At 46.2% G+C, this 58,069-nt stretch overlaps 1 protein-coding gene across 2 annotated transcripts; it reads right to left on the reverse strand.

Annotated features, from left to right (window-relative positions):
- Positions 1–15,145: 15,145 nt before the first annotated feature.
- Positions 15,146–43,662, reverse strand: LOC140597580 (uncharacterized). 2 transcript variants are annotated; one of them, XM_072746428.1, is made up of 9 exons: positions 43,534–43,656; positions 40,874–41,002; positions 38,417–38,545; positions 35,760–35,888; positions 33,303–33,431; positions 30,646–30,774; positions 28,189–28,317; positions 25,532–25,660; positions 16,281–19,714 (listed from the first exon to the last, which is right to left on the reverse strand). In XM_072746428.1, exons 1-9 carry the CDS (start codon positions 43,586–43,588, stop codon positions 19,665–19,667), a joined length of 1,008 nt encoding a protein of 335 aa, XP_072602529.1. In that variant the 5' UTR covers positions 43,589–43,656; the 3' UTR covers positions 16,281–19,664. The 2 variants fall into 2 exon arrangements, 1 of the variants encoding a protein (XP_072602529.1); XR_011999422.1 differs by lacking the exons at positions 25,532–25,660; positions 28,189–28,317 and having other exon boundaries at positions 15,146–19,714; positions 43,534–43,662.
- Positions 43,663–58,069: the final 14,407 nt, after the last annotated feature.

Genomic DNA, 58,069 nt, shown 5'->3' on the forward strand with positions numbered 1-58,069 from the left:
CTGGGAGGAAAAAAAAAGAAGAAGAAAGAAAGAAAAAAGAAAAATAGAAAATTTGGATCAGTAAAGATGCTGAATTAGATAAATATGTTAGAAATTCTAGGTCATTAAAATATACTGTGTTACTAGAGCTAGAGGCTTTGATTGGTCTTGTTCTTTGGAAATTCCAGTCACATGGAAGAAAATCTCCACTGAAATGTCCCTAGAACAGATACTGATTAAAACATACACTGTTTCACATTTCTTTCTAAAGAGATTTTCTTTAGTTAATTTTGGCTGCCTTTTGAGTGAAGCCGGAGACTACCATGGGATCATCGCTCTCAGAAAGCCAGGAGTCCCTGAAGTCCCTAGTCCAACTGTGATTGCATTACCTCTGACACAGAAATGCAAAGCAACAATAAACTCAAGGGTGCTGGCCACTGATGTTTTTTAGTTCCTTACCTACTAGTGTCATCTTCAATAAATCAGTATGTAGAGTCCACACTCTATTTCTTTAAAGAAATTCAAAGTAAATATAGATGATTTTCAGGTATTACTGATTTTCCCTAAAACTCAATGATTCATTTGTATTAATACTTATAAAGTAAAAAAAAAAAACTTATAAAGTGCTACGTAATAACTGGTTACTCTAGTTAAAACATTTTGGGAATTTCAACACTTGTTAAGGAACATGTCCACCAGTGACCAGGGTGTAGACTGATGCTATCAACATATATTAAATGAGTAATATTACCTTACTTTAAGAACTCCCCAGAATTATTAACCCCCTCCACACACACACACACACGAGTTTCATTTTTCTTCATTGTGTTCTAGACCCATGTTCTTTTTATGAGAATTCTAGAAGATTGGAAAGAAGAATAAACAAAGAAGCTACAGGTTGAAATATTATATTCTAGGTTCAGGTACAAAGAATCTAATTTCTTTTACTTTTATTGGAGCTCAATTTGCCAACATACGGCATAACACGCAGAGCTCATCTCAGAAGCGGGCCCCGTGCGTGGAAGGGAGCGACTCCCGTGGTGGGGTCGCCAGCGCCTCGCTCTTCCCGCTCCTCGTCCGCACTGGCCCGGTGGGGCGACCTCCTGCCTTGACTCAGCGCTCCTGGGAGGCTGCCTGGGCTGGGCCACCCGCTGCTCCGGGCTCCTCCCGCGGCCCCGCCCCTCCGAGGCCCCGCCCCTCGGCCCCGCAGCCCCGACCCGGCAGCCCCGGCCCCGGCAGCCCCCGCAGCCCCCGCAGTCTCCGACGGGGCAGCCTCCACCCCCTGCCCTGCGCGCCGCCTGCTGGAAGGGGCTTGACCCCTGGACCTGGAGGTCACCCCAGCTGAAGCAGAGGCTTAGCCAGACTGAGTCACCCAGGTACCCCAAGAACTTAAAACTCCTATTAATGACCTAAGAGCCATGAAAAATGTTGTATTAACAGGGATGGTTAATAATTTCTCAGCCTTCTAAGGAATCTGTAAGGATTAGTCATCTGAATGTTAAGTGACAAGTACTTAGGCTATTTAATGAAACCTCCATCCAGGATTTTAAAAATCCCCTTTCTCTCTTAGGTAGACATCTTCTTTTAATTAAGCAAACGTGTCACTTAAACTACAAAACAGTTACGCTTGCCGATGTCTTAGAATACCTAGAGGACGTGATTTTCAGGTGTTAGACTAGGATATTTGGATGTAAATTTTAGGGCATCTAGGGCCAAGTGTATTTTACTTATTTTTAATTAAAATCCAATACACATGTAGCGTATTACTTGCTTGAGAGGCAGAGTTTACGGACTCAGTTGTCTATAACAAGGACTCAGTAGTACATCATGTGCCCTCCTTAGTGCCCACCACCCAGTCACCCCATCCCCCAGCCCACTTCCCCTGCAGCAACCCTCAGTTTACTTCCTAAGTTGAGACTCTCTTCTGGTTTGTCTCCCTCTCTGGTTTTGTCTTGTTTTGTTTTTCCCTCCCTTTAGGGCCAAGAATATTTTAGAGACATTTCTGTAATCATTACTTCTGCCAATTTAAATCACTTTATATCAGATATGATAAAAAGTAATTGCTCTGTAATGGCACCAAATGTTTTTCTTAAGTAAGCTGCTGTTAAAAAGTTGTTGGTTTTACATAATTGATTTTCTGCCTCTTCAGGACACTATCCCTAGAGTATTTGGGTGCACAGCTGAGTGCACTCAAAATAATCCTTTAAAAACTTTACTTTGGAAATGTACATCCTCTCTGGGTTCCTGGGTTTTTGAAGGAATGAGGTTACATACAACAGGACAATTCTAGAAGTCATGATCTGTATTTCCACTTATTTCCCAGGATCACATTTGTGCCAGTACCACACTGTCTGGACGGCCACGGCTTTGTAGTACAACCTGAAATCTGGCATTGTGATGCCCCCAGCTGTGGTCTTGGTTTTGAATAGTCCCCTGGCTATTTGGGGTCTTTTCCGGTTCCACACTAATCTTAAGATGGTTTGTTCCAACTCCCTGAGGGAAGTCCATGGTATCTTGATAGGGATTGCATGAAATGTGTAAATTGCCCTGGGTCGCAGGGACATTTTCACAGTATTCGTTCCTCCAACCCTCATGAGCACGGAGTATTTTTCCATCTCTTTGTGCCTTCCTCCATTTCCTTCAGGAGCGTTCTGTAGTGTTTAGGGTATAGATCCTTCACCTCTTTGGTTAGGTTTCTTCCTTAGGTATCTTACGCTTTTGGGTGCAATTGTAAAAGGGATTGATTGACTCCTTAGTATTCGAGGGTCTTCTAACAGCAACCTGTCAACAGCTCTTTCTATGTCCACTTATTTCCCAGGTTCTACTGTGGAAACGCCGGAATGAGAACCGTGTAGACAACCTGGGGACACCCGCCCTGGAATGTGGGTGAAAATGCTTAATTTAACATCCCCTGTGGCACACACAGAAGTTGGAACGGTCCGTGGCATCATTAGAAGGTGACATGGAAATTCATTCGTTAAATAGCCTCAAGAAATCTTGTCCAGGGGGCACCTGAGTGTTTCTGTCAGCTAAGTCTCTGCCTCCTGGTTTTTAGCTCTGTTCGTGACCTCAGGGTCATCAGATTCACCCATATTCAGCATGGAGCCTGCTTCGTATTCCCTCTTCCTTTGCCTCTGCCCCTCTCCTCCTTACACTTGCTCTTTTGCTCTCTCCACACACACAAAACAGAATCATTATTCAGTTTTGCTTGGGGGCCATTGTTAAGACAAACCTCCTAAGCCGTATTGTTTATGTTTCATGTGTCCACATCTTAATTTAAAAGGTCAGTCATTAGTCTGTGGCCAAAGTAGTAAAATCGCATTGAGAACTCTAAATTGGTCAGATTTAGTGAGAGGGCTTGTGGGGCTAACATTTGGACATACAAGTCCGTGTTAAATATTTGCAAAATGTACTCTTTTTTCTTTTTTTTTTTTTCTTTTTTTTTTTTTATGATAGTCACAGAGAGAGGGAGAGAGAGGCAGAGACACAGGCAGACGAGAAGCAGGCTCCATGCACCGGGAGCCCGATGTGGGACTCAATCCCGGGTCTCCAGGATCGCGCCCTAGGCCAAAGGCAGGTGCCAAACCGCTGCGCCTCCCAGGGATCCCCCAAAATGTACTCTTTTTAAACATTTTTACTGCAGTTCAATTTGCCGGCAAATTGAACGCTATAGCAAAACACCCAGTGCTCATCCCGCCAAGTGCGCCACGCGCCCCCGCACACCACCCCCCCCCCCCCCCGGGCCACATCATTACCCATCACTGGGTCGCCCTAACCTCCAGCCCAACTTCCCCTTCCACTACCTCTTGTTCAGTTACCGGAGTTGGGTATGTCTCCTGTTTTGTCACCCTCACTGATATTTTCCCTCATTGTCTCCATTCCCTTTATTCCCTTTCACTAGTTTTTATATCACCCAAATGAATGAGACCATATCAAGTTTGTCCTTTTCCGATGGACTTACTTCACTCAGCATAATCCCTCCAGGTGCGTCCACGTCAGAGCAAATGGTAGGTGTTTGTGGTTTCTCATGGCTGAGTAATATTCCCTTGTAGCCGTGGACCACATCTTCTTTATCCATTCATCTCTCGATGGACCCCGAGGCTCCTTCCACAGTTTGGCTATTGTGGACATTGCTGCCATAAACATCGGGAGGCAGGTGTCCCCGCATTTCACCGCATCTGCAGCTTTGGGGTATATCCCCAGCAGTGCCATTGCTGGGCCGGAGGAAAGATCTGTTCTTAACTCTTTGAGGAACCTCCACACAGTTTTCCGGAGTGGCTGCACCAGTTCACATTCCCACCTACAGTGCAAGAGGGTTCCCCTTTGTCCGCGTCCTCTCCAACATTTGTTGTTTCCTGTCTTGTGACTTTTCCCCATTCCCACCGGTGTGAGGTGGTATCTCCTGGGGGTTTGGATCTGTAGTTTCCTGATGGCCAGCGATGTGGGGCATGTTCTCATGTGCTTGTTGGCCGTGTCTCTCTCTTCCCCTGTGAGATTTCTGTTCGGGTCTTTTGCCCGTTTCACGATCGGATTGTTTGTTTCTCTGCTCTTGAGTTGAGTATGTTCTTTATAGATCTTGGACACTAGCCCTTTGACTGAGCGGTCGTTTGCAAGTATCTTCTCCCGTTCTGTAGGTTGTCTTTTACTTTTGTGGACTGTTTCTTTTGCTGCGCAGGAGCTTTCGATCTGGCTGAAGTCCCAATAATTCCTTGTTGCTTTTGTTTCTCTTGCCTTGGCGGACGTATCTTGCGAGATGTTGCTGTGGCCAAGTTGAAAAACGGTGTTGCCTCTGTTCGCCTCTCGGATTTGGATGGATTCTTGTCTCACATTTAGATCTTTCATCCTTTTTGAGTTTTTCTTTGTGTGTGGTGTCAGAGAATGGTCTAGCTTCCTTCTTCTGCATGTGGATGTCCAATGTTCCCAGCACCCTTTTTTGAAGAGACTGTCTTTATCCAGGGATAGTCTTTCCTGCTTTCTCGAATATTAGTTGACCATAAAGTTGAGGGTCCACTTCTGGATTCGCTATTCGGTTCCATTGATCTATGGGTCTGTTTTTGTGCCACTACCACACTGTCTTGATGGCCACGGCTTTGTAGTACAACCTGAAATCGGGCCTTGTGATGCCCCCAGCTGTGGCCTTCGTTTTGAATAGTCCCCTGTCTCTTTGGGGTCTTTTCCGGTTCCACACTAGAATCTTAAGATGGTCTGTTCCAACTCTCTGAAGAAAGTCCCCGGTATTTTGATAGGGATTGCGTGAAATGTGTAAATTGCCCTGGGTAGTATGGACATTTTCACAATATTAATTCTTCCTCTCCATGAGCATGGAACCTTTTTCCTTCTCTTGATGCCTTCCTCGATTTCTTTCAGGAACGTTCTGTGGTGTTTGGGGTACAGATCCTTTACCTCTTTGGTTAGGTTTATTCCTGGGTAGCTTATGCTTTTGGGTGCAGTTGTAAATGGGATTGACTCCTTAATTTTCGAGGCTCTTCTAACAACAACCTGTCAGTCAACAGCTCTTTCTATGTCCATTTATTTCCCAGGAGCTGCTGTGAATACAACCCAACCAGAATCTAGCAGACAACCTGGGTACACCTGCCCAGGAGCACGGCCAAAGCTATTTGCCATCTTCCACAACAGAAAAGTTCAGCCAACGGATGAAAGCCCAGAGGGTAACATGAAAATTGATTCATTAAATAATAGCCTCAAGAAATCTTGTCCTAGGGGCACCTGGGTGTTTCTGTCAGCTAAGTCTCTGCCTCCTGGGTTTCAGCTCTGGTCATGACCTCAAGGTTGTCAGATTCACCCATATTCAGCATGGAGGCTGCTTCGTACTCTCTCTTCCTTTGCCTCTGCCCCTCTCCTCCTTACACTTGCTCTTTTGCTCTCTCCACACACACACACACACACACACAAAGGAATCCTTACTCAGTTTTGCTCAGGGTGTCGTAGTAAAGACAGACCTCCTCAGCCGTATTCTTTGTTTCACGTGTCCAAATATTAATTTAAAAGGTCAGTCATTAGTCTTTGGCCAAAATAGTAAAATCGCATTGAGAACTCTAATTTGGTCAGATTTAGTGGGAGGGCTTGTGAGGCTGACAACATTTGGACATACTAGTTTGTGTTAAATATTAGCAAAATGTTTTCTTTCTTTAAACATTTTCACTGCAGTTCAATTTGCCGGCAAATTGAACGCTTATAGCATCACACCCAGTGCTCATCCCACCATGTGACCCCGCCCCCCCGCCCCGCCCCTCCGCTGCATCACTGCCCATCACCTGGTCGCCCCAACTGCCCACACACCTCCCCTTCCACTACCCCTTGTTCAGTTCCCAGAGTTCGGTCTGTCTTCTGTTTTGTCACCCTCACTAATACTTTCACTCATTTTCTCCATTCCCTTTATTCCCTTTCCCTAGGTTTTATACTCCCTAAATGAATGAGACCATATCAAGTGTGACCTCTTCCGATGGACTTACTTCACTCAGCATAAGTCCCTGCAGGTCCGTCCACGTCGGAGCAAACGGGGGGTATTTGTCATCTCTTGTGGCTCGGTAACAATTCCATTGTAGCCGTGGACCACATATTCTTTATCCATTCATCTCTTGATGGACCCCGAGGCTCCTCCCACAGTTTGCCTACTGTGGACATTGCTGCCATAAACAGCGGGGTGTAGGTATCCCCGCATTCCACCACATCTGCACCTTTGGGGTAAATCCCCAGCAGTGCAATTGTTGGGCTGTAGGGAAGATCTATTTTTAACTCTTTGAGGAACCTCCATCCACACAGTTTTCTAGAGTGGCTGTACACATTCCCACCTACAGTGCAAGAGGGTTCCCCTTTGTCCGCATCCTCTCCAAATTTGTGGTTTCCTGTCTTGTGACTTTTCCCCATTCCCACTGGTGTGAGGTGGTATCTCATCATTTGGGTTTGGATCGGTAGTTCCCTGATGGCCAGCGATGCGGGGCATGTTCTCCTGTGCTTGTTGGCCGTGTCCATGTCTTCCTCTGTGAGATTTCTGTTTGTGTCTTTTGCCCGTTTCACGATTGGATTGTTTGTTTCTTTGCTCTTGAGTTGAATGCGTTCCTTATAGATCTTGGACACCAGCCCTTTGTCTGAGAGGTCCTTTGCAAGTATCTTCTCCTGTTCTGTAGGTTGTCTTTTACTTTTGTGGACTGTTTCTTTTCCTGTGCAGGAGCTTTCAATCTGGGTGAAGTCCCAATACTTCATTGTTGCTTTTGTTTCTCTTGCCCACGCGGATGTATCTTGTGAGACGTTGCTCTGGCCAAGTTGAGAATGGGTGTTACTCGTGTTCTCCTTGAGGACTGGGATGGATTCTTGTCTCACATTTAGATCTTTCATCCATTTTGAGTTTATCTTTGTTTGTGGTGTCAGAGAATGGTCCAGTTTCCTTCTTCTGCATGTGGCTGTCCAATTTCCCCAGCACCATTTATTGAAGAGACAGTCTTTTCTCCAGTGCGTAGTCTTTCCTCCTTTGTCGCATATCAGTTGACCGTAAACTTGAGGGTCCACTTCTGGTATCGCTATTCGGTTCCATTGATCTATGGGTCTGTTTTTGTGCCACTACTACACTGTCTGGACGGCCACGGCTTTGCAGTACAACCTGAAATCTGGCATTGTGATGCCCCCAGCTGTGGTCTTCGTTTTGAATAGTCAGTCCCCTGCTATTCGGGGTCTTTTCCGGTTCCACACAAATCTTAAGATGGTTTGTTCCAACTCCCTGAGGAAAGTCCATGGTATCTTGATAGGGATTGCATGACATGTGTAAATTGCCCTGGGTCGCGTGGACATTTTCACAATATTCGTTCTTCCAGCCCTCATGAGCACGGAGTATTTTTACGTCTCTTTGTGCCTTCCTCCATTTCCTTCAGGAGCGTTCTGTAGTGTTTAGGGTATAGATCCTTCACCTCTTTGGTTAGGTTTCTTCCTAGGTATCTTATGCTTTTGGGTGCAATTGTAAATGGGATTGACTCCTTAATTTTCGAGGCTCTTCTAACAGCAACCTGTCAACAGCTCTTTCTATATCCACTTATTTCCCAGGATCTACTGTGGAAACGCCAGAACGAGAACCGTGTAGACAACCTGGGGACACCCGCCCTGGAACGTGGGTGAAAATACTTAATTTAACATCCCCTGTGGCACACACAGAAGTTGGAACCGTCCGTGGCATCATTAGAAGGTGACATGAAAATTCATTCGTTAAATAGCCTCAAGAAATCTTATCCAGGGGGCACCTGAGTGTTTCTGTCAGCTAAGTTTCTGCCTCCTGGTTTTCAGCTCTGTTCGTGACCTCAGGGTCATCAGATTCACCCATATTCAGCATGAAGCCTGCTTCGTATTCTCTCTTCCCTTCCCTCTGCCCCTCTCCTCCTTACACTTGCTCTTTTGCTCTCTCCACACACACACACAAAGGAATCCTTACTCAGTTTTGCTCAGGGTGCCGTAGTAAAGACAGACCTCCTAAGCCGTATTGTTTATGTTTCATGTGTCCACATCTTAATTTAAAAGGTCAGTCATTAGTTTGTGTCCAAAATAGTGAAATCGCATTGAGAACTCTAATTTGGTCAGATTTAATGGGAAGTGTTGTAAGTTAACATTTGGACATATTTGTCCGTGTTTAATATTAGCAAATAAAACTCTTATTGTGTTTTAAGAAATAGAGCATATTCTTGACGTTAAGGTTAGGTTGATATCATAATGCAGCATATACTATAAAAACCCGTCACCCTATCGTTTGGCACAAAACGTCCACAGTTATTCTCACCAACATCAGTGTGGAACATTTATTACAAGAAAACGGCGTAGCGATATTATTATCATTGACGTCGACCACTTCTATTAAGAACTGCGCTGCATTTGGGTGTGTTTTGACATATGCATAATATTTTGTAACCCAGGACCCTGGGATCATGACACGAGCCAAAGAGAGATGCTCAACCGAAGGAACCACCCCGCTGACCACATTATTACGGCTTTTAAATTCGGGTGAAGATGACCCACAAGGTTACATCTGTTTCAGGTGTACCACCTATGATTGGCACTTACGTTCATTGAAACTGCACTCACCCCAAGCATAGATTCTTTGGGTCCCCATAGAGCACTAATACCATTCCATTGATCATATTCCCTATGCTGGACCTTTCACCCTGTGACTGCTTTGATGTACATGTGGAAGCCTGCCCTCTCCGCTCTTTTTCACAACTATGGTTATTTGTAAATGGTACACATTCGGTATTTAAATCTCTCCCATAATGGTTGATTTTGATAACGACAGATTAATGAATAAAAACAACAGAGTAATAGACTAAAAAAGAACAGATGAAGGATTGCCCAACATTGCACAAGCCCACCGTCTTTTGACGGTTGAAATCAAGTGCAAAACCATTCAAGAGACATGACAGCATATGTGGATCTACAGAGGCAGAAATGGTTTTGGAAGAGGTCAAGAAGGTAGGAACATGGGGCTGGGTTTCACAACGAGCTCTATGAGAGAAGGGAACCCATCATTGGAATCGATGTGCCCATCAGTTCTCTTTTACACTGATTATTTCATGATACTTAAAGTTGCCATTGCCTTTTTTAAAGTTTTTATTTGAGAGAGACAGAGAGACAGCAGGAGAGAGCATATGCAAGGGAGAAGGGCAGAGGGAAGGGGAGAAGCACAACCCCGCTGAGCAGGGTGCCCAAAGAGGAGATGGATCCCAGACCCTGGGACCTTGGCCTGAGCTGAAGGTTTTTCCTCATCCACCAATGACGGCCTAGCAGTAGCCTCATTACCATGCAGGCTTCCCCTGTATGGATGTAAACACTGATCTCACTAATCCCTGAGCACCACAACCAATGCACTGATATTCTGTGTCCTCCTAGATCTTGCCAAGGCTGTGGCGTCTGAGTTTGAAGAATCCTTGAAAGACTCTCCACCCACTTCTATGGGAAGCCTGCCCCATTTTACCTGTATTAGAAATGTTGCTCTCTTGGTTTTCCTCTTTTTGAAGGGAATGCACATATGGTAAGGAACAGTGTATTTTTTTGGTGTAAGTACCATCTTGGTGGGGTGTTGGGAGGGGAGGATGTAAACTGTGCAGTAGGGGACATTTGCTCAGAAGCACTTTTCCGCCTTGAATTCTGAATTTGGAATTGCTGCTTCAGTCAACCTGGGAGATCTATCTCCCAGGAAAAGCTCATGCTTTCTCCGTGGGTGCAATCTGTGCTTCCTTTGGGGGCCTTTGACTTTACGACACTTGTTCATTTGGTGTTCAGTACTCACCAGAGAATCAATGACAAAGTATACACATGAACTGACCCCCATCTTCTCCTCTTTTGTGTAACTGCAGGTCGCCTCAGAAAGCAGCGAAACTGGTGTGTATTCTGGAATCATCAGTCTCTTGCTTAGGAAAAACTCTAAATAGTAAGGCAGATGGGGCAACCTTGCTGTCCTCACACCCAGACACCCTTGCTGTCCAGGCACCCAGATTCCATGTTCCTAAGGCTTGGGAGTGTGTGAGATAGGCAGCTTTCCCAGGTGAGAAAAGAGGTCCGTGTTTCTACATTCCTAGGAAGCCAATGTATTCTCTGTGCGTGGAGTGGCTGTGAGTGCAACAGGCTTGGGGGAGGTGACTTGTTGACTCTATGCAGTGTGTGAGAGAGAGACAGACCGATAGTGAGAGAGAGAGGATAGAGACAGTGACACAGAGAAATACAGAGAAAGTGAGGAGGAGAATGAGTGAGGTAGACTCCCCAGCAGATATGTCCCACCGACACCACAAGATGGACTCAGTCGACATTCTTAAAAAATAACAAAAAACAGAACCTCCTCACACAGTACATCTTAGAGTCCTCAGACCGTGGGTGGCCCAACAGTGCAGATCGGCCCATGCTTGCTAACCTAGTGCCTCCATGTTCTCTAGCCCTCCATTCGTAATGAGCAACAGTCCCAAAATTACTCTCTTATTTTCTTCTGTGCTTTTACTTATTTATTTGAGAGAAAGGGAGCAGAAGAGGTGAGAGGGGCAGAGGGAGGGTGAGAGAAACAGACCATTTGCTGAGAAGGGAGCCCCAAACTAGCCTCAATTCCAGGTCCTAGACAGCCTGACCTGAGCTGAAGGCAGACTCCTAAATGACCGAGCAACTCAGGAATCTCTACCTGAGGTATTCTTGAGCAGCATGACGAATGTACTGATGGATTCTCTGTGTCCTTCTAGTTTCATCCTTGGATTCATTCCTCATAACAAAATTCATGGAAAACATCAGTGAGGAAGAACAAATCAGTATCGTCAAGGTGAGCTTCAGTATCATTAACGGAGGAATGAATGTTGCTTTCTTGGTTTCTTTCCACACAAATTGTGATGATGAAAATCAGACAGTGGCTCTCTGAGGTGAAATACATAATCTTCCTCTTGAGAAAAGGGCTGAGTGGTTGCCCCTTGCCAACCGTTACCTTATTTCAGAGGATGTTTACCATTGGCAACACCAAAGCTGGAAATAAACAGCGAGATGGGGTACATTCCCTCAGCAGTGGTTTCTCCTGCTTGGTTGAGTGATCCTGTAGTCAGCATCTGAATGAGCTGGAGAGACACATCCTTCAGGAAAAGCAGCTTCCTCCAGGTGTCCTGTCATTTATTTGGGCACCAGTGTGTCAAACATGATGTCCCTCCCATCTGGCTTCCTTAAGTTTTTGAGAGCAGTAAAATCAGTGCAGAGTAAGAGGGAGCTGAGCCTCATGGTGTTCTCTCTTCTGTACCTGCAGGTGGCCTCAGAACTAGTGACAGCGGTACATACCCTGAAGCAGTCTCTTCCTGTCTTTAGTCAGGAGCGCCAATCTGATTCTGGGTCCTCACTGGAATGAAAATCACAGGTGTAGTGAAATAAACAAAAACCAAAACCAGAAAACGGGTCTTCCAGGTGGAGACCCATGGACATGTTTTCACAAGCAAAGGGGTAGAATTCAGGTAAGGAGTTTGTGTCCATAGAGATAGCGGGAAGTAGAGATACGTGGACGCCAGGGCTCAGTGAGTTCAGCAACTCAAAAACTGGGATCCACTTCTGGGTTGGCAAGGTCCCTGCTCAGCATGTCTGGGGTGTGGGGCCCCACACTAAACCAGTACCTACCTAGGCTCTAGCCTGCATCAGGAAGGAAAAGTGTGAGCTTCTGAAGAGGATGAGGTGTGCCCCCTCTGCCTCATTACCAGCCCATGTGTATGGGGTCCTCTCCTCTGCTTAGAAGCAGCCCCTGCTAGGATTCCTCTAGGACCTGAGTGCAGACCTTCCTGTCTGAGTGATGCCAGGACCTCCTGTAGTGCCTGCCTCATGGATAGGAGCCCAGAGACCAACAGAAATGAAGTCAGGTCAGGCCAGCAAATTCCACTGCAGGAACCCCTAGGCCTAGGGCAGGGAGGTCACAGCTTCCTCATTTTTGGATCCTAGACCTGAGCTATCCAAGGAGGCAGCCGATAGCCAGACATGCCTGCATATGTTGAAATTCCTTACAGTCAATGAAGTTACACATTTCATCCCTCATCATACCAACCACAGTGCCAGAGCCCAGTAGAGCATGTTGAAAACACAGATCATTTCCATCATCATGAATGGCTCTCCTGGGCAGCTGCTCTGAGTCTGGCATAGTGGCTGCACATGGACCCCATCTAACCTAGCAGGTGTCCACCACCCATCACAGGTGGATCCAGGTGGATCCATGTCCACGTGAGAGCTATCATGATCTTGTGGAAATGGGGAAATGCCAGGTGAAGGGGCATCCTCTCTCTCTCTCTCAAGGAAGGTTTGCCAGTGTGGTCAATGTCTTGGTGAAGGGCTCTAACTCCCAAGAGCCCAGGGAAGGTCTGAGGATCCCAAGGAAGAGCAGGTGTCGACAGGTGTTCCAAAGTGGCCTCAGTTGGAGTAGCAGGAACACGGGGCCTCACTGTCTAATCACCTCATCCTCGTGTTTGTATCTCTAAAGATTGGGCGGTGGAAAATATTGAGGATGAAATTCCTGAAGAGGAAGAAACCTCAGGTCCGGAAGCACAATGAGGCGGGAATCAACAGGAGGGAGTCCCTGGTGCAGTTGGAGTATACCTGCTACTTTGTAGACTGAGAGTGGGCGGGATGAAATAAAGAAGATGATGTATAGGAATGCAATTGTTTTGTTTTTCATTTGTTTACTTATTTGAGAGAGGAGAATGGGAAGGGCAGAGGGAGAGGGATATTCAGACCCTGCACCGAACAGGGAGCCTGATACAGGCCTGATCCCAGGGTCCTGGGTAATGATCCAAGCTGCAGTCAGACACTTAACCTACTGAGCCACGAAGGTGCTCTTCTCTGGTCTATTCCATCATAAACAGTAGGGTATTTGGATAAAATAAGAATTCTGCCCTGGGATTGGATTGTGCAGTTGGTCATATTCTTCTTTTTATTTGATGGTCATTCTCTGCAGACCAGCTCTGACTCCCTTTGTCACTGGCAAGCATCAAAGCCCTTGTTGATGTTTGGTTGGCATCTCTTGGGAATAGAGCAGGAGACCTTTTGGTTCGGGTTATTGCCTTTGGTCTTGGATGGAGCCAATCTCTTGATACACAGCTGTGCCACGCCCATCTGAACTTGCACACAGACTGCTTCCGTGGGAGCCAGGTGCTGGTACAGCCGGGGCCCCACTCCCTCTGCACCTACAGGTCACACAGTAGCAATGCTGGGCTACCCCCAGTTCTGCCCAAAGGGTGGAAGTGCACTCTAGGGATGGGCATCCCTGAAATGGTCCCTCTCAGCACCTCCTCCCGGATCCAGCAGAAGTGAGGTGGGAGGGGTGCCGGGAGCACAGTTCCCTCCTCCCCTCCTTGCACAATCCTCAGTCCTGGGACAAGAATAAAATCTGCACTTGCCTCTGTGTGAGAAGGGATCGAGTGCAGCCAGCCAAGGCCATCGAGGCCTTCACTGGGTGCAGGGAATCTAGAGGAATCTGTGAAAGCTGCTGGGCTGGCGGCACACGCTTGCGCTCAAGGTCCTGCAGAACTAGTCTCCTGGTCTGACCAGGCCCAGGACACAGGCCCTAGGCAGGGAGGCCAGGATTTCTGCTCCTGTCTGATCTCACTGCTATAGCCACACAGTGCTGGGCCTGCTCCCCACGTCAAGGGTTGGCCCAGTCTAGGACATTCCCTCATGCCTGCCTGGAGCCCATGGCCCAGTCCTTCCAGGGATCAGGGCAGATGCTGGCTCGAGCTGGTATTGAGGAGGCCTCACCTGCTGTACAAACCCCATCAGCCCACTTTTAAGCTAAGGGAAACTGGGCAACATCGTTTACCTCTAGCATCACATTCATCTCCTCTATGGGCTACGACATGTATGGGCTGTTCCAGAGATTCAGTGTGTCCCAGATTTAGGAGTCTCATGGTTTGTCTCCCTCTCTAATTTTTCCCACTCAATCCCCTCCTTTCCCTCATTATCTTGTTCCTATTTCTTATATTCCAGGAGGAGAGCACTTGATGGCATGAGCACTGGGTGTTAAACTATATGTTGGCAAACTGAATTTACCTAAACATAAATAAAAATTTTTTAAAAAGAATAAAGGTTAAGTTTGTCTCAAGTACCTAAGATCACCCCACGCACAAAGCAGTCACATTATAAGCCCAGTGGGATATCACTCTCAGGGCCACATGCAACCCCAACCCGTAGGCCCCCAGGCCCATTGCACCTACTCCAGCATTGCCTGGATTGGCTCTTTGATCAACTGATTAAGGAGGGGAGCCCCAGGCTCTGAGACTGTGGTCTCCTTGTTGCCCTCAAAAGCCATACAGAATTTGGAAGGACAGAAAAACAGGAGACCTCATTTACCCAGGAAAACACCCCTTTTGAGGTTCTTATGTTCCTGAGGTTCCAAGCATCTCCCTGTGTCATTTCACTCCATTTGGTAGAAGGTTCTTGCTCATCATTTAATGTCCAAGTTACCTACTGAGGGGAACTGGGTGGCTCATTCAGGGAAGCATCTGACTCTTGATTTCAGCTCAGCACATTCTCTCAGGAGCCTGAGATCCGGCCCCTCTTGGGATTCCTCACTGGTCATGAAACCTTCCTAGGATTCTCTGCCTCCCTCTCCCCCAGCCCATTCATATCCAAATTGGCCTTCCCTCAATCAAAAACTATATTAAAAATAATAAACATGAACTGCAATAAAATTTTTTTAATGAAAATAAATAAATATTGGCTCAATGACTGATTCTTCCAGTTGTTTACCACCTGCTTGTCTGCCGACTTTGTCTTGTTTTCACTTTCATTCACCTTTTGCCTTCATTCTTTAAAGCTATCTTTCCTGAACATAACGTCCTAGGCTCAGAGGTGTTTTCCTTCTATACTTGTGTCACCATTGCAGTGTCTTCTGACCTGTTTTCTGAGAAGTCACGGGCCTTGGAATTTGTATTCTGTTAGGTTGAATGTGTCCTTTTCCTCTGCTTTCAAGGTTTTTCTTCCTCTTTGCCAGCAGATTGGTTACAATGTGTCCGGAGGAGGGTTTTCAGAGCTTTGTAGATCTGAGTCACAGATTTGTGAAATTTTTAGCCATTTTGTCCCCATACCTTCTACACCAGCTGCTTTCCTACAGAAACTCCATGCTGTGGAACTTAGCACTTTTGATGTATCCTAGGCATGCATGTTTAAGTTCCTATCAATTTTTGTTCAGTCTTTTCGCACTCCTCTCATGATAGTACGATTTCTCTTGTTCTGTTTTTTTTTTTTTTCTCTTGTTCTGTTTACACATCCACTGTCTGCTTTGTTTCTTCATCGGATTGCTGAGCCTATCCAGTGAATTTTCATCCTGGATAGTGCGTGTCAAGTTTTAAAATTTCCACTTGGTCTTCTGAGAGCAAGATGTCCACAGCTCTTTCTATGGTTATGAGTTTCCCAGTGTCTACAATCAAAAACCTTAGGTGAAAAATGTTTATGGATCTCTGTGGATACAAAACTGGACCAAACTACTTCACGCTTGAGGAAAAATCAAAATACAACCAGCAAAGGAGTCGATTGAAAGCAACCAGGAAATTCATTCCTTTAGTTGATTCAAGAAAACTTATTCCAGGGGCACAGGTTTGGTTCATTCAGGTATGTGACTGCCTCCTGGTTTCATCTGAGTTCATGACCTCAGGTCATCAGATTATCCTAGGTTGGACTCCATGCTTAGGATGGAGCCTGCTTAGTATTCTCTCTCCCTTTTCCTCTACTGCTCTCCCCCTTACACTTTCTCTTTTGCTCTCTTTAAAAAAAAAAAAAAAAAGAATCATTCTTTTACTGTGCTCAGGACACCACACTAAAGACAAAAATACAAACCTATATTATTTACATTTTATATGTGAAATTCATAATTTAAATGGTCAGTCAGTAGTTTATGTCAAAATAGTAAAACTGCTTTTACCACTCAAATTTGGTCAAATTAAAAGGTAGGGGTTGTGAAGCAAACATTTGGACACTAGTCTGTGTACAGTATTAACAACATAAAATCACTGATTATGTTTTAATAAGGAGACCTTATTATTGAGATTAGGATTAGACTGGTGTCATAAAGCAGCATATAATATAAAAATTTCCGTATCGCCCTATCCCTTGGCACATATTTTCCACAATCATACATGCCTGCATTAGTGTGGAATTTTTATCACAAAGAACAAACCAGTGTAGAGATATTATTATCATTGAAGTTGACCACATATATTAAGGACTGCTCTGTGTTATGCATCTGACTGTTTTGACAAATACATAATATTATGTATCCAAGGACCCTGGGATCATGATATGAGCCCAAAGTAGATGCCCAACTAAAGGAATGAGCCTGGTGCCCACATTACTACTGTTTTTTTTTTAATTGAAATCAAGATGGTACACAAGGTTACATTAGTCTCAGGTGTACCACATATGGATTCGATACTTGTATAGGGTAATACTGTGCTCACAAGTGTAGATACCATGTGTCCCCATAGAGCACTATTACAATTCCACTGATCATATTCCCTATGCTGTACGTTTGATCTCCGTGATCTTTTTTAATGCATAACGGGAAGCCTGTCCCTCCTACTCTGCTTCACAGCTATGGCTATTGGTAAATGGTATACTTTGAGTATTTAAACCTCTCCCGGATGGAATATTTTCACCAAACTGATTACTGGTACACCTGGGTGGCTCAGTGGTTGAGCGTCTGCCTTTGGCTCAGGTTATGGTCCCGTGGGCCTGGGATCGAGTTCTGCATCGGGTTCCCCACATGGAGCCTGATTCACCCTCTGCCTATGTCTCTGCCTCGGTATCTCTCATGAATACATAAACCTTTAAAAAAAAAAAAACTGTGAGTGAATAAATACAATAGAGCACTAGACTAAATAGAACAAAAGAGAATAACTGTCTAGCATTGAATCAAACCTACCAAGAAAAGGGGTAAAATCAGGTTGAAAAACTTACAAAAGAGAGGACAGCATATGTGGACCTACAGAGACAGAAATGATTTTGCCAGATGTCCAGAAGGTGGGAGTTTTTAGTTGGGTTTCACAACAAGCTGCATGAGTGATGGGAAGTCATCATTGGAATCGATGTGCAGATCAGTTCTATTTGTGCACTGATTATGTCAGGCTACTTGAAGTTGCCATTGACTTTTTGGGGAAGATTTTATTTATTTCAGAGAGAGAGAGAGAGTGCGAGCATAAGCAAGGGAGAAAGGCAGAGGGAAAGGGAGAAGCACATTCTGGGCTGAACAAGGCCCCAAGGAGGGGATGGATTGCAGGACACTGGGGCCTTGGCCTGAGCTGAAGGTTTTCCTCATCCACCAAGGAGGATGGACCCCAGACCCTCATATGATACTTATTAATCACTCTCTACAATAGTCTTGCCCTGTACCCATATAAACAGTGATCGCTCAGTAATTCCTGAGCACCACATCCAATGAATGCATTGACAGTTATTTTGTGTCCTCCTAAATCTTGCCAAGTGTGTGGTGCAGGAGTTTTTCCACAAAAAAGTCAGTGAATGAGTTTCCAACTTCTATGGAATGCTCACCCATTTTCCTGAATTAGAAATGGTCCTTTTTTCCTCTTTTTGGAGCGAATTCAGATATGACAAGGAACAGTGTATTTTTTAGGAGTAAGGACCATTTTTGTGGGTTTTGGAGGGGATGTTTTAAACAGTGTAGTAAGGGACCTTTCTCTCACATGCAGTTTTTCCTCAAGAATTTCGTGTGGCTCCTTCAGTAAACGAGAGATCCATCCCCCAGGAATAGCTCCTGCTTTTTCATGGGTGCAACCTGTGCTTCCTTTGGAGGCCTATCGTTTTACTACTGTTGCTCATGTGGTGTTGAATACTCACTAGGAGAACCAATGACAAAGGACACACATGACCTGACCCTCATGGTTTACTCTTTTGTGTAAGTGCAGACGTCTCAGAAACCAGCGAAAGTGGTATGTATTCTTGAACCACTCTCTTGCAGAAAAAAAAAAATCTAAATAGTACGGCAGATGCAGCAACCTGCTGTTCTCTTCTGGACAGCCACCCGATTCGATGTTCCTGAGGCTTGGGGGTGTGAGACAGGCAGCTTTCCCAGGTGAGAAAACATGCCTACATTTCTACAATACTAGGAGCTGGTGTGTTCACTGTTTGGTATGGTTGTAAGTGCATGACTCTTAGGGTGGAGTGACTTGTTTAAACCTATGAGTGTGACAGAGTTGTGTGTGCATGTGTGTGACACAGAGAGAGAATTGTGAGTGAGAGAGAGAGAGAGAGAGAGAGAGAGAGAGAATGAGAGACAGCTATGGACACAGAAATACAGAGAAAGGGGGAAGGAGAGAGAAAGAATAAGAGAGTTTTCCCAGGACATTGTCCCACTGACACTGCACCATGGCTTCTCTCATCATTCTCCAAAATAAAGAAAATCCTAACACACCATATTTTCCAGCCCTAACCCCGTGAGTGGCCCGACAGTGGTAGCTCAGCCCATGCTTAGTTACCAAATGCCATCATGTTCACTAGCCTTCGTTCATACTGATCAACAGTCCCCATTAGCCTTTTATTTTCTTCACGAAATTATTTATGTATTTGAGAGAGAGAGAGAGCAGAAGAGGCAAGAGGGGCAGAGGGAGAGAAAGAAACACACCCTTTGCTGAGCAGGGAGCCCCACATCAGGCTCCATTTCAGGTCCCAGACACCCTGACCTGAACCAAAGGCAGACTTAGCTGACTGAGCAACTCAGGCACCACTACCTGAATTATTCTTGAGCAGCATGACCCATGTGCTGATGGGTACTCTGTGTCCTTCTAGAAGCACTTTATGGTCCCTTCATCATGAGACTATTCCAGAACATCAGAGGAGAAGTGCAAGTTAATGCTGTCAAGGTGAGCTCAGTATCTTTGAGGAACGAATGTTGCTTTCTCGGTTGCTTTCCACACAAATTCTGATGAACATCAGACAGCGTCCATTTGAGATGAAATACATAATCTTCCTGGTGGCAAGGGTGCTGAGTGCTTGCCTCTTGGCATGCATTAGCTTATCTGAGAGGATGTTTACCACTGGCGACACCAAAGCTGCTTATAAAGACAGTGATGGGGTACTTTCCCTCATCAATGGTGTCTCCTGCTTGGCTGGGGAATGTTGTAGTCACCATCCTGAATGGACTGGAGAGACACATCCTTCAGGACAAACAACTTCCTTCAGGTATCCTTTCACTTCCTTTGGGCACCATGGTCTCTAACATGATGTTCCATCTGGTTTCCTAAAGTCATTCAGAGAAGTAAAGATCAGTTTTTACTAGGTAATAACATCTATCGAATAAAAACAATAGAAGATTTATTTTTGTTAAAGTTGAGCTATAGATTAATGTCCAAATATTAGCTTTACTCTAAGAATCATTAACCATAATCACATTTGAGTTGTAGGGTGCCAGTGGTATCAGTCACTTAATTGTACGCCCTGGGGTCAGGACCTAATCCCATGGTCGGGGTTCAGCTACATGTTGGGGTCCCTCCACATGGGGAGCCTACTCCTCCTCCTAACCCTCAGCCCGCTCACGTTTTCTCCCTCTATCCCTTTCTCTTTCTCTCCCTCAATTTAATAAATTGATTGGTTAATTATCTAATTAAATCTTGAAAAATTAACTTAACTTGATTGGAAAAAACATTTTTACTATTCTGGCCACCAAGTGATGCCTCACCTTCTAAATTAAAATATTCACACAGAACAGTAGGAATATGGCTTAGAACTTTTGACCTATGAATGGGACACAAGCAAACTAGAATAATGATTTTTTAAAATTTTTTTTACGCATAGGATATCCTGAAAATGCACTACCATAAAGAAAGACAGGACCATAATAGAGTCATGCAAAATGAAATAAATACAAAGGAAACTAATTAAATAATCAGGTAATTACAAGTTCCAGACAGACAGGGAAATGACTTTCCATTTCATTCATGAGTTGAAAACGATGCTGCTGGAATAGTAACTCCTCTCCTGCTGTCAGTGGAGCTAAACCCAAAATTGCAGAACTCACTCATAAACATACATGGAAATGGAAACGGAGCCCTTACAGGGACCACAACACACTGGTACATCATGTGCAAAGTGCTTTTTTTTTTTTTAAAGATTTATTTATTTATGATAGACCTACAGAGAGAGAGAGAGAGAGAGAGAGAGAGAGAGAGAGAGAGAGAGGCAGAGACACAGGAGGAGGGAGAAGCAAGCTCCATGCCTGGAGCCCAACGTGGGACTCCATCCTGATACTCCAGGATCACGCCCTGGGCCAAACGCAGGCGCCAAACAGCTGAGCCACCCAGGGACCCGCAGAAAGGGCTTTAAAACAAAAAGAAGACAACAGGGGGAAGAAGGCCAGAGAGTAGAGTCCTCAACTCACCTGATCCGCCAAGGATCCCTTCTAACAAGGTAGAAGGTGAAGGTGGATACAAAGAAAGAAAGAAGGGGGGGGGCAGGGCTTCTAACAAGGCAAGACAGGAAGGGGGAAAGGGAAAGGAAGGAAGAAGCCTGGGGGCAGGTGGGGGGGGGTGGGGAGCTGCAGGCCAGAGGAGATGGCTCCAGCCTGGCGGGAAAGCCTGGGCGCCCCTAGAGCCCAGCCCCGGAGAGGAGGGGCGTCGGGCTGAACCCCAGGAGGGGCGGCGGAGTCCCCAGGCTCCCGGGGTCACTAGCAGACGAGGCACGGCCGGGGCAGAGCGCCCCAGGCCCGCGGGCCCAGCTCGGGACAGCGCTGGAGCCGCAGGCGGCGGGGCCTCGGGGAGAAGCAGGGGGGCAGGCGGGGGCTCCGGGCAGGTGGGGCGCTGCACCTGCTGCCTTCGGGCGCCCGCCATGGCCCCGGGAGCGCGGTGCAGGCAGCACAGGCCCCGGAGCCCAGGGCCCGGGGGACACGGCCGAGGTCCTGCCTCCCCCCGGGGCGGGTGGAGGCTTCACAACTGCAGAATTAAGATCTCATCAGGCTGAAGTTAAAAATCAATTAAATGAGGTGCAATCCAAATTGGGGGTCCTAATGGCAAGGCATAAGGTGCTGGAAGAAAGAATGAGCAACACAGAAGACACCTTGATGGCAAGGAAGGAAGCTGAGGAAAACAGAGAAAAACAATGAAAGGACCACGAGGAAAGGTTAAGGGAAATACATGACAGCTTCAGAAGGAAGAATTACGTATCACTGGGGTTCCAGAGAGCACCCAGAAGGACAGAGGGCCAGAAAGCATATTTAAACAAATCCAAGCTGAGAGCTTCCCTAATTCAGGAGGGGAATAGGCACTCAGACCCAGGAGATAGAGTGGTCCTCCCCCCAAATCAATAAAAACCGTTCAACACCTCAACACTTAATAGTGAAACTTGCAAATTCTATAGAAAAAGAGAAAATCTGTAAAGTAGATAGAGGCAGCAGATTCTTAACGAATATGGGGAGAATTGTTACATTAATAGCAGACCTCTCCTCAGAGACCTGGGAGGCCAGAAAGGGCTGGCGGGATTGATTCAGGGTCCTAGATGAGAAGAACATGCAGGCAAGAAAACTCTATCCAGCAAGGCTCTCATTCAGAATAGAAGGAGAGATAAAGAGCTTCCAAGATAGGCAGAAACTGCAAGAATATGTGACCACCAAACCAGCTCTGCAAGAAATATTAAGGAGTATCATAGGAAAATTAACATGCTTCCAGAAAATTTGTTCAGGTTTAAGTGAGCAGTTGAGATAGAAATGATTTATATATGCTGTGATTTAGTCTATGGGTTTATTTGAAAATTAGTCACCATGCAGTCTGTTTTTATAGTGTATGCATAATGATTGTACTATATAGGAAGGATGACGTGGTGTTACATTATCCCTAATAGGAACAACGCTTTTAACTGTTAAAGAGTAATCTTGCTTTCCTCAGGAGGGGGGAAAAACACCCCAACTCTATACAGCTTCAGACATTCTGTACAATCCCTTAGAGGATGGGGCTTCTGCACACACTTTTGGTCAAAGAAGAGACTAAGGGCACATCTTTTGAAAACATTCTAATGAAATGACTCATAAACCCATTCCACCTATAACTGTAATTTAACTCAAATACTAATAACCAGAGCTTGGCTCAGCAGGGATTCCCTAGAGCCAGGTATAAAGCCTTGTGAAGGAAGCCGAGATATGCCACCCCAAAATATATATTTATATATGTTTTTGGGAAGAGGAATCCAGAAACAAATCTTAGTGTTAATGTCTTCCCATAAATTTACCTTTCCAGTTTGCCGCCCTTGATAGCCTAAAACTGCTTTTCTTTAGGCTATCATTTTTTCTACAAATGTATTATTGTTCTTTGCTGAAGATGCTATAAAGCTCACAGTTTTAAGCTGCTGCTTTGAGTTCCTCTTTGTTTTTTATTTCTTCGGTGTGATGTGCACTGCAAACCTTTATAAATTTTTTCTTTTGATGATATCCTCTTGGTAATGAGTCCCCCCCGAAAACCCAAGATGGGAAGATATGGAGTTTAGCCTCCCGCCACATCAGAACTCGTTCTAGTTGTATTCTCATGGAAGAACGCAGGCAAAAATGAACTCTGCTTAGTTGGCAATTAGCCTGGGGCAGGCCATCCAAAGGTTGCAGTTGCCTACATGAGATTGTGAACTTACTGCATCAGCTACACTGGTGGACTTTCTCCTAACACTGAACACTGGAATCCTCAAATTTAAACTCCAAAATATCAAAGGTCATTCTTTCGTGCAGAAAAGGATTCTGCACATCAACAACCAGGCATGTGACACTAACAATAAGACTGAAGAAAAAGAAATTACAGTCAATCCGATTTATAATTGTACCCAAAAGCATAACATACCTAGGAATAAACCTAACCAAAGACGTAAAGGATCTGGAGCCTAAAAACTAGATAACAAAAAAAAAAAAAAAAACAAAAAACTAGAGAACACATTGAAAGAAACTCAAGAAGGCACAAAGAGGCAGAAAAATATTCAGTGATCATGGGTTGGAAGAATTAATATTGTGAAAAGGTCGGTGCTACACAGGGCCATATACACATTTAATGCAATCCCTATGAAAATACCACAGACTTTCTTCAGAGAGTGGGAACAAACCATCTTTAGATTTCTCTGGAAATGGAAAAGACCCCAATTAGCCAGGGAACGATTAAAAACGAAGACCACAGCTGGGGGCAACACAAGGCCCGATTTCAGGTTGTACTACAAACCCAAGGCCGAAAAGACAGTGTGGTAGTGGCACAAAAACAGACCCATGAATCAATGGAACCGAATAGCGAATCCAGAAGTGGACCCTCAACTTTATGGTCAACTAATATTCGAGAAACCAGGACAGACTATCCCGGGAAAAAAGAGAGTCTCCTCAAAAAATGGAGCTGGGAACATTGGACATCCACATGCAGAAGAAGGAAGCTAGACCATTCTCTGACACCACACACAGGGAAAAACTCAAAAAGGATGAACGATCTAAATGTGAGACAAGAATCCATCCAAATCCGAGAGGTGAACAGAGGCAACACCGTTTTTCAACTTGGCCACAGCAACATCCCGCAAGATACGTCCGCCAAGGCAAGAGAAACAAAAGCAACAAGGAATTATTGGGACTTCAGCCAGATCGAAAGCTCCTGCGCAGCAAAAGAAACAGTCCACAAAAGTAAAAGACAACCTGCAGAACGGGAGAAGATACTTGCAAACGACCGCTCAAAGGGCTGGTGTCCAAGGTCTATAAAGAACATACTCAACTCAAGAGCAGAGAAACAAACAATCCGATCGTGAAACGGGCAAAAGACCCAAACAGAAATCTCACAGGGGAAGACAGAGACATGGCCAACAAGCACATGAGAACATGGCCCGCAAGCTGACCATCAGGGAACTACAGATCCACATCCCCATGAAATACCACCTCACACCGGCAGGAATGGGGAAAAGTCACAAGACAGGAAACAACAAATGTTGGAGAGGACGCGGACAAAGGGGAACCCTCTTGCACTGTAGGTGGGAATGTGAACTGGTGCAGCCACTCCGGAAAACTGTGTGGAGGTTCCCCAAAGAGTTAAGAACAGATCTTCCCTCCGGCCCAGCAATTGCACTGCTGGGATATACCCCAAAGCTGCAGATGCGGTGAAACGCGGGGACACCTACACCCCGATGTTTATGGCAGCAAAGTCCACAATAGCCAAACTGTGGAAGGAGCCTCGGGGTCCATCGAGAGATGAATGGATAAAGAAGATGTGGTCCACGGCTACAACGGAATATTACTCAGCCGTGAGAAACGACAAATACCCACCATTTGCTCTGACGTGGACGCACCTAGAGGGACTTATGCTGAGTGAAATGAGTCCATCGGAAAAGGACAAACTTGATATGGTCTCATTCATTTGGGGAATATAAAAACTAGTGAAAGGCACTAAAGGGAATGGGGAAGATGAAGGAAAATATCAGTGAGGGTGACAAAACAGGACACACACCGAACTCTGGGAACTGAACAAGGGGTAGTGGAAGGGGAGGTGGGCGGGCGGTTGGGGCGACCGGGTGATGGCCACTGATGGGGGCACTTGGCGGGATGAGCACTGGGTGTTATGCTATATGCTGGCAAATAGAACTACAATAAAAAAATGTAAAAACAGAAAACATTTTGGTAATACTTAACACGGACTAGTATGTCCAAATGTTAGCTTCAAAACCCCTCCTATGAAATCGGACAAAATTAGAGTTCTCAATGCGATTTCACAATTTTGGCCACAAACTAATGACTGACCTTTCAAGTTAAGATGTGGACACATGAAACATAAAGAATACGGCTTAGGAGGTCTGTCTCTACGATGGCACCCCGAGCAAAACTGAATAATGATTCTGTTTTGCGTGTGTGGAGAGAGCAAAAGAGCAAGTGTAAGGAGGAGAGGGGCAGAGGGAAAGGAAGAGAGAATACGAAGCAGGCTCCATGCTGAATATGGGTGAATCTGATGACCTTGAGGTCATGACCAGAGCTGAAACCCCGGAGGCAGAGACTTAGCTGACAGAAACACCCAGGTGCCCCTAGGACAAGATTTCTTGAGGCTATTATTTAATGAATCAATTTTCATGTTACCCTCCGGCCTGTCGTCTGTTGGCTGAACTCTTCTGATACGGAGGATGGAAAACATTTTTGGCCATGCTCCAGGGCAGGTGTACCAAGGGTTTCTTCGAGATTCAGGTTCGGTTGTTATCACTCCAGCTCCTGGGAAATAAATGGACATAGAAAGAGCTGTTGACTGACAGGTTGTTGTTAGAAGAGCCTCGAAAATTAAGGAGTCAATCCCATTTACAACTGCACCCAAAAACATAAGCTACCCGGGAATAAACCTAACCAAAGAGGTAAAGGATCTGTACCCTAAACACCACAGAACGTTCCTGAAAGAAATCGAGGAAGGCATCAAGAGAAGGAAAAAGGTTCCATGCTCATGGAGAGGAAGAATTAATATTGTGAAAATGTCCATGCTACCCAGGGCAATTTATATATTTCACGCAATCCCTATCAAAATACTGGGGACTTTCTTCAGAGAGTTAGAACAAACCATCTTAAGATTCTAGTGTGGGGGATCCCTGGGTGGCGCAGCGGTTTAGCGGCTGCCTTTGGCCCAGGGCGCGATCCTGGAGGTCTGGGATCGAATCCCACGTCGGGCTCCCGGTGCATGGAGCCTGCTTGTCCCTCTGCCTATGTCTCTGCTCCATTCTCTCTCTCTGTGTGACTATCGTTAATAAATAAAAATAAAAAAAAATAAGATTCTAGTGTGGATACTGAAAAGACCCCAAAGAGCCAGGGGACTATTCAAAACGAAGGCCACAGCTGGGGGCATCACAAGGCCCGATTTCAGGTTGTACTACAAAGCCGTGGCCATCAAGACACTGTGGTAGTGGCACAAAAACAGACCCATAGATCAATGGAACTGAATAGCGAATCCAGAAGTCGACCCTCAACTTTATGGTCAACTCTATTCGAGAAAGCAGGAAAGACTATCCCTGGATAAAGACAGTCTCTTCAATAAAGGGTGCTGGGAACACTGGACATCCACATGCAGAAGACGGAAGCTAGATCATTCTCTGACACCACACACAGGGAAAAACTCAAAAAGGATGAAAGATCTAAATGTGAGACAAGAATCCATCCAAATCCGAAAGGCGAACAGAGGCAACACCGTTTTTCAACTTGGCCACAGCAACATCTCGCAAGATACGTCCGCCAAGGCAAGAGAAACAAAAGCAACGAGGAATTATTGGGACTTCAGCCAGATCGAAAGCTCCTGCGCAGCAAAAGAAACAGTCCACAAAAGTAAAAGACAACCTACAGAACGGGAGAAGATATTTGCAAACGACCGCTCAGACAAAGGGCTAGTGTCCAAGATCTCTAAAGAACATACTCAACTCAAGAGCAAAGAAACAAACAATCTGATCATGAAACGGGCAGAAGACCCGAACAGAAATCCCACAGGGGAAGACAGAGACACGGCCAACAAGCACATGAGAACATGGCCCGCATCACTGGCCATCAGGAAACTACAGATCCAAATCCCCATGAGATACCACTTCACACCGGCAGGAATGGGGAAAAGTCACGAGACAGGAAACAAGAAATGTTGGAGAGGACGCGGACAAAGGGGAACCCTCTTGCACTGTAGGTGGGAATGTGAACAGGTGCAGCCACTCCGGAAAACTGTGTGGAGGTTCCTCAAAGAGTTAAGAACAGATCTTCCCTCCAGCCCAGCAATGGCACTGCTGGGGATTCACCCCAAAGCTGAAGATGCGGTGAAATGCGGGGACACCTGCACCCCGAAGTTTATGGCAGCAATGTCCACAATAGCCAAACTGTGGAAGGAGCCTCGGGGTCCATCGAGAGATGAATGGATAAAGTTGATGTGGTCCACGGCTACAACGGAATATTACTCAGCCGTGAGAAACGACAAATACCCATTAGCTCCGACGTGGATGCACCTGGAGGGACTTATGCTGAGTGAAATAAGTCCATCGGAAAAGGACAAACTTGATATGGTCTCATTCATTTGGGGAATATAAAAACTAGTGAAAGGCAATAAAGGGAATGGGGAAAATGAAGGAAAATATCAGTGAGGGTGACAAAACAGGAGACACACCGAACTCTGGGAAGTGAACAAGGGGTAGTGGAAGGAGAGGTGGGCGGGCGGTTGGGGCGACTGGGTGATGGGCACTGATGGGCGCACTTGGCGGGATGAGCACTGGGTGTTATGCTATATGCTGGCAATTTGAGCTCCAATAAAAAAATGTAAAAACAGAAAACATTTTGCTAATACTTAACACGGACTAGTATGTCCAAATGTTACCTCACAACCCCTCCCATGAAATCTGACCAAATTAGAGTTCTCAATGCGATTTCACAATTTTGGCCACAAACTAATGACTGACCTTTCAAGTTAAGATGTGGACACATGAAACATAAAGAATACGGCTTAGGAGGTCTGTCTCTACGATGGCACCCCGAGCAAAACTGAATAATGATTCTGTTTTGCGTGTGTGGAGAGAGCAAAAGAGCAAGTGTAAGGAGGAGAGGGGCAGAGGGAAAGGAAGAGAGAATACGAAGCAGGCTCCATGCTGAATATGGGTGAATCTGATAACCTTGAGGTCATGACCGGAGCTGAAACCCAGGAGGCAGAGACTTAGCTGACAGAAACACCCAGGTGCCCCTAGGACAAGATTTCTTGAGGCTATTATTTAATGAATCAATTTTCATGTTACCCTCCGGCCTGTCGTCTGTTGGCTGAACTCTTCTGTTTCGGCGGATTGCAAAGAGCTTTCGCCGTGCTCCTGGGCAGATGTACCCAGGTTGTCTGCTATATTCAGGTTCGGTTGTTATCACAGCAGCTCCTGGTAAATAAATGGACATAGAAAGAGCTGTTGACTGACAGGTTGTTGTTAGAAGAGCCTCGAAAATTAAGGAGTCAATCCCATTTACAACTGCACCCAAAAGCATAAGCTACCCGGGAATAAACCTAACCAAAGAGGTAAAGGATCTGTACCCTAAACACCACAGAACGTTCCTGAAAGAAATCGAGGAAGGCATCAAGAGAAGGAAAAAGGTTCCATGCTCATGGAGAGGAAGAATTAATATTGTGAAAATGTCCATGCTACCCAGGGCAATTTACACATTTCACGCAATCCCTAACAAAATACCGGGGACTTTCTTCAGAGAGTTGGAACAAACCATCTTAAGATTCTAGTGTGGAACCGGAAAAGACCCCAAAGAGCCAGGGGACTATTCAAAACGAAGGCCACAGCTGGGGGCATCACGAGGCCCGATTCCAGGTTGTACTACAAAGCCGTGGCCATCGAGACAGTGTGGTAGTAGCACAAACACAGACCCATAGATCAATGGAACCGAGTAGCGCATCCAGAAGTGGACCCTCAACTTTATGGTCAACTAATATTCGCGAAAGCTGGAAAGACTATCCCTGGATAAAGACAGTGTCTTCCATAAAGGGTGCTGGGAACACTGGACATCCACATGCAGAAGAAGGAAGCTAGACCATTCTCTGACACGACACACAGGGAAAAACTCAAAAAGCATGAACGATCTAAATGTGAGACAAGAATCCATCCAAATCCGAGAGGCGAACAGAGGCAACACCGTTTTTCAACTTGGCCACAGCAACATCTCGCAAGATACGTCCGCCAAGGCAAGACAAACAAAAGCAACAAGGAATTATTGGGACTTCAGCCAGATCGAAAGCTCCTGCGCAGCAAACAACAGTCCACAAAAGTAAAAGACAACCTACAGAACGGGAGAAGATATTTGCAGACGACCGCTCAGTCAAAGGGCTAGTGTCCAAGATCTATAAAGAACATACTCAACTCAAGAGCAGAGAAACAAACAATCCGATCGTGAAACGGAAAAAGATCCAAACAGAAATCTCACAGGGGAAGACAGAGACACGGCCAACAAGCACATGAGAACATGCCCCGCAAGCTGACCATCAGGGAACTACAGATCCACACCCCCAGGTGATACCACCTCACACCTGCGGGAATGGGGAAAAGTCACGAGACAGGAAACAACAAATGTTGGAGAGGACGCGGACAAGGGGGAACCCTCTTGCACTGTAGGTGGGAATGTGAACAGGTGCAGCCACTCCGGAAAACTGTGTGGAGGTTCCTCAAAGAGTTAAGAACAGATCTTTCCTCCGGGCCAGCAATGGCACTGCTGGGGTTATACCCCAAAGCTAAAGATGCGGTGAAATGCGGGGACACCTGCACCCCGATGTTTATGGCAGCAATGTCCACAATAGCCAAACTGTGGAAGGAGTCTCGGAGTCCTTCGAGAGATGAATGGATAAAGAAGATGTGGTCCACGGCTACAACGGAATATAACTCAGCCGTGAGAAACGACAAATACCCACCATTAGCTCCGACGTGGATGCACCTGGAGGGACTTATGCTGAGTGAAATAAGTCCATCGGAAAAGGACAAACTTGATATGGTCTCATTCATTTGGGGAATATAAAAACTAGTGAAGGCAATAAAGGGAAAGGGGAAAATGAAGGAAAATATCAGTGAGGGTGACAAAACAGGAGACACACCGAACTCTGGGAACTGAACAAGGGGTAGTGGAAGGGGAGGTGGGCGGGCGGTTGGGGCGACTGGGTGATGGCCCCTGATGGGGGCACTTGGCGGGATGAGCACTAGGTGTTATGCTATATGCTGGCAAATTGAACTCCAATAAAAAAATGTAAAAACAGAAAACATTTTGCTAATACTTAACACGGACTAGTATGTCCAAATGTTACCTCACAACCCCTCCCATGAAATCGGACCAAATTAGAGTTCTCAATGCGATTTCACAATTTTGGCCACAAACTAATGACTGACCTTTCAAGTTAAGATGTGGACACATGAAACATAAAGAATACGGCTTAGGAGGTCTGTCTCTACGATGGCACCCCGAGCAAAACTGAATAATGATTCTGTTTTGCGTGTGTGGAGAGAGCAAAAGAGCAAGTGTAAGGAGGAGAGGGGCAGAGGGAAAGGAAGAGAGAATACGAAGCAGGCTCCATGCTGAATATGGGTGAATCTGATGACCTTGAGGTCATGACCAGAGCTGAAACCCCGGAGGCAGAGACTTAGCTGACAGAAACACCCAGGTGCCCCTAGGACAAGATTTCTTGAGGCTATTATTTAATGAATCAATTTTCATGTTACCCTCCGGCCTGTCGTCTGTTGGCTGAACTCTTCTGATACGGAGGATGGAAAACATTTTTGGCCATGCTCCAGGGCAGGTGTACCAAGGGTTTCTTCGAGATTCAGGTTCGGTTGTTATCACTCCAGCTCCTGGGAAATAAATGGACATAGAAAGAGCTGTTGACTGACAGGTTGTTGTTAGAAGAGCCTCGAAAATTAAGGAGTCAATCCCATTTACAACTGCACCCAAAAACATAAGCTACCCGGGAATAAACCTAACCAAAGAGGTAAAGGATCTGTACCCTAAACACCACAGAACGTTCCTGAAAGAAATCGAGGAAGGCATCAAGAGAAGGAAAAAGGTTCCATGCTCATGGAGAGGAAGAATTAATATTGTGAAAATGTCCATGCTACCCAGGGCAATTTATATATTTCACGCAATCCCTATCAAAATACTGGGGACTTTCTTCAGAGAGTTAGAACAAACCATCTTAAGATTCTAGTGTGGGGGATCCCTGGGTGGCGCAGCGGTTTAGCGGCTGCCTTTGGCCCAGGGCGCGATCCTGGAGATCTGGGATCGAATCCCACGTCGGGCTCCCGGTGCATGGAGCCTGCTTGTCCCTCTGCCTATGTCTCTGCCCCATTCTCTCTCTCTGTGCGACTATCGTTAATAAATAAAAATAAAAAAAAATAAGATGCTAGTGTGGATACTGAAAAGACCCCAAAGAGCCAGGGGACTATTCAAAACGAAGGCCACAGCTGGGGGCATCACAAGGCCCGATTTCAGGTTGTACTACAAAGCCGTGGCTATCAAGACAGTGTGGTAGTGGCACAAAAACAGACCCATAGCTCAATGGAACCGAATAGCGAATCCAGAAGTCGACCCTCAACTTTATGGTCAACTCTATTCGAGAAAGCTGGAAAGACTATCCCTGGAAAAAGACAGTCTCTTCAATAAAGGGTGCTGGGAACACTGGACATCCACATGCAGAAGACGGAAGCTAGACCATTCTCTGACACCACACACAGGGAAAAACTCAAAAAGGATGAAAGATCTAAATGTGAGACAAGAATCCATCCAAATCCGAGAGGTGAACAGAGGCAACACCGTTTTTCAACTTGGCCACAGCAACATCTCGCAAAATACGTCTGCCAAGGCAAGAGAAACAAAAGCAACGAGGAATTATTGGGACTTCAGCCAGATCGAAAGCTCCTGCGCAGCAAAAGAAACAGTCCACAAAAGTAAAAGACAACCTACAGAACGGGAGAAGATATTTGCAAACGACCGCTCAGACAAAGGGCTAGTGTCCAAGATCTCTAAAGAACATACTCAACTCAAGAGCAAAGAAACAAACAATCTGATCATGAAACGGGCAGAAGACCCGAACAGAAATCCCACAGGGGAAGACAGAGACACGGCCAACAAGCACATGAGAACATGGCCCGCATCACTGGCCATCAGGAAACTACAGATCCAAACCCCCATGAGATACCACTTCACACCGGCAGGAATGGGGAAAAGTCACGAGACAGGAAACAAGAAATGTTGGAGAGGACGCGGACAAAGGGGAACCCTCTTGCACTGTAGGTGGGAATGTGAACAGGTGCAGCCACTCCGGAAAACTGTGTGGAGGTTCCTCAAAGAGTTAAGAACAGATCTTCCCTCCAGCCCAGCAATGGCACTGCTGGGGATTCACCCCAAAGCTGAAGATGCGGTGAAATGCGGGGACACCTGCACCCCGAAGTTTATGGCAGCAATGTCCACAATAGCCAAACTGTGGAAGGAGCCTCGGGGTCCATCGAGAGATGAATGGATAAAGTTGATGTGGTCCACGGCTACAACGGAATATTACTCAGCCGTGAGAAACGACAAATACCCATTAGCTCCGACGTGGATGCACCTGGAGGGACTTATGCTGAGTGAAATAAGTCCATCGGAAAAGGACAAACTTGATATGGTCTCATTCATTTGGGGAATATAAAAACTAGTGAAAGGCAATAAAGGGAATGGGGAAAATGAAGGAAAATATCAGTGAGGGTGACAAAACAGGAGACACACCGAACTCTGGGAAGTGAACAAGGGGTAGTGGAAGGAGAGGTGGGCGGGCGGTTGGGGCGACTGGGTGATGGGCACTGATGGGCGCACTTGGCGGGATGAGCACTGGGTGTTATGCTATATGCTGGCAATTTGAGCTCCAATAAAAAAATGTAAAAACAGAAAACATTTTGCTAATACTTAACACGGACTAGTATGTCCAAATGTTACCTCACAACCCCTCCCATGAAATCTGACCAAATTAGAGTTCTCAATGCGATTTCACAATTTTGGCCACAAACTAATGACTGACCTTTCAAGTTAAGATGTGGACACATGAAACATAAAGAATACGGCTTAGGAGGTCTGTCTCTACGATGGCACCCCGAGCAAAACTGAATAATGATTCTGTTTTGCGTGTGTGGAGAGAGCAAAAGAGCAAGTGTAAGGAGGAGAGGGGCAGAGGGAAAGGAAGAGAGAATACGAAGCAGGCTCCATGCTGAATATGGGTGAATCTGATAACCTTGAGGTCATGACCGGAGCTGAAACCCAGGAGGCAGAGACTTAGCTGACAGAAACACCCAGGTGCCCCTAGGACAAGATTTCTTGAGGCTATTATTTAATGAATCAATTTTCATGTTACCCTCCGGCCTGTCGTCTGTTGGCTGAACTCTTCTGTTTCGGCGGATTGCAAAGAGCTTTCGCCGTGCTCCTGGGCAGATGTACCCAGGTTGTCTGCTATATTCAGGTTCGGTTGTTATCACAGCAGCTCCTGGTAAATAAATGGACATAGAAAGAGCTGTTGACTGACAGGTTGTTGTTAGAAGAGCCTCGAAAATTAAGGAGTCAATCCCATTTACAACTGCACCCAAAAGCATAAGCTACCCGGGAATAAACCTAACCAAAGAGGTAAAGGATCTGTACCCTAAACACCACAGAACGTTCCTGAAAGAAATCGAGGAAGGCATCAAGAGAAGGAAAAAGGTTCCATGCTCATGGAGAGGAAGAATTAATATTGTGAAAATGTCCATGCTACCCAGGGCAATTTACACATTTCACGCAATCCCTAACAAAATACCGGGGACTTTCTTCAGAGAGTTGGAACAAACCATCTTAAGATTCTAGTGTGGAACCGGAAAAGACCCCAAAGAGCCAGGGGACTATTCAAAACGAAGGCCACAGCTGGGGGCATCACGAGGCCCGATTCCAGGTTGTACTACAAAGCCGTGGCCATCGAGACAGTGTGGTAGTAGCACAAACACAGACCCATAGATCAATGGAACCGAGTAGCGCATCCAGAAGTGGACCCTCAACTTTATGGTCAACTAATATTCGCGAAAGCTGGAAAGACTATCCCTGGATAAAGACAGTGTCTTCCATAAAGGGTGCTGGGAACACTGGACATCCACATGCAGAAGAAGGAAGCTAGACCATTCTCTGACACGACACACAGGGAAAAACTCAAAAAGCATGAACGATCTAAATGTGAGACAAGAATCCATCCAAATCCGAGAGGCGAACAGAGGCAACACCGTTTTTCAACTTGGCCACAGCAACATCTCGCAAGATACGTCCGCCAAGGCAAGACAAACAAAAGCAACAAGGAATTATTGGGACTTCAGCCAGATCGAAAGCTCCTGCGCAGCAAACAACAGTCCACAAAAGTAAAAGACAACCTACAGAACGGGAGAAGATATTTGCAGACGACCGCTCAGTCAAAGGGCTAGTGTCCAAGATCTATAAAGAACATACTCAACTCAAGAGCAGAGAAACAAACAATCCGATCGTGAAACGGAAAAAGATCCAAACAGAAATCTCACAGGGGAAGACAGAGACACGGCCAACAAGCACATGAGAACATGCCCCGCAAGCTGACCATCAGGGAACTACAGATCCACACCCCCAGGAGATACCACCTCACACCTGCGGGAATGGGGAAAAGTCACGAGACAGGAAACAACAAATGTTGGAGAGGACGCGGACAAGGGGGAACCCTCTTGCACTGTAGGTGGGAATGTGAACAGGTGCAGCCACTCCGGAAAACTGTGTGGAGGTTCCTCAAAGAGTTAAGAACAGATCTTTCCTCCGGGCCAGCAATGGCACTGCTGGGGTTATACCCCAAAGCTAAAGATGCGGTGAAATGCGGGGACACCTGCACCCCGATGTTTATGGCAGCAATGTCCACAATAGCCAAACTGTGGAAGGAGTCTCGGAGTCCTTCGAGAGATGAATGGATAAAGAAGATGTGGTCCACGGCTACAACGGAATATAACTCAGCCGTGAGAAACGACAAATACCCACCATTAGCTCCGACGTGGATGCACCTGGAGGGACTTATGCTGAGTGAAATAAGTCCATCGGAAAAGGACAAACTTGATATGGTCTCATTCATTTGGGGAATATAAAAACTAGTGAAGGCAATAAAGGGAAAGGGGAAAATGAAGGAAAATATCAGTGAGGGTGACAAAACAGGAGACACACCGAACTCTGGGAACTGAACAAGGGGTAGTGGAAGGGGAGGTGGGCGGGCGGTTGGGGCGACTGGGTGATGGCCCCTGATGGGGGCACTTGGCGGGATGAGCACTAGGTGTTATGCTATATGCTGGCAAATTGAACTCCAATAAAAAAATGTAAAAACAGAAAACATTTTGCTAATACTTAACACGGACTAGTATGTCCAAATGTTACCTCACAACCCCTCCCATGAAATCGGACCAAATTAGAGTTCTCAATGCGATTTCACAATTTTGGCCACAAACTAATGACTGACCTTTCAAGTTAAGATGTGGACACATGAAACATAAAGAATACGGCTTAGGAGGTCTGTCTCTACGATGGCACCCCGAGCAAAACTGAATAATGATTCTGTTTTGCGTGTGTGGAGAGAGCAAAAGAGCAAGTGTAAGGAGGAGAGGGGCAGAGGGAAAGGAAGAGAGAATACGAAGCAGGCTCCATGCTGAATATGGGTGAATCTGATGACCTTGAGGTCATGACCAGAGCTGAAACCCCGGAGGCAGAGACTTAGCTGACAGAAACACCCAGGTGCCCCTAGGACAAGATTTCTTGAGGCTATTATTTAATGAATCAATTTTCATGTTACCCTCCGGCCTGTCGTCTGTTGGCTGAACTCTTCTGATACGGAGGATGGAAAACATTTTTGGCCATGCTCCAGGGCAGGTGTACCAAGGGTTTCTTCGAGATTCAGGTTCGGTTGTTATCACTCCAGCTCCTGGGAAATAAATGGACATAGAAAGAGCTGTTGACTGACAGGTTGTTGTTAGAAGAGCCTCGAAAATTAAGGAGTCAATCCCATTTACAACTGCACCCAAAAACATAAGCTACCCGGGAATAAACCTAACCAAAGAGGTAAAGGATCTGTACCCTAAACACCACAGAACGTTCCTGAAAGAAATCGAGGAAGGCATCAAGAGAAGGAAAAAGGTTCCATGCTCATGGAGAGGAAGAATTAATATTGTGAAAATGTCCATGCTACCCAGGGCAATTTATATATTTCACGCAATCCCTATCAAAATACTGGGGACTTTCTTCAGAGAGTTAGAACAAACCATCTTAAGATTCTAGTGTGGGGGATCCCTGGGTGGCGCAGCGGTTTAGCGGCTGCCTTTGGCCCAGGGCGCGATCCTGGAGATCTGGGATCGAATCCCACGTCGGGCTCCCGGTGCATGGAGCCTGCTTGTCCCTCTGCCTATGTCTCTGCCCCATTCTCTCTCTCTGTGCGACTATCGTTAATAAATAAAAATAAAAAAAAATAAGATGCTAGTGTGGATACTGAAAAGACCCCAAAGAGCCAGGGGACTATTCAAAACGAAGGCCACAGCTGGGGGCATCACAAGGCCCGATTTCAGGTTGTACTACAAAGCCGTGGCTATCAAGACAGTGTGGTAGTGGCACAAAAACAGACCCATAGCTCAATGGAACCGAATAGCGAATCCAGAAGTCGACCCTCAACTTTATGGTCAACTCTATTCGAGAAAGCTGGAAAGACTATCCCTGGAAAAAGACAGTCTCTTCAATAAAGGGTGCTGGGAACACTGGACATCCACATGCAGAAGACGGAAGCTAGACCATTCTCTGACACCACACACAGGGAAAAACTCAAAAAGGATGAAAGATCTAAATGTGAGACAAGAATCCATCCAAATCCGAGAGGTGAACAGAGGCAACACCGTTTTTCAACTTGGCCACAGCAACATCTCGCAAAATACGTCTGCCAAGGCAAGAGAAACAAAAGCAACGAGGAATTATTGGGACTTCAGCCAGATCGAAAGCTCCTGCGCAGCAAAAGAAACAGTCCACAAAAGTAAAAGACAACCTACAGAACGGGAGAAGATATTTGCAAACGACCGCTCAGACAAAGGGCTAGTGTCCAAGATCTCTAAAGAACATACTCAACTCAAGAGCAAAGAAACAAACAATCTGATCATGAAACGGGCAGAAGACCCGAACAGAAATCCCACAGGGGAAGACAGAGACACGGCCAACAAGCACATGAGAACATGGCCCGCATCACTGGCCATCAGGAAACTACAGATCCAAACCCCCATGAGATACCACTTCACACCGGCAGGAATGGGGAAAAGTCACGAGACAGGAAACAAGAAATGTTGGAGAGGACGCGGACAAAGGGGAACCCTCTTGCACTGTAGGTGGGAATGTGAACAGGTGCAGCCACTCCGGAAAACTGTGTGGAGGTTCCTCAAAGAGTTAAGAACAGATCTTCCCTCCAGCCCAGCAATGGCACTGCTGGGGATTCACCCCAAAGCTGAAGATGCGGTGAAATGCGGGGACACCTGCACCCCGAAGTTTATGGCAGCAATGTCCACAATAGCCAAACTGTGGAAGGAGCCTCGGGGTCCATCGAGAGATGAATGGATAAAGTTGATGTGGTCCACGGCTACAACGGAATATTACTCAGCCGTGAGAAACGACAAATACCCATTAGCTCCGACGTGGATGCACCTGGAGGGACTTATGCTGAGTGAAATAAGTCCATCGGAAAAGGACAAACTTGATATGGTCTCATTCATTTGGGGAATATAAAAACTAGTGAAAGGCAATAAAGGGAATGGGGAAAATGAAGGAAAATATCAGTGAGGGTGACAAAACAGGAGACACACCGAACTCTGGGAAGTGAACAAGGGGTAGTGGAAGGAGAGGTGGGCGGGCGGTTGGGGCGACTGGGTGATGGGCACTGATGGGCGCACTTGGCGGGATGAGCACTGGGTGTTATGCTATATGCTGGCAATTTGAGCTCCAATAAAAAAATGTAAAAACAGAAAACATTTTGCTAATACTTAACACGGACTAGTATGTCCAAATGTTACCTCACAACCCCTCCCATGAAATCTGACCAAATTAGAGTTCTCAATGCGATTTCACAATTTTGGCCACAAACTAATGACTGACCTTTCAAGTTAAGATGTGGACACATGAAACATAAAGAATACGGCTTAGGAGGTCTGTCTCTACGATGGCACCCCGAGCAAAACTGAATAATGATTCTGTTTTGCGTGTGTGGAGAGAGCAAAAGAGCAAGTGTAAGGAGGAGAGGGGCAGAGGGAAAGGAAGAGAGAATACGAAGCAGGCTCCATGCTGAATATGGGTGAATCTGATAACCTTGAGGTCATGACCGGAGCTGAAACCCAGGAGGCAGAGACTTAGCTGACAGAAACACCCAGGTGCCCCTAGGACAAGATTTCTTGAGGCTATTATTTAATGAATCAATTTTCATGTTACCCTCCGGCCTGTCGTCTGTTGGCTGAACTCTTCTGTTTCGGCGGATTGCAAAGAGCTTTCGCCGTGCTCCTGGGCAGATGTACCCAGGTTGTCTGCTATATTCAGGTTCGGTTGTTATCACAGCAGCTCCTGGTAAATAAATGGACATAGAAAGAGCTGTTGACTGACAGGTTGTTGTTAGAAGAGCCTCGAAAATTAAGGAGTCAATCCCATTTACAACTGCACCCAAAAGCATAAGCTACCCGGGAATAAACCTAACCAAAGAGGTAAAGGATCTGTACCCTAAACACCACAGAACGTTCCTGAAAGAAATCGAGGAAGGCATCAAGAGAAGGAAAAAGGTTCCATGCTCATGGAGAGGAAGAATTAATATTGTGAAAATGTCCATGCTACCCAGGGCAATTTACACATTTCACGCAATCCCTAACAAAATACCGGGGACTTTCTTCAGAGAGTTGGAACAAACCATCTTAAGATTCTAGTGTGGAACCGGAAAAGACCCCAAAGAGCCAGGGGACTATTCAAAACGAAGGCCACAGCTGGGGGCATCACGAGGCCCGATTCCAGGTTGTACTACAAAGCCGTGGCCATCGAGACAGTGTGGTAGTAGCACAAACACAGACCCATAGATCAATGGAACCGAGTAGCGCATCCAGAAGTGGACCCTCAACTTTATGGTCAACTAATATTCGCGAAAGCTGGAAAGACTATCCCTGGATAAAGACAGTGTCTTCCATAAAGGGTGCTGGGAACACTGGACATCCACATGCAGAAGAAGGAAGCTAGACCATTCTCTGACACGACACACAGGGAAAAACTCAAAAAGCATGAACGATCTAAATGTGAGACAAGAATCCATCCAAATCCGAGAGGCGAACAGAGGCAACACCGTTTTTCAACTTGGCCACAGCAACATCTCGCAAGATACGTCCGCCAAGGCAAGACAAACAAAAGCAACAAGGAATTATTGGGACTTCAGCCAGATCGAAAGCTCCTGCGCAGCAAACAACAGTCCACAAAAGTAAAAGACAACCTACAGAACAGGAGAAGATATTTGCAGACGACCGCTCAGTCAAAGGGCTAGTGTCCAAGATCTATAAAGAACATACTCAACTCAAGAGCAGAGAAACAAACAATCCGATCGTGAAACGGAAAAAGATCCAAACAGAAATCTCACAGGGGAAGACAGAGACACGGCCAACAAGCACATGAGAACATGCCCCGCAAGCTGACCATCAGGGAACTACAGATCCACACCCCCAGGAGATACCACCTCACACCTGCGGGAATGGGGAAAAGTCACGAGACAGGAAACAACAAATGTTGGAGAGGACGCGGACAAGGGGTAACCCTCTTGCACTGTAGGTGGGAATGTGAACAGGTGCAGCCACTCCGGAAAACTGTGTGGAGGTTCCTCAAAGAGTTAAGAACAGATCTTTCCTCCGGGCCAGCAATGGCACTGCTGGGGTTATACCCCAAAGCTAAAGATGCGGTGAAATGCGGGGACACCTGCACCCCGATGTTTATGGCAGCAATGTCCACAATAGCCAAACTGTGGAAGGAGTCTCGGAGTCCTTCGAGAGATGAATGGATAAAGAAGATGTGGTGCACGGCTACAACGGAATATAACTCAGCCGTGAGAAACGACAAATACCCACCATTAGCTCCGACGTGGATGCACCTGGAGGGACTTATGCTGAGTGAAATAAGTCCATCGGAAAAGGACAAACTTGATATGGTCTCATTCATTTGGGGAATATAAAAACTAGTGAAGGCAATAAAGGGAAAGGGGAAAATGAAGGAAAATATCAGTGAGGGTGACAAAACAGGAGACACACCGAACTCTGGGAACTGAACAAGGGGTAGTGGAAGGGGAGGTGGGCGGGCGGTTGGGGCGACTGGGTGATGGCCCCTGATGGGGGCACTTGGCGGGATGAGCACTAGGTGTTATGCTATATGCTGGCAAATTGAACTCCAATAAAAAAATGTAAAAACAGAAAACATTTTGCTAATACTTAACACGGACTAGTATGTCCAAATGTTACCTCACAACCCCTCCCATGAAATCGGACCAAATTAGAGTTCTCAATGCGATTTCACAATTTTGGCCACAAACTAATGACTGACCTTTCAAGTTAAGATGTGGACACATGAAACATAAAGAATACGGCTTAGGAGGTCTGTCTCTACGATGGCACCCCGAGCAAAACTGAATAATGATTCTGTTTTGCGTGTGTGGAGAGAGCAAAAGAGCAAGTGTAAGGAGGAGAGGGGCAGAGGGAAAGGAAGAGAGAATACGAAGCAGGCTCCATGCTGAATATGGGTGAATCTGATGACCTTGAGGTCATGACCAGAGCTGAAACCCCGGAGGCAGAGACTTAGCTGACAGAAACACCCAGGTGCCCCTAGGACAAGATTTCTTGAGGCTATTATTTAATGAATCAATTTTCATGTTACCCTCCGGCCTGTCGTCTGTTGGCTGAACTCTTCTGATACGGAGGATGGAAAACATTTTTGGCCATGCTCCAGGGCAGGTGTACCAAGGGTTTCTTCGAGATTCAGGTTCGGTTGTTATCACTCCAGCTCCTGGGAAATAAATGGACATAGAAAGAGCTGTTGACTGACAGGTTGTTGTTAGAAGAGCCTCGAAAATTAAGGAGTCAATCCCATTTACAACTGCACCCAAAAACATAAGCTACCCGGGAATAAACCTAACCAAAGAGGTAAAGGATCTGTACCCTAAACACCACAGAACGTTCCTGAAAGAAATCGAGGAAGGCATCAAGAGAAGGAAAAAGGTTCCATGCTCATGGAGAGGAAGAATTAATATTGTGAAAATGTCCATGCTACCCAGGGCAATTTATATATTTCACGCAATCCCTATCAAAATACTGGGGACTTTCTTCAGAGAGTTAGAAAAAACCATCTTAAGATTCTAGTGTGGGGGATCCCTGGGTGGCGCAGCGGTTTAGTGGCTGCCTTTGGCCCAGGGCGCGATCCTGGAGATCTGGGATCGAATCCCACGTCGGGCTCCCGGTGCATGGAGCCTGCTTGTCCCTCTGCCTATGTCTCTGCCCCATTCTCTCTCTCTGTGTGACTATCATTAATAAATAAAAATAAAAAAAAATAAGATGCTAGTGTGGATACTGAAAAGACCCCAAAGAGCCAGGGGACTATTCAAAACGAAGGCCACAGCTGGGGGCATCACAAGGCCCGATTTCAGGTTGTACTACAAAGCCGTGGCTATCAAGACAGTGTGGTAGTGGCACAAAAACAGACCCATAGCTCAATGGAACCGAATAGCGAATCCAGAAGTCGACCCTCAACTTTATGGTCAACTCTATTCGAGAAAGCAGGAAAGACTACCCCTGGAAAAAGACAGTCTCTTCAATAAAGGGTGCTGGGAACACTGGACATCCACATGCAGAAGACGGAAGCTAGACCATTCTCTGACACCACACACAGGGAAAAACTCAAAAAGGATGAAAGATCTAAATGTGAGAAAAGAATCCATCCAAATCCGAGAGGTGAACAGAGGCAACACCGTTTTTCAACTTGGCCACAGCAACATCTCGCAAAATACGTCTGCCAAGGCAAGAGAAACAAAAGCAACGAGGAATTATTGGGACTTCAGCCAGATCGAAAGCTCCTGCGCAGGAAAAGAAACAGTCCACAAAAGTTAAAGACAACCTACAGAACGGGAGAAGATATTTGCAAACGACCGCTCAGACAAAGGGCTAGTGTCCAAGATCTCTAAAGAACATACTCAACTCAAGAGCAAAGAAACAAACAATCTGATCATGAAACGGGCAGAAGACCCGAACAGAAATCCCACAGGGGAAGACAGAGACACGGCCAACAAGCACATGAGAACATGGCCCGCATCACTGGCCATCAGGAAACTACAGATCCAAACCCCCATGAGATACCACTTCACACCGGCGGGAATGGGGAAAAGTCACGAGACAGGAAACAACAAATGTTGGAGAGGACGCGGACAAAGGGGAACCCTCTTACACTGTAGGTGGGAATGTGAACAGGTGCAGCCACTCCGGAAAACTTTGTGGAGGTTCCTCAAAGAGTTAAGAACAGATCTTCCCTCCAGCCCAGCAATGGCACTGCTGGGGATTCACCCCAAAGCTGAAGATGCGGTGAAATGCGGGGACACCTGCACCCCGATGTTTATGGCAGCAATGTCCACAATAGCCAAACTGTGGAAGGAGCCTCGGGGTCCATCGAGAGATGAATGGATAAAGTTGATGTGGTCCACGGCTACAACGGAATATTACTCAGCCATGAGAAACGACGAATACCCACCATTAGCTCCGACGTGGATGCACCTGGAGGGACTTATGCTGAGTGAAATAAGTCCATCGGAAAAGGACAAACTTGATATGGTCTCATTCATTTGGGGAATACAAAAACTAGTGAAATGCAATAAAGGGAATGGGGAAAATGAAGGAAAATATCAGTGAGGGTGACAAAACAGGAGACACACCGAACTCTGGGAAGTGAACAAGGGGTAGTGGAAGGAGAGGTGGGCGGGCGGTTGGGGCGACTGGGTGATGGGCACTGATGGGCGCACTTGGCGGGATGAGCACTGGGTGTTATGCTATATGCTGGCAATTTGAGCTCCAATAAAAAAATGTAAAAACAGAAAACATTTTGCTAATACTTAACACGGACTAGTATGTCCAAATGTTACCTCACAACCCCTCCCATGAAATCTGACCAAATTAGAGTTCTCAATGCGATTTCACAATTTTGGCCACAAACTAATGACTGACCTTTCAAGTTAAGATGTGGACACATGAAACATAAAGAATACGGCTTAGGAGGTCTGTCTCTACGATGGCACCCCGAGCAAAACTGAATAATGATTCTGTTTTGCGTGTGTGGAGAGAGCAAAAGAGCAAGTGTAAGGAGGAGAGGGGCAGAGGGAAAGGAAGAGAGAATACGAAGCAGGCTCCATGCTGAATATGGGTGAATCTGATGACCTTGAGGTCATGACCAGAGCTGAAACCCCGGAGGCAGAGACTTAGCTGACAGAAACACCCAGGTGCCCCTAGGACAAGATTTCTTGAGGCTATTATTTAATGAATCAATTTTCATGTTACCCTCCGGCCTGTCGTCTGTTGGCTGAACTCTTCTGATACGGAGGATGGAAAACATTTTTGGCCATGCTCCAGGGCAGGTGTACCAAGGGTTTCTTCGAGATTCAGGTTCGGTTGTTATCACTCCAGCTCCTGGGAAATAAATGGACATAGAAAGAGCTGTTGACTGACAGGTTGTTGTTAGAAGAGCCTCGAAAATTAAGGAGTCAATCCCATTTACAACTGCACCCAAAAACATAAGCTACCCGGGAATAAACCTAACCAAAGAGGTAAAGGATCTGTACCCTAAACACCACAGAACGTTCCTGAAAGAAATCGAGGAAGGCATCAAGAGAAGGAAAAAGGTTCCATGCTCATGGAGAGGAAGAATTAATATTGTGAAAATGTCCATGCTACCCAGGGCAATTTATATATTTCACGCAATCCCTATCAAAATACTGGGGACTTTCTTCAGAGAGTTAGAACAAACCATCTGAAGATTCTAGTGTGGGGGATCCCTGGGTGGCGCAGCGGTTTAGTGGCTGCCTTTGGCCCAGGGCGCGATCCTGGAGATCTGGGATCGAATCCCACGTCGGGCTCCCGGTGCATGGAGCCTGCTTGTCCCTCTGCCTATGTCTCTGCCCCATTCTCTCTCTCTCTGTGTGACTATCATTAATAAATAAAAATAAAAAAAAATAAGATTCTAGTGTGGATACGGAAAAGACCCCAAAGAGCCAGGGGACTATTCAAAACGAAGGCCACAGCTGGGGGCATCACAAGGCCCGATTTCAGGTTGTACTACAAAGCCGTGGCCATCAAGACAGTGTGGTAGTGGCACAAAAACAGACCCATAGATCAATGGAACTGAATAGCGAATCCAGAAGTCGACCCTCAACTTTATGGTCAACTCTATTCGAGAAAGCAGGAAAGACTATCCCTGGATAAAGACAGTCTCTTCAATAAAGGGTGCTGGGAACACTGGACATCCACATGCAGAAGACGGAAGCTAGATCATTCTCTGACACCACACACAGGGAAAAACTCAAAAAGGATGAAAGATCTAAATGTGAGACAAGAATCCATCCAAATCCGAAAGGCGAACAGAGGCAACACCGTTTTTCAACTTGGCCACAGCAACATCTCGCAAGATACGTCCGCCAAGGCAAGAGAAACAAAAGCAACGAGGAATTATTGGGACTTCAGCCAGATCGAAAGCTCCTGCGCAGCAAAAGAAACAGTCCACAAAAGTAAAAGACAACCTACAGAACGGGAGAAGATACTTGCAAACGACCGCTCAGACAAAGGGCTAGTGTCCAAGATCTCTAAAGAACATACTCAACTCAAGAGCAAAGAAACAAACAATCTGATCATGAAACGGGCAGAAGACCCGAACAGAAATCCCACAGGGGAAGACAGAGACACGGCCAACAAGCACATGAGAACATGGCCCGCATCACTGGCCATCAGGAAACTACAGATCCAAATCCCCATGAGATACCACTTCACACCGGCGGGAATGGGGAAAAGTCACGAGACAGGAAACAACAAATGTTGGAGAGGACGCGGACAAGGGGGAACCCTCTTGCACTGTAGGTGGGAATGTGAACAGGTGCAGCCACTCCGGAAAACTGTGTGGAGGTTCCTCAAAGAGTTAAGAACAGATCTTCCCTCCAGCCCAGCAATGGCACTGCTGGGGATTCACCCCAAAGCTGAAGATGCGGTGAAATGCGGGGACACCTACACCCCGAAGTTTATGGCAGCAATGTCCACAATAGCCAAACTGTGGAAGGAGCCTCGGGGTCCATCGAGAGATGAATGGATAAAGAAGATGTGGTCCACGGCTACAATGGAATATTACTCAGCCGTGAGAAACGACAAATACCCACCATTAGCTCCGACGTGGATGCACCTGGAGGGACTTATGCTGAGTGAAATAAGTCCATCGGAAAAGGACAAACTTGATATGGTCTCATTCATTTGGGGAATATAAAAACTAGTGAAAGGCAATAAAGGGAATGGGGAAAATGAAGGAAAATATCAGTGAGGGTGACAAAACAGGAGACACACCGAACTTGGGAACTGAACAAGGGGTAGTGGAAGGGGAGGTGGGCGGGCGGTTGGGGCGACTGGGTGATGGGCACTGATGGGCGCACTTGGCGGGATGAGCACTAGGTGTTATGCTATATGCTGGCAAATTGAACTCCAATAAAAAAATGTAAAAACAGAAAACATTTTGCTAATACTTAACACGGACTAGTATGTCCAAATGTTACCTCACAACCCCTCCCATGAAATCGGACCAAATTAGAGTTCTCAATGTGATTTCACAATTTTGGCCACAAACTAATGACTGACCTTTCAAGTTAAGATGTGGACACATGAAACATAAAGAATACGGCTTAGGAGGTCTGTCTCTACGATGGCACCCCGAGCAAAACTGAATAATGATTCTGTTTTGAGTGTGTGGAGAGAGCAAAAGAGCAAGTGTAAGGAGGAGAGGGGCAGAGGGAAAGGAAGAGAGAATACGAAGCAGGCTCCATGCTGAATATGGGTGAATCTGATAACCTTGAGGTCATGACCGGAGCTGAAACCCAGGAGGCAGAGACTTAGCTGACAGAAACACCCAGGTGCCCCTAGGACAAGATTTCTTGAGGCTATTATTTAATGAATCAATTTTCATGTTACCCTCCGGCCTGTCGTCTGTTGGCTGAACTCTTCTGTTTCGGCGGATTGCAAAGAGCTTTCGCCGTGCTCCTGGGCAGATGTACCCAGGTTGTCTGCTATATTCAGGTTCGGTTGTTATCACAGCAGCTCCTGGTAAATAAATGGACATAGAAAGAGCTGTTGACTGACAGGTTGTTGTTAGAAGAGCCTCGAAAATTAAGGAGTCAATCCCATTTACAACTGCACCCAAAAGCATAAGCTACCCGGGAATAAACCTAACCAAAGAGGTAAAGGATCTGTACCCTAAACACCACAGAACGTTCCTGAAAGAAATCGAGGAAGGCATCAAGAGAAGGAAAAAGGTTCCATGCTCATGGAGAGGAAGAATTAATATTGTGAAAATGTCCATGCTACCCAGGGCAATTTACACATTTCACGCAATCCCTAACAAAATACCGGGGACTTTCTTCAGAGAGTTGGAACAAACCATCTTAAGATTCTAGTGTGGAACCGGAAAAGACCCCAAAGAGCCAGGGGACTATTCAAAACGAAGGCCACAGCTGGGGGCATCACGAGGCCCGATTCCAGGTTGTACTACAAAGCCGTGGCCATCGAGACAGTGTGGTAGTAGCACAAACACAGACCCATAGATCAATGGAACCGAGTAGCGCATCCAGAAGTGGACCCTCAACTTTATGGTCAACTAATATTCGCGAAAGCTGGAAAGACTATCCCTGGATAAAGACAGTGTCTTCCATAAAGGGTGCTGGGAACACTGGACATCCACATGCAGAAGAAGGAAGCTAGACCAACTCTGACACGACACACAGGGAAAAACTCAAAAAGCATGAACGATCTAAATGTGAGACAAGAATCCATCCAAATCCGAGAGGCGAACAGAGGCAACACCGTTTTTCAACTTGGCCACAGCAACATCTCGCAAGATACGTCCGCCAAGGCAAGACAAACAAAAGCAACAAGGAATTATTGGGACTTCAGCCAGATCGAAAGCTCCTGCGCAGCAAACAACAGTCCACAAAAGTAAAAGACAACCTACAGAACGGGAGAAGATATTTGCAGACGACCGCTCAGTCAAAGGGCTAGTGTCCAAGATCTATAAAGAACATACTCAACTCAAGAGCAGAGAAACAAACAATCCGATCGTGAAACGGAAAAAGATCCAAACAGAAATCTCACAGGGGAAGACAGAGACACGGCCAACAAGCACATGAGAACATGCCCCGCAAGCTGACCATCAGGGAACTACAGATCCAAACCCCCAGGAGATACCACCTCACACCTGCGGGAATGGGGAAAAGTCACGAGACAGGAAACAACAAATGTTGGAGAGGACGCGGACAAGGGGGAACCCTCTTGCACTGTAGGTGGGAATGTGAACAGGTGCAGCCACTCCGGAAAACTGTGTGGAGGTTCCTCAAAGAGTTAAGAACAGATCTTTCCTCCGGGCCAGCAATGGCACTGCTGGGGTTATACCCCAAAGCTGAAGATGCGGTGAAATGCGGGGACACCTGCACCCCGATGTTTATGGCAGCAATGTCCACAATAGCCAAACTGTGGAAGGAGCCTCGGGGTCCATCGAGAGATGAATGGATAAAGTTGATGTGGTCCACGGCTACAACGGAATATTACTCAGCCATGAGAAACGACGAATACCCACCATTAGCTCCGACGTGGATGCACCTGGAGGGACTTATGCTGATTGAAATAAGTCCATCGGAAAAGGACAAACTTGATATGGTCTCATTCATTTGGGGAATACAAAAACTAGTGAAATGCAATAAAGGGAATGGGGAAAATGAAGGAAAATATCAGTGAGGGTGACAAAACAGGAGACACACCGAACTCTGGGAAGTGAACAAGGGGTAGTGGAAGGAGAGGTGGGCGGGCGGTTGGGGCGACTGGGTGATGGGCACTGATGGGCGCACTTGGCGGGATGAGCACTGGGTGTTATGCTATATGCTGGCAATTTGAGCTCCAATAAAAAAATGTAAAAACAGAAAACATTTTGCTAATACTTAACACGGACTAGTATGTCCAAATGTTACCTCACAACCCCTCCCATGAAATCTGACCAAATTAGAGTTCTCAATGCGATTTCACAATTTTGGCCACAAACTAATGACTGACCTTTCAAGTTAAGATGTGGACACATGAAACATAAAGAATACGGCTTAGGAGGTCTGTCTCTACGATGGCACCCCGAGCAAAACTGAATAATGATTCTGTTTTGCGTGTGTGGAGAGAGCAAAAGAGCAAGTGTAAGGAGGAGAGGGGCAGAGGGAAAGGAAGAGAGAATACGAAGCAGGCTCCATGCTGAATATGGGTGAATCTGATGACCTTGAGGTCATGACCAGAGCTGAAACCCCGGAGGCAGAGACTTAGCTGACAGAAACACCCAGGTGCCCCTAGGACAAGATTTCTTGAGGCTATTATTTAATGAATCAATTTTCATGTTACCCTCCGGCCTGTCGTCTGTTGGCTGAACTCTTCTGATACGGAGGATGGAAAACATTTTTGGCCATGCTCCAGGGCAGGTGTACCAAGGGTTTCTTCGAGATTCAGGTTCGGTTGTTATCACTCCAGCTCCTGGGAAATAAATGGACATAGAAAGAGCTGTTGACTGACAGGTTGTTGTTAGAAGAGCCTCGAAAATTAAGGAGTCAATCCCATTTACAACTGCACCCAAAAACATAAGCTACCCGGGAATAAACCTAACCAAAGAGGTAAAGGATCTGTACCCTAAACACCACAGAACGTTCCTGAAAGAAATCGAGGAAGGCATCAAGAGAAGGAAAAAGGTTCCATGCTCATGGAGAGGAAGAATTAATATTGTGAAAATGTCCATGCTACCCAGGGCAATTTATATATTTCACGCAATCCCTATCAAAATACTGGGGACTTTCTTCAGAGAGTTAGAACAAACCATCTGAAGATTCTAGTGTGGGGGATCCCTGGGTGGCGCAGCGGTTTAGTGGCTGCCTTTGGCCCAGGGCGCGATCCTGGAGATCTGGGATCGAATCCCACGTCGGGCTCCCGGTGCATGGAGCCTGCTTGTCCCTCTGCCTATGTCTCTGCCCCATTCTCTCTCTCTCTGTGTGACTATCATTAATAAATAAAAATAAAAAAAAATAAGATTCTAGTGTGGATACGGAAAAGACCCCAAAGAGCCAGGGGACTATTCAAAACGAAGGCCACAGCTGGGGGCATCACAAGGCCCGATTTCAGGTTGTACTACAAAGCCGTGGCCATCAAGACAGTGTGGTAGTGGCACAAAAACAGACCCATAGATCAATGGAACTGAATAGCGAATCCAGAAGTCGACCCTCAACTTTATGGTCAACTCTATTCGAGAAAGCAGGAAAGACTATCCCTGGATAAAGACAGTCTCTTCAATAAAGGGTGCTGGGAACACTGGACATCCACATGCAGAAGACGGAAGCTAGATCATTCTCTGACACCACACACAGGGAAAAACTCAAAAAGGATGAAAGATCTAAATGTGAGACAAGAATCCATCCAAATCCGAAAGGCGAACAGAGGCAACACCGTTTTTCAACTTGGCCACAGCAACATCTCGCAAGATACGTCCGCCAAGGCAAGAGAAACAAAAGCAACGAGGAATTATTGGGACTTCAGCCAGATCGAAAGCTCCTGCGCAGCAAAAGAAACAGTCCACAAAAGTAAAAGACAACCTACAGAACGGGAGAAGATACTTGCAAACGACCGCTCAGACAAAGGGCTAGTGTCCAAGATCTCTAAAGAACATACTCAACTCAAGAGCAAAGAAACAAACAATCTGATCATGAAACGGGCAGAAGACCCGAACAGAAATCCCACAGGGGAAGACAGAGACACGGCCAACAAGCACATGAGAACATGGCCCGCATCACTGGCCATCAGGAAACTACAGATCCAAATCCCCATGAGATACCACTTCACACCGGCGGGAATGGGGAAAAGTCACGAGACAGGAAACAACAAATGTTGGAGAGGACGCGGACAAGGGGGAACCCTCTTGCACTGTAGGTGGGAATGTGAACAGGTGCAGCCACTCCGGAAAACTGTGTGGAGGTTCCTCAAAGAGTTAAGAACAGATCTTCCCTCCAGCCCAGCAATGGCACTGCTGGGGATTCACCCCAAAGCTGAAGATGCGGTGAAATGCGGGGACACCTACACCCCGAAGTTTATGGCAGCAATGTCCACAATAGCCAAACTGTGGAAGGAGCCTCGGGGTCCATCGAGAGATGAATGGATAAAGAAGATGTGGTCCACGGCTACAATGGAATATTACTCAGCCGTGAGAAACGACAAATACCCACCATTAGCTCCGACGTGGATGCACCTGGAGGGACTTATGCTGAGTGAAATAAGTCCATCGGAAAAGGACAAACTTGATATGGTCTCATTCATTTGGGGAATATAAAAACTAGTGAAAGGCAATAAAGGGAATGGGGAAAATGAAGGAAAATATCAGTGAGGGTGACAAAACAGGAGACACACCGAACTTGGGAACTGAACAAGGGGTAGTGGAAGGGGAGGTGGGCGGGCGGTTGGGGCGACTGGGTGATGGGCACTGATGGGCGCACTTGGCGGGATGAGCACTAGGTGTTATGCTATATGCTGGCAAATTGAACTCCAATAAAAAAATGTAAAAACAGAAAACATTTTGCTAATACTTAACACGGACTAGTATGTCCAAATGTTACCTCACAACCCCTCCCATGAAATCGGACCAAATTAGAGTTCTCAATGTGATTTCACAATTTTGGCCACAAACTAATGACTGACCTTTCAAGTTAAGATGTGGACACATGAAACATAAAGAATACGGCTTAGGAGGTCTGTCTCTACGATGGCACCCCGAGCAAAACTGAATAATGATTCTGTTTTGAGTGTGTGGAGAGAGCAAAAGAGCAAGTGTAAGGAGGAGAGGGGCAGAGGGAAAGGAAGAGAGAATACGAAGCAGGCTCCATGCTGAATATGGGTGAATCTGATAACCTTGAGGTCATGACCGGAGCTGAAACCCAGGAGGCAGAGACTTAGCTGACAGAAACACCCAGGTGCCCCTAGGACAAGATTTCTTGAGGCTATTATTTAATGAATCAATTTTCATGTTACCCTCCGGCCTGTCGTCTGTTGGCTGAACTCTTCTGTTTCGGCGGATTGCAAAGAGCTTTCGCCGTGCTCCTGGGCAGATGTACCCAGGTTGTCTGCTATATTCAGGTTCGGTTGTTATCACAGCAGCTCCTGGTAAATAAATGGACATAGAAAGAGCTGTTGACTGACAGGTTGTTGTTAGAAGAGCCTCGAAAATTAAGGAGTCAATCCCATTTACAACTGCACCCAAAAGCATAAGCTACCCGGGAATAAACCTAACCAAAGAGGTAAAGGATCTGTACCCTAAACACCACAGAACGTTCCTGAAAGAAATCGAGGAAGGCATCAAGAGAAGGAAAAAGGTTCCATGCTCATGGAGAGGAAGAATTAATATTGTGAAAATGTCCATGCTACCCAGGGCAATTTACACATTTCACGCAATCCCTAACAAAATACCGGGGACTTTCTTCAGAGAGTTGGAACAAACCATCTTAAGATTCTAGTGTGGAACCGGAAAAGACCCCAAAGAGCCAGGGGACTATTCAAAACGAAGGCCACAGCTGGGGGCATCACGAGGCCCGATTCCAGGTTGTACTACAAAGCCGTGGCCATCGAGACAGTGTGGTAGTAGCACAAACACAGACCCATAGATCAATGGAACCGAGTAGCGCATCCAGAAGTGGACCCTCAACTTTATGGTCAACTAATATTCGCGAAAGCTGGAAAGACTATCCCTGGATAAAGACAGTGTCTTCCATAAAGGGTGCTGGGAACACTGGACATCCACATGCAGAAGAAGGAAGCTAGACCAACTCTGACACGACACACAGGGAAAAACTCAAAAAGCATGAACGATCTAAATGTGAGACAAGAATCCATCCAAATCCGAGAGGCGAACAGAGGCAACACCGTTTTTCAACTTGGCCACAGCAACATCTCGCAAGATACGTCCGCCAAGGCAAGACAAACAAAAGCAACAAGGAATTATTGGGACTTCAGCCAGATCGAAAGCTCCTGCGCAGCAAACAACAGTCCACAAAAGTAAAAGACAACCTACAGAACGGGAGAAGATATTTGCAGACGACCGCTCAGTCAAAGGGCTAGTGTCCAAGATCTATAAAGAACATACTCAACTCAAGAGCAGAGAAACAAACAATCCGATCGTGAAACGGAAAAAGATCCAAACAGAAATCTCACAGGGGAAGACAGAGACACGGCCAACAAGCACATGAGAACATGCCCCGCAAGCTGACCATCAGGGAACTACAGATCCAAACCCCCAGGAGATACCACCTCACACCTGCGGGAATGGGGAAAAGTCACGAGACAGGAAACAACAAATGTTGGAGAGGACGCGGACAAGGGGGAACCCTCTTGCACTGTAGGTGGGAATGTGAACAGGTGCAGCCACTCCGGAAAACTGTGTGGAGGTTCCTCAAAGAGTTAAGAACAGATCTTTCCTCCGGGCCAGCAATGGCACTGCTGGGGTTATACCCCAAAGCTAAAGATGCGGTGAAATGCGGGGACACCTGCACCCCGATGTTTATGGCAGCAATGTCCACAATAGCCAAACTGTGGAAGGAGTCTCGGAGTCCTTCGAGAGATGAATGGATAAAGAAGATGTGGTCCACGGCTACAACGGAATATAACTCAGCCGTGAGAAACGACAAATACCCACCATTAGCTCCGACGTGGATGCACCTAGAGGGACTTATGCTGAGTGAAATGAGTCCATCGGAAAAGGACAAACTTGATATGGTCTCATTCATTTGGGGAATATAAAAACTAGTGAAGGCAATAAAGGGAAAGGGGAAAATGAAGGAAAATATCAGTGAGGGTGACAAAACAGGAGACACACCGAACTCTGGGAACTGAACAAGGGGTAGTGGAAGGGGAGGTGGGCGGGCGGTTGGGGCGACTGGGTGATGGCCCCTGATGGGGGCACTTGGCGGGATGAGCACTAGGTGTTATGCTATATGCTGGCAAATTGAACTCCAATAAAAAAATGTAAAAACAGAAAACATTTTGCTAATACTTAACACGGACTAGTATGTCCAAATGTTACCTCACAACCCCTCCCATGAAATCGGACCAAATTAGAGTTCTCAATGCAATTTCACAATTTTGGCCACAAACTAATGACTGACCTTTCAAGTTAAGATGTGGACACATGAAACATAAAGAATACGGCTTAGGAGGTCTGTCTCTACGATGGCACCCCGAGCAAAACTGAATAATGATTCTGTTTTGCGTGTGTGGAGAGAGCAAAAGAGCAAGTGTAAGGAGGAGAGGGGCAGAGGGAAAGGAAGAGAGAATACGAAGCAGGCTCCATGCTGAATATGGGTGAATCTGATGACCTTGAGGTCATGACCAGAGCTGAAACCCCGGAGGCAGAGACTTAGCTGACAGAAACACCCAGGTGCCCCTAGGACAAGATTTCTTGAGGCTATTATTTAATGAATCAATTTTCATGTTACCCTCCGGCCTGTCGTCTGTTGGCTGAACTCTTCTGATACGGAGGATGGAAAACATTTTTGGCCATGCTCCAGGGCAGGTGTACCAAGGGTTTCTTCGAGATTCAGGTTCGGTTGTTATCACTCCAGCTCCTGGGAAATAAATGGACATAGAAAGAGCTGTTGACTGACAGGTTGTTGTTAGAAGAGCCTCGAAAATTAAGGAGTCAATCCCATTTACAACTGCACCCAAAAACATAAGCTACCCGGGAATAAACCTAACCAAAGAGGTAAAGGATCTGTACCCTAAACACCACAGAACGTTCCTGAAAGAAATCGAGGAAGGCATCAAGAGAAGGAAAAAGGTTCCATGCTCATGGAGAGGAAGAATTAATATTGTGAAAATGTCCATGCTACCCAGGGCAATTTATATATTTCACGCAATCCCTATCAAAATACTGGGGACTTTCTTCAGAGAGTTAGAACAAACCATCTGAAGATTCTAGTGTGGGGGATCCCTGGGTGGCGCAGCGGTTTAGTGGCTGCCTTTGGCCCAGGGCGCGATCCTGGAGATCTGGGATCGAATCCCACGTCGGGCTCCCGGTGCATGGAGCCTGCTTGTCCCTCTGCCTATGTCTCTGCCCCATTCTCTCTCTCTGTGTGACTATCATTAATAAATAAAAATAAAAAAAAATAAGATTCTAGTGTGGATACGGAAAAGACCCCAAAGAGCCAGGGGACTATTCAAAACGAAGGCCACAGCTGGGGGCATCACAAGGCCCGATTTCAGGTTGTACTACAAAGCCGTGGCCATCAAGACAGTGTGGTAGTGGCACAAAAACAGACCCATAGATCAATGGAACTGAATAGCGAATCCAGAAGTCGACCCTCAACTTTATGGTCAACTCTATTCGAGAAAGCAGGAAAGACTATCCCTGGAAAAAGACAGTCTCTTCAATAAAGGGTGCTGGGAACACTGGACATCCACATGCAGAAGACGGAAGCTAGATCATTCTCTGACACCACACACAGGGAAAAACTCAAAAAGGATGAAAGATCTAAATGTGAGACAAGAATCCATCCAAATCCGAAAGGCGAACAGAGGCAACACCGTTTTTCAACTTGGCCACAGTAACATCTCGCAAGATACGTCCGCCAAGGCAAGAGAAACAAAAGCAACGAGGAATTATTGGGACTTCAGCCAGATCGAAAGCTCCTGCGCAGCAAAAGAAACAGTCCACAAAAGTAAAAGACAACCTACAGAACGGGAGAAGATATTTGCAAACGACCGCTCAGACAAAGGGCTAGTGTCCAAGATCTCTAAAGAACATACTCAACTCAAGAGCAAAGAAACAAACAATCTGATCATGAAACGGGCAGAAGACCCGAACAGAAATCCCACAGGGGAAGACAGAGACACGGCCAACAAGCACATGAGAACATGGCCCGCATCACTGGCCATCAGGAAACTACAGATCCAAATCCCCATGAGATACCACTTCACACCGGCGGGAATGGGGAAAAGTCACGAGACAGGAAACAACAAATGTTGGAGAGGACGCGGACAAAGGGGAACCCTCTTGCACTGTAGGTGGGAATGTGAACAGGTGCAGCCACTCCGGAAAACTGTGTGGAGGTTCCTCAAAGAGTTAAGAACAGATCTTCCCTCCAGCCCAGCAATGGCACTGCTGGGGATTCACCCCAAAGCTGAAGATGCGGTGAAATGCGGGGACACCTGCACCCCGAAGTTTATGGCAGCAATGTCCACAATAGCCAAACTGTGGAAGGAGCCTCGGGGTCCATCGAGAGATGAATGGATAAAGAAGATGTGGTCCACGGCTACAATGGAATATTACTCAGCCGTGAGAAACGACAAATACCCACCATTAGCTCCGACGTGGATGCACCTGGAGGGACTTATGCTGAGTGAAATAAGTCCATCGGAAAAGGACAAACTTGATATGGTCTCATTCATTTGGGGAATATAAAAACTAGTGAAAGGCAATAAAGGGAATGGGGAAAATGAAGGAAAATATCAGTGAGGGTGACAAAACAGGAGACACACCGAACTCTGGGAAGTGAACAAGGGGTAGTGGAAGGAGAGGTGGGCGGGCGGTTGGGGCGACTGGGTGATGGGCACTGATGGGCGCACTTGGCGGGATGAGCACTGGGTGTTATGCTATATGCTGGCAATTTGAGCTCCAATAAAAAAATGTAAAAACAGAAAACATTTTGCTAATACTTAACACGGACTAGTATGTCCAAATGTTACCTCACAACCCCTCCCATGAAATCTGACCAAATTAGAGTTCTCAATGCGATTTCACAATTTTGGCCACAAACTAATGACTGACCTTTCAAGTTAAGATGTGGACACATGAAACATAAAGAATACGGCTTAGGAGGTCTGTCTCTACGATGGCACCCCGAGCAAAACTGAATAATGATTCTGTTTTGCGTGTGTGGAGAGAGCAAAAGAGCAAGTGTAAGGAGGAGAGGGGCAGAGGGAAAGGAAGAGAGAATACGAAGCAGGCTCCATGCTGAATATGGGTGAATCTGATAACCTTGAGGTCATGACCGGAGCTGAAACCCAGGAGGCAGAGACTTAGCTGACAGAAACACCCAGGTGCCCCTAGGACAAGATTTCTTGAGGCTATTATTTAATGAATCAATTTTCATGTTACCCTCCGGCCTGTCGTCTGTTGGCTGAACTCTTCTGTTTCGGCGGATTGCAAAGAGCTTTCGCCGTGCTCCTGGGCAGATGTACCCAGGTTGTCTGCTATATTCAGGTTCGGTTGTTATCACAGCAGCTCCTGGGAAATAAATGGACATAGAAAGAGCTGTTGACTGACAGGTTGTTGTTAGAAGAGCCTCGAAAATTAAGGAGTCAATCCCATTTACAACTGCACCCAAAAGCATAAGCTACCCGGGAATAAACCTAACCAAAGAGGTAAAGGATCTGTACCCTAAACACCACAGAACGTTCCTGAAAGAAATCGAGGAAGGCATCAAGAGAAGGAAAAAGGTTCCATGCTCATGGAGAGGAAGAATTAATATTGTGAAAATGTCCATGCTACCCAGGGCAATTTACACATTTCACGCAATCCCTAACAAAATACCGGGGACTTTCTTCAGAGAGTTGGAACAAACCATCTTAAGATTCTAGTGTGGAACCGGAAAAGACCCCAAAGAGCCAGGGGACTATTCAAAACGAAGGCCACAGCTGGGGGCATCACGAGGCCCGATTCCAGGTTGTACTACAAAGCCGTGGCCATCGAGACAGTGTGGTAGTAGCACAAACACAGACCCATAGATCAATGGAACCGAGTAGCGCATCCAGAAGTGGACCCTCAACTTTATGGTCAACTAATATTCGCGAAAGCTGGAAAGACTATCCCTGGATAAAGACAGTGTCTTCCATAAAGGGTGCTGGGAACACTGGACATCCACATGCAGAAGAAGGAAGCTAGACCATTCTCTGACACGACACACAGGGAAAAACTCAAAAAGGATGAAAGATCTAAATGTGAGACAAGAATCCATCCAAATCCGAGAGGTGAACAGAGGCAACACCGTTTTTCAACTTGGCCACAGCAACATCTCGCAAGATACGTCCGCCAAGGCAAGAGAAACAAAAGCAACAAGGAATTATTGGGACTTCAGCCAGATCGAAAGCTCCTGCGCAGCAAAAGAAACAGTCCACAAAAGTAAAAGACAACCTACAGAACGGGAGAAGATACTTGCAAACGACCGCTCAGTCAAAGGGCTGGTGTCCAAGATCTCTAAAGAACATACTCAACTCAAGAGCAGAGAAACAAACAATCCGATCGTGAAACGGGCAGAAGACCCGAACAGAAATCTCACAGGGGAAGACAGAGACACGGCCAACAAGCACATGAGAACATGGCCCGCATCGCTGGCCATCAGGAAACTACAGATCCAAACCCCCATGTGATACCACCTCACACCAGTGGGAATGGGGAAGTCACAAGACAGGAAACAACAAATGTTGGAGAGGACGCGGACAAGGGGGAACCCTCTTGCACTGTAGGTGGGAATGGGAACTGGTGCAGCCACTCCGGAAAACTGTGTGGAGGTTCCCCAAAGAGTTAAGAACAGATCTTCCCTCTGGCCCAGCAATTGTACTGCTGGGGATTCACCCCAAAGCTGCAGATGTGGTGAAACGCGGGGACACCTGCACCCCGATGTTTATGGCAGCAATGTCCACAATAGCCAAACTGTGGAAGGAGTCTCGGAGTCCTTCGAGAGATGAATGGATAAAGACGATGTGGTCCACGGCTACAATGGAATATTACTCAGCCGTG

The sequence above is a fragment of the Vulpes vulpes genome, unplaced genomic scaffold, assembly GCF_048418805.1.
Source record: "Vulpes vulpes isolate BD-2025 unplaced genomic scaffold, VulVul3 u000000854, whole genome shotgun sequence".
In the NCBI taxonomy this organism is placed as follows: domain Eukaryota; kingdom Metazoa; phylum Chordata; class Mammalia; order Carnivora; family Canidae; genus Vulpes; species Vulpes vulpes.

Coding starts and splice junctions, on each gene's coding strand:
- LOC140597580 (XM_072746428.1), bottom strand. CDS start 43,588: ATGTTTTCCATCCTCCGTATCAGAAGAGTTCAGCCAACAGACGACAGG. Junction 30,775..33,302: donor AACAGACGACAGGCCGGAGG/GTAACATGAAAA, acceptor TTTATTTCCCAG/GAGCTGGAGTGATAACAACC. Junction 25,661..28,188: donor AACAGACGACAGGCCGGAGG/GTAACATGAAAA, acceptor TTTATTTCCCAG/GAGCTGGAGTGATAACAACC.